Here is a 72089-nt window from a genome sequence, read left to right as displayed (position 1 = left end):
ATAGATCAGGGGATGTGGTGGTTCACAACATGTATGCTGGATGCAGTCATTTCAAGAGACAACCAGTGGTCAAACATTGCCAGCAATAGGACTATATACTGAAGATATATTCTGTTGCATGGGTTCCACATCCTTTGTTGCCGCTTTTCATAGGTTGGCCCCTTATTGCTGACTAACCTATCTCATCATTCCTCTGCTTCAGGTAACTCTAAAGATTTCAGAGAAACAACTTTTCCAACACATCCTTCAGTGTCATGCTCAAACTTGCTGTCAAATCTTATGACTTCGGAGTGGGTGACTTCTAAGCTGCTTTTCTGTTGATCATCCTTCACCACCATGGTACACTCCACAAAAGCATGGGATTTGACAGCCTTTTTCTTATAGGAAGCTAGTCCAATTCTTACCTTTAAATGGTGTACCTTCAAGGAGTACTCTGCCTCCAAAAAATAGGATTTAGATCGCTATGTCTTATTCTCTTGTATAGTATTTTCTGTCATGTAAAGGTTTAGCCAGACCTGACTTACAAGATTCACAGGGATCAGCATCCTGTTGCTCCAGGCAATAAATAAACACATGCCTTACCTTTGGTAACATTCCTTCTAATGGTTATTCCAGTACAGATTTCTCATTTGACGCATATGCCTGCAGTTCCATCTATAACTCTGAAAATCTTTTGTTCAGCTGTGAGATTTCAGTGTCTGTTTCCACAATGTGATGACATATCAATACCAGACATAACCTTGAGCGTCCAGACAGCTATTACACTGTGCCCTGTGATGTCAATTTCCTCCTTTTCTTCCCATGCTCGACCACGTTAGCGAATAATCATGAAACTTTGAGCTCTCCATCAATGGGGCAGGTTTGGGGCGCAATGAGGAATCTGTGGGAGAAACAGTAATTAAAAAGAAAAAAACACAGGTAGGTATTTTATTCTTCTAGTGAATAGTGTCGTCCAACGGATTCAACATCTTAGACTCCCGGTAGAAGTAATAGGATCTTAGGAAGTGGGAGAGTGAGACAAGATAGAAACATGGTCTCTAAACTCAGAGAAGATTATCAAGAGCTTCCTGGGCTAGGCTATTTGGGATTTTTATCATGTCACAAACGGTTCCAATTTTGAGGCCCTTTTCGGATTGCCTCTTGTGGACAATGATAAAAGTAGATACTTGGGGATTGGGTTAGCGCCTCCTTATTTAAATACAAATGTCAATTTCTTTGTATTGTAAGGTACAGAAGTATGAGGTTTGACACAGTTGTGGTAAATTTTATTCATTTATGATAATGAAGGAAAAAGAAAAGCCTACTTTACCCCACTTTCTGCTTTCTTTGAATGGCTGCCTTACCTCAACAACAAAGAAACAATTTCCGTCCCTTATACTTTCAATCTAACTAAAGAAAACTAAAGAAGAAGGCCCCTCTCATTCTGACGAAGACTCCAAGGCACAGTTCTTGTGAAAGAATATGTAGTTAACTGCTCATGGTTTGAATGTTCAGACAATCTTAAAGAAAATACAGTTCCTCACTCTCATGGGAGGAATCCTCTTCCTCTGTCTGTGAAACACAAATGAACCTTTGCAGTCTTTTATCAGGCCTGGTTTACTAACCTGCCGGACCTGACAGTAGACTTTTTCCAGACCAACTTCAAGAAGACTGTTCCTCACTCTGCTGAGAAGAACCAATTCCTTGGTTCCTCCTTCCAATTGTAACCAAAACACAGTTCTCCAAACATTCTGGAGGATTCCTCATCCTCGGTCTGTGAAACAAAAAAATGAATCTTTCCAGTATTTTATCAGGCTTGGTTCACTAATCTGCCAGCCTTACTGTAGACTTTCCTAATGGTGTATCAAGTCAGGTTCACTAACCTGACAGACTTGATTCCATAGCGTTTGAGTTCCAAATATGTTTGCTCTTTCACTGGTTTCCTGTTTTATCTTTTTATGTCTTCTCTGTGACTCCCCGACCGCTTCTTGGCTCCAACTCACTAGTTATATGCACCTTTGCATCCATGTGGCTCTTCGGCCCTTATATAATTATTCCTGGCATTGCCTGTTTCCATTTGGGTCCCAGACCCTGTTGCACGCTGGCAGGGCTTCCCTGCTTTCATGTGGATCCCAGACCCTGTTCGTCTGCCTCTGCGGGTTCCCTGTTCATGCCTTACCTAGTGTCCACTTGGACAGACATGGTATACTCTCCTGCCAGGTACTATCCCACATAGGTTGATGTTCAACATGCGTGTCAGCGTATATGATTCTTCTGCTATCTCCTTGTGCTCATTCGGATAGATTTACATGGTTTACAAAGTTTGTATCAAATTGACTGATTCCTCTTTTATCCCCTTGTGCTCTGCGGGATATCTTCACAAGTCTTGTCAGTGTGTTCAGCACCCCCGCTGCCCCAACAACCGGTCTGACCCTTTCACTACATTTGGGAAGTTGCTGGGCAATCCCTGGTCTCTACGAAAGGTGGGGCTGAGCTTCTCTGTTGCTGCCACGCCCGATATTCTCTTCCCCTTGGCTGCACAGCCTTTCCCTAATGTCTCTGGCTGCTTGCGTCTTCGTGTTGGTTTGCTTTTGCCTGTCTGGCTGCCTTTCTCTCTGCTGCCGGCTAGGTTCACCTGGCTGGGAGCTCTCAGATAGTCACGACTCTCGGCAACTGGTTTCCAGCCTTTGGGTGTCCTGCCACAGAGCGAGCGTCTCGTTCCTTGCTCCTCCAGGGCTGGTTTCACAGACCATTCAGTCCTTCTTTCCTTTTTATGATTGGGGCTGCCTCTTTACAACTGTACTGCATGTGTTGGTTCCGCAGTGGGCTTTTGCCTCCTTGTTTCCTCTTCTTCGTCGCAGTGGTATTTAAGTTGGGTAAGTCTCCCTCATCCTCGTCCCAGTATTGTCAATGAGACTTTCTACTCTACTATAACATACTGAGGTATGGGTGACCAAAGGGGCCTCAGTGGGGGATAAGGAGAGTGTGGGGTACCAAAGGGGTAAGTGAATAAAGTGTTCTCCTAGGTACATCGTCACTGGTCCCAGGAAGGATTTCCCTCCCCATGAGATCCACCTGCTGAGTACTACCCCCAGTGAGACCATCGGATAGCGGCTTCACCTCCATGGCCTCATGCAATGGGGATTACCCCATAGAAGCAGTGACAATACCCTGGGATTCGTTACAGTATTTATTGAGTTCATTTCGTAAAATGTATTTTGTGCAGAAAAGACTTTCACTCTGAGGTTGACTCTCTCGAAAAGACTATAGGGCCTCATCACGAGTTGGGCGGTAGCGCCGGCGCTAATAGCGCTGGTGCTATCTGCCCTACCGCCAAACCCACCGGCGCTATTAGCACCGGATCACGGGTTTGGCGGATTTGGAATTCCCCATTCCCCACTGTGCCCATTCGGGAATGCCCCATTCCCCATTGGGCTCAATGGGGAAATTTCACGCTCATACCACCGGCGGATTTCCCACCGGCGGTATGACCGCTAATTTTCAGCGGATTTCCCCCCAGCTCAGAGCTGGGGAGAAATCCACCAAAGCCCTGATTTGGCGGACCCTTAAATCCGGCGGTAACAGTGCTACTGCCGGATTTAAGGGTTACAGCCAAACTCGTGATGAGGCCCTATGTATGGTGGTTTACAGAAGAGGGGTTGCAATTCGCTCACTCTTTTCACAGACTCCACTGCAACCAATAAAATATTCTTTGAAAGTAGTAGCCTGAAAGGGCACATGTAAATAGACTCAAAGGAGTCTCCCATGATACATTTTAGTACAAAGTTCAAGTACCAGATGGGAAACAACAAACTAACCGGCGGGAACATATTTGTTAATCTCTTCAAAAATGTGATGTCAGTTGGTATGGCAAAATGAGATCCCTGTGCTAGTACGTGCATGAATACTTAAAATGCTGGCAAGTGACCTTTAACAGTTGACTCTGCTAATTGAGATCAAATTTGCTCAGGTCATCCCACCCAGCCCTACAGGAAGGCATCTGTGACTACAGTTGCCTCTAACTATGGTTGCCAAACAGGCCCTCCAGCCAACAAGATCCCTCTGCAGGCCTACACAGAAGGTCCTGCGATAACCTGGTTTAAATCGTCAAGAGATTCATCATGTTGCCAGAGAACTGAGACCATTACGACCCAAGACAACATTGAAAGGATCGCAATCTCAACCAGGACTCCAGCACCAAAAAAATTCAGGAAGCCATAAGGCCTATGTCAGGGGAAAAACTAGGTTTTGGAATTTTTAATGAACGCCTTAAACACTTTGCTGCCTTATAATGATGATCAGCCAATGCTAATTGCCATGTTTTACAGTGCCTTGTTGCCATTGCTTTGTTTCCGTTTTGGCATGTGCAAGGTCATTGTAATTGGTTATTGGTAAGCATGTTTTAGAGTGCTGCTTTCCTAGGCTGTCAAGATGGCTGTGCAAGATGGCTGCAGGGGGATAGAGCTCTGGTTCCTAAATATATCCTGCATTGCTAGGTCAGTTCAGATCCGTGATGCCAGGCTTTAGATACTGTTATGACCTGGCACATATAGATATGGGCCTGGAAACTGTCTTGTACACTGTGATTTCAGAGGTGAGGACCCTGCTGGCCTGAAGCAGCCACGCGCCTTCCCGCCCGTCAGCTAAGGTTGCGCAATACACAATGCCTGTTGGCGTGGACTGCGCAGCTGCATCGAGGCCTATGGCCATGCAATTGTAAGAGGAGAAGGAGATCACCGTGACTGCTGACCCCAGCAGTCGTGAGCACCAGTGACTTGGTGGGCAATTGTCAAGTGCCCATACCCCACATATACACTCCTGCTACTGATGATCGAACGGAACCCTGTCAGGTGTATCGACCCACGTTCAAGTTATTATGTTGCAACATTTGGTGCTGTGGGCTTAGAAAATCCAAGATGGCCGAAAAGCCCACATTTGCGCCAGAATCCAGGAAAACCGCGCAGTTTTTGCACACACCAAAATGGTCGCCTGACCTGCCACCCACCAGTGCGAGCGTGTTAGGCCAGAAGCACCATGAGTGAAACGTGGTGCCAAAGGAAAAACAGCAGTGCCTGTTAGCTCAAAAAGCGCTTTGAAATCACCTTTGTTTCTCTGAATGGAAGCTCAAAATGCCTATTTCAAACATTGCAAGATATTCATAAATCTTACTGAACACAAGCAGGCGTCTGGTAGAATGAAGTCTTGTGTGCATACCAAATCTGGAAAGATGAAGAGCCTAAAATAATGTTCATAACAAAACTGGCTGAGCTGTGGATGTCAGCAGCTAAGTGAAATGGGATTTAAAGCCACTAAAATCGAAATGTTTAAAATAAATGAGTGACCTACTTTTGAGTGTCACATAGGTTGCAACTGTTTAAATGTCATAGTTTTGACTTAGAATCAGCGTTCTAGCTGCATGTGTCAAAATTGTAAGTTTGATTTGAATGAAGAAAAATGGGAACAAAAGTGACCTTTGGCTGAAGCCTGGCTTAAAGGGACTGAATTCTGCCCGGCAACTACCCCCGACAGGAGTTGAAACTTGCCCAGCAACTGTATTCACAGGCCTGGCCTCCCTTCTGCTGCCCCACCAAAAGGAGATCACACCTCTCTGATTGAATCAGGGGAGGGGTGCCTGGGACTACAGGAAAACAGAACAATGAACTTCCCTTTGCTCCAAGCAATTGCTAAATCATGGAAGTCGTAAATGGCTTCCTCGTGGAAGGAAATGGGAGGGGCACTGCCTCTGTCAGCCAGCTGAGCTTGGAGGAAGTGGAGAAACCAGAAATTCCCCCATGTGCTTTGGGAAACCACACCCCTCTGGGCCAGAGCATAAATTTGAAAAGATGGATAATTCATAGTACCAAAATTGTCAAAATTATATCAATAATATCATTAGTCCTGAGATTTTTATGTGCACATTTTAAGAGGTGTTAGGACTCTGTGGTATGTTCTGGGGGTTAGTAGTGGAAAATAGGGTATTACTCCAAATGTATGTATGTTAAAAATGTGACACTTCATCATCTGTTGCCCATATTCCTTGCGCACATTTGTGTACATTCTGGAAAAGTTTAGAGGTTGTGTTCTGGATAAAAAGGGCAGAAATTTGTCAGAAGTGAACACGATATCTTACAAAGACAGGGATTGGATGGTTTGGCGCTACAGAAAATATGTTAACTGGACATATAACATTAGAAACATTGTACATAGATAAATATGCATTGGAATCAAAAATAGATTTCTGTGCAAAGTGACAAGGGGAGTGTTCTTTCTGTATGCCATAAAAATGATGCCTGATGACACAGGATGACTCACAATTCAGTTCCTCAGTCAGGCGACAGAGAATCTTATAGCCTATCAGGATCCTCAGAGGGTTGGGCATAGAAAGTCAGCCTTCCCACCCATTTTCAAAAGACATAAAAAGAGCCACTGAGACCCAGGTAGACACATTCACTTTCCACTTCAAACTGATTTCATGCGAAGCGCTTTGCCAGAAGACTCCAGAAACAGAACTTAGAATCCAGACTTCAGAATTTGTAGCAGAGAGGCCTAGTCCACAAACTGAATCCTTCAGAGACCTCAGAATCCAGCCGCCTAACCAAACTATTCAACAGCCAGGCTGTGCTGTTCGCTTCTGGCTAGAACTTTTGCCAGAACCAGAGACCCAGACCAGACCACAGTGCCAGTACCAGACCCAGAAAGCAGAGCTGTATCCAAACTGCAGACCAGACCCAGACCAGACCGCTGTGCAGTGCCAAAAACTCTTGCCAGAACCAGAGATCCAGACCAGCAGAGCAGAGAGAACCGCAGCTAAACCTGTTGACCAGATCTGTGACGAAGCCCATTCCTTCCAAAATTAGGAGTGAGTATCCAGCCAGAACTGTGCAGAACCAATCTCTTAGTCTAAAATAATCTCATCCCATCCATTAAGGTATGCCTCCATGTTGAACTGCATAGAAATCGTGTCTCCATTCTGTGAAAGTGTCATTTGTCATTTGAATCTTACTTTATTTCTGAGAATCTACCTCCACTAAATTGTCTGTATCTTTTGAACCATACATGCTAGGAACAAGATTTAACTTTCATTTTAAAGCTAAGAACCTAAGCTTTCCTACAAGCCCAAAACTTTTTACTCCTTATAGTTTTTCCGTAATCGCGATCGACGCACTTGGAAAAAGTGCTGCGAATTGCAATTTGACTCAAACTTCTTCACCTGTCAAAAATAGCTGTCTTTTGCTTCCATTGCTGAAATTCGTTTTCAACCTGATAATCCCTCATGAATCAATGCTAGTGTTGACCTGAACTAATTCAAAGTAGCTGTCACCCACCGTGAATCTCCTACAGGGAATTAAAATCATTTTTAGCATATTTTCACTTCATTGCAAATCACATTAAAAGTATTTCTGCATGTTTTAAAAGCATACCGTTTGCTCTAATCTTGCTTATTGGGAACTAGAATTTGTATTGCGTTTGATTGTATTCCTGAAAACTGTGTGCTCACCTTCCATCTCCTTATATTGCATAGGGGGGGAGTGAATTGCCACAAGGGGAAAATTGATATTATCTCTTGTTGAAACCATATCAGTTTATCCCTGTGCTGCATTCTTTTCCATCATTGCATTTCCTTGAAACCATAAAGTATTCTCAGCTACCTTAACCTTTCTATACTAACTCCTCACTGATTGAAAGAAGTGTGCAATTGTAACATTACCCATTGTTGATCAACATTATATTCATAAGTGTGCTATCAAATATTAATTTATTCATACAAGTGTGAAATATATATATTGTTTCATTTTCAAATAAATCTTTTAATTTGCAAAACAAACGTACTTCATGGCTCAGTGAGGTCAGGGGGATTCAAAGAGAGGGGCGTTATACAAGGGTTTATCATCCAGATCTATGAAGTTGTCATAAAAATATATAAATAAGGGCTTCCCTTGGGCATCCCAGACTAGGCATTGACTTAGTTGGAGTGCTGAATTGAAGTCACTTAACAGAGTGGTGGCTCGAGCCGGGACGTCTGGATTAGACCTACCACTTGTGCAGCTTAATACAGTGTGCTAACTGACAGGATACATAAATCCTGTTGGATCACCACGCTGTGTTACACTGTAAAAGCACCCCTCAAAAGAAGGACGCTCTAAGGAGACGGTCTGTTTTGCAAAATAAAATACTAACTTCTGTAAGTCAGGAAGGAAATCAATTTCCAGAATGTCGACCTTGGTAGATATCAAAATAGCCAGAGAGCATCTCTTACATAAGCTATTTGTGAGAGGCGAATGGATGCAACAAGACCAGACAGTGTGGTGTCAGGCAATCGCACCCCAGATCACTGCAACAGGGTCAGACACATGGAGAGATCAGGGTCCATTACATGTGGCCCTGAGTGAACTATATATGGCCCCTAAAGCCAAAGACGAGCACAGCAAGATTGTCAGGATAGCGCCATATTTATATTTATATATGGGAGCCATATAGGACAAATGTGCTGAAGGCCAAGATCTGGCAAATAGGCAACAGATGGCATTAAAGAAGGCCCAATCTGACCTGGTCTCTTCCAAGCAAAGGCTGCAGAGGAGACAGGAGTCAAAAAATGATAGTAGGCAGTATATCATTAAAATAAAAGAGGATATGGGTATCCTGCAACAGGAAAAGTCTGACCAGGATACCATATTTCTGGCCTTGCAGAAGGAGTACCAAGAAGGTTTGGACTCCCTACTGCAGAGCCAGAAAAAGCTGGAGCAACAACTGGACTTCAATAGGGCATGCGCAGAGCAGGTAGCCACCCTGCAAAGCCACCTAGATAGGGAGAAGGCAGAGAGCAACAAACTGATTCTGAAAGACCTGGATACCCAGACAGAATTTGAGGAAGAGCGCCAGAAAGCTGGTGCCCTTAAAAGGCAGAGGGGCGACCTGGCGGCACAGATGCAGGCTTTTAGTCAGGAAAGGGACACCTTGGGCCAGGAAGTCTGCCAATTAAAAGGAAAAATTGAAGAAAATCACTTGGCCCTCCAGGGACTGGGTGACCTCCAAAAAGAGCATCAGAACTTGTTAGAGCACACCAGGAGGGTGAAAGATGCTCTGGCAAGAAAGGAACATGCCAGTAGGGATGGGACTCAGGAGGTAACCCTCCTGCAGCAAAGACTGGCCCAGTACTCCAGGACCAACCAGGAGGCACAGAGAGAAAATGAGGCTCTCTGTCAGCACAATGATAGGCTCCAGCAACAGGTAGCCATGCAGGAGAGACTGATAGAGTCTAGTAAGGCCTTAACTGAGGAACTGAAAGCACAGGCTCTTCCATGGCAACAGGGAGCAGGGGCTGATAGAGATGAGGGTCGCTGGGAAAGGGAAACACCTGAGCATAACCTCAGGAGCCCTAGTGCCAGAGGCCTTCATCTCTCCCAGTTCCTGGACTCTGCCACCCCCATGTCCCCTGGCGCACATGAGCACAGGGCCACAGGGATGGCAGATTACTATCCAAACAAAAGTATGGGCTCATAGGCCAGTACCACCCAGGAATGGATGGGCGGGCATCCGGGTATGGGCACCTAAGTACAGTGCAATTTAGTGGGGAACCCCAGGAGAGTAGGCCCACTAAGGGCATCCTAAAAACCTCTGCCCAGTTAGGTCAGTGGGGGAGGGGTACCCATCAAATCCTGGCAGCAAGGAGGGATCTGAATACTTCTTTGAGCATCACAGGACACAGGAGACCAGGTTGCCACATTCTGCCAGCCATTCCCAGGCTTGCAGAATCCAGGAAAACCTGGAAGATCAGACGGGCACCTCTGGGAGCAGTGATTCTGAGTCAGAGGACGAATGGACTAGGGTTACCCGAACCAAGAAGGCCAATAAGGCAAAAAGGGCCTTGCTTAAGGACCCCTTAAAACAGATTAAGGCAATAAGGAGTGTCATCACCCCTTATCACAAGAACGCCAAGTATTCTGTTTGGGAACACTTGGAGCTTTATGAGCAAATGATGGAGACTTTCCATTTGAAAGACAGCAGTAGCTGCATTCAGGATGTAAAATGGACATTCTCCCAGAATACTCCAGTTTCTTTGCGGGGCTGGAGGACCAAAATCATGCAAGATGGTCCACATATAGGGCGGCCATCTTGAAACATTTTTCTGTCGACCGGAATCCCCAAAAGGCTCGCAAGGCAGCCTACAATTTGCAATGTGGGGAGGATCAGGCCACAAAAGAATTTGTGCAGGAGTTGAAGCGTGCTTTTGCGCCGACCACCAGAAGGGTGCGCACGGACAGTAAAGAGTTTGTAAATACGTTTTTCCATGCCTTGCCCAAATACATCATGACCCAGCTAGTGAGAGATTTTCATGAGAAAAGGTCACTAGACTGGGTCATTGAGCAGACCACCCAAATCTATGAGGTACAGAAGCCCATAGAAAATAAAAATAACGCCCAGAAAAGCCCCAAATCAACCAGCACCTCTGCTGCTGCTAAGGTGGCAGAGGTAAAGGTTGCCCCCATTTTAGATTTGGAGATGGGGGGGGCCTAAAAACTTGCCTGCGCAAAATAACTCTAAGCCCGAAGGCCCTTGGGCCAGTCACAAACAGGGAGTCAAGGAAGTAGTCCCACAAATGGGATCCCTCATTCCCCTGATTATGTAAGTCCCCATTACAAGGGAAACCGACCCATCCTGGGTTATGTGGGGACTGCTCCGGCCCAAGGGGGGGGATCCAGCCAAGCACCTAACCCAGGGAACTCCTACCTTCCCACAGCAGGGCAGAAATTCCCCAAATACTGGGCAGAACTTTTTTCCCAGGTATCCACCCAATTTCCAACCCCAAAATCATCCATCCTTCTTTCCCCAATTCCCTGAGCCCAGACAACCTAATCTGGGAGAGGGGAGGCCAAGGGTGGAGGGGTACCCAAATCTTCCCAACCCGGTGTACTACCAGAGAAGGGATAGCTACCCTTCCCGGGATCAGCCCAGGGAAGAAAACAGAACCCTGTATCAGCCTGAGTGGATTTCACAGTTAGAGCGCCAGGTCCAAAATATGGCACGGGATCTGGGTCACATGCTGAGGGCTCAACAGAACCCTCAGATGAGCATGCCAGTGCAGAATGCCCCAAACTCTGGGCCTGGTGCTCCAGAACAATGATGGGGGAAGCACCCCGATAACCCACTGGTACTCAGGGAGGAGGCACAAGGGGGAGGGGGGTGTATAGCCTTGGAGGAATCTTCCTTCCCCACTTGTAAACAGCCCCTGGAAACCCAGGAACCGGAAACAAAATCTCCTAACCCTGAAAGTCTGCCACCCAAGGAGCAGAGAGGAGGTAGGAGAAACAAAGGACCCAAACAGACCCCTTTGGTGGAGGAGGTACAGATCTTCCAATTTGAGGGAGAGGGATCGTCAGAGGATCCTGGGAAAAGGATCTTCTTCAGAGATCGGAGGGTATGACCCTCTCCAATTTTTCTTTGGGAGGGGGTCATACCCTCCCAAAGAAAAATGGGTCCCAAGGGATCCAAATCCAGACTGGGTAGATGTGGGGACTGAGCTAGCGCTGCCCATCATCTCATCCCAGAACCAACAGCATCAAAATCCCCTGGTTCAAACCCATTCTGGTGACTGCCTCCAATAAGGGGGGCGGCCCAGAACCAGAACCAGGGGAACCCACAATGGCTCTGATTTCAAGTTGCCAACTTTTTCTTGCAGATTCCCATGACTCTCCACAGAATTCTGCCCAAATCTCTTCTCTCGCAATGTCCAAAGCTAAAAAATTAGCCCACCAGTTATCCAAAAATGTGCATTATCTGTGCCCCCTTGAGGAAAAGAAGGGAAGATACTATGCCCGGTACAAGTGCAGGGGCAGGGTACAATTTTGACACTGGTGGACACTGGATCCCAAGCTACTCTTCTGTCCAGAAGGGCCTTTGATGAACTAAATGCAGGATGGGGGGAGAATTACCGTGTTGCTCTCACCTCTCTTCCTGGACAACTTCAGAACTTTGACGGGAAGGAAATTCCCATCGAGGGGACTGCGGATTTGGACATTAAAATTGGGTGACACAAGGTAAAACACCCAGTCATACTAGTGACTCCAGAGGGAACCCCTTGTTTACTAGGGAATGACCTCCTGAGAAGGTTGTCACCCCTAATAGATTGCATAAACAAGGTCCTCTGGACCCAGACTAGCCGACCAATAAAATTAAAACAGAGTGTCAACCATGTTAGTTTAAACCGCGCATGCCACATGGTTGAACAAAAATCTGACCAAGTAGAATTTCACTTCCAGAACAACCAAATTCCAGACGTGACAGTAATAGCAGTAGGACAACAGACTGGTGATGGGGGGTGTTAGGACCAATCCCCAAGGACTGTTTTGACAGTGACAGTGATAACAATACAACACCAGACAGGATCTTTACCCGGCATGGGGGGAACTTCCTGGTGTACACTTCCTGCCCTTATGGTAAGGAAGATGCGACTTGTGACTTCAGAAGGGATGAGGTGAATTTCCAGGTCCATGAGGGCTGCCTTTCCCACCTGAAGCCTCCAGTCCAAATCAGCACTCTGACCAGGGACTTCTCCACCCAGCCGGAGGAGGCCGCTGAGATAGCAAAACCAGAAGTCTTTGCAGGCTTCAGGCAGATGGTGGGAGAGAGAGTCAACCAAGCTGATGCCTGTGTGACTCAAAAGTTGAAACAAGTTTTCTTGGATTTCTAAGATCTCTTTGCCGTAGACTCGTATGACTGTGGTCGCACCGACATCCACACAACAACAATTCCCATGGACCCTGGCATGACTCCAGTGTTTGTGAAGCAATATCGCTTGCCTCTCGCTTCCATACAGTCCCTTACTGAAATAATTAAGAACCTTGATTTCCGGGGGAATAATCCGTCCAGTCCACAGCACCTTCAATAATCCGGTGCTGGGAATATTGAAGCCAAACGGCCAGTGGAGACTCTGCGCCGACCTTAGGGAGCTCAACAAACGGGTCCATACTTCCCGATGGCCTCTTCCCTACATTGACCAAGGGCTGGCCCAGATCCAGGGGTCACAGGTATTCACTGCTATAGACTTGATCAATGGATACTGGACTGTGCCTATCAGTAGGGAGGACCAATACAATCTGGCTTTTACCTTTGGGGGCCAGCAGTACACATGGACCCGGACTCCCTTCGGATACCTCAACTCCGGCAATTAATTCAACATTTTCCTACATAAGGCCATGCCCGACCTGGGTGCGAGGGGTAACCTGGCTTATGAAGATGATGTCCTCATCAAAAGTTCATCTGTGGAAGAACACATAGCGGAGATCCGTTATGTTCTGACACAGTTGAGGGCCGCCGGAGCACAACTTTCCTTTCAGAAAGCACAGTGGTGTGGAACCCGTGTTAATTTCTTGGGGCATGAGATTACTCCTCAGGGTCTCTGTCCCCAGGAAAAGAAAGTGGAAGCACTTCAGAAACTAAAAGACCCCACAACTCTGCGGGAACTAAGGAGCCTCCTTGGACTGACTAATTACGGCAGAAAGTTCATTGAGGGCTACGCAGAGATCACCAGACCCCTGATTCATCTCTTGAAGGGGGGGGTCAAGTGGGAATGGGATCCAGAACAATCCAAGGCAGTAAGACAGTAAGACAGCTCAAAAGAAGCCTCTCACAAGCGCCTTGCCTAGCTTACTCTGTCAGAAACAAGGAGTTTTTCTTAGAGACAGGGTTCTCCAATACATGCTTGACTGCAGTGTTATATCAAAAGCATGACAAGGTCAATAAAGTAATCTCCTATGCGAGCAAAACTTTATCCTCTGTGGAGGAAAAATTCAACGATTGTGAGAAGGCACTCCTGGCATCTGTGTGGGCATTGAAGAATTACCACCCGTTTATCCAGGGGGAACACATCATAGTGGAGACTCCACACCAGCCTCTGCAATATCTCCAAAGTGACAGAATCCGGGCCTGAAATGTGAGTAATTCCCGAACTACTTCCTGGATTCTGTCAATGAAAGGCTTTCCTGTGGAGGTCAGATATGGCCAAAACAAGAAGAGTCCCCTCGCGCAAGGTCTGGCTGACTTTCATGATTGTGCCAGAGAAAACTGTCTCGAGAACGAAAGTCTAAAAATCAAGGACAACATGGAGGCATACCTTAATTCCCCACACAAAGTCTTTGAAGAAGACAAGTTTGAGGGAATGCCCACTGTCTATGTTAGTCGATGCTCTTACCATGTTGACAACAATGGGGATAATGAACTGGTGGCCGGCGTAGGGAATGCATGGATGAATAAGTCCCCAGAACCCTCCGCTGGATACAAGATTGGTCCCCGAAGTAGTCAGGTGGCAGAGTTGATGGCTGTGCATCAGGCCATCCTCACTGCTGTCCAACATCAACTCCACAAACTGGTCATAATCACAAATTCAGATTATGTACGGAACGGGTTGGTGGAGCACCTGGTTAATTGGAAAACCAGAGGCATGTTATGTGCTAATAACAAACCCTTGAAACATGGGAAGTTAATTCAAAACATTGATGATCTGGTCACTGTGAAGGGGATGACCATCTACTGGAAGAAGATCAAGGGTCATTCCAAAGTAGAGGGACCAGACAAAACTGGAAATGACTTAGCTGATCAGCTGGCCAAAACCGGGGCCATCCAAGGGAATCTAATAGAGATTGACTCCCTGTTGGGTGAAATCCAGGTCACTGCTATCACTAGGTCCCAGACAAATGCTCACAATGATCTTTCAACTGCACTATGGAGTAAGGAGACCCCAGATGCTGATTTGATTACGGCTCAGAAGGGGGATCCAATAATTGGTAAGTTTTACCAACACATTGAGGACCCTGGGAACTTTACCCTGACGGATACCGATTACATTGGGAAAGAGGACCTTAGAGTGTTGATGAAATGTCCAAAAATGTTCCGAATCCAAGAAGGTTTGTTGTTAAGGAAATCCCAAGCTGGCCATTATCAGTGGGTGGTCCCTACCTCATTCCGAAGCCTGATGTTAAGTCAGCCCATGATGCGGCCACCGCCGGTCATAGGGGGTTTCATACAACACTTGAGATCGTAAGAGAGGTTGCATACGTGTGTGCACAATTTCAGCCAATATCCCTCACACACCGTGCACCTCTCCAAAAGAGGGGGATGACACTGCCATGGTCAGATTTGCAAGTCGACTACATAGGGCCCGTGATTCGCTCCTCTAGGGGGAATAAGTACATGTTGATGATGACATGCTTATTTACTGAATGGGTGGAATGTCTCCCGGCCCCAAACTGCAAGGCAGAAACAGCAGCTGCCCTGATGATCAACCACATCTTTTCGCGTTTTGGTCTACCCCAAAGGATTGAGTCAGACAGAGGTAGTCATTTTACCAGCGAAGTAATGACTAAGATGTGGGAGATACTGGGGGTCAAAAGGAAGCTACACATTGCTTACCGGCCAGCCTCTTCTGGTGCAGTAGAACGTTACAACCAAACCATTGTGAGCATCTTAAAAAAGTTTGTGGCAGATTCTGGGCCAAGTTGGGATATCCGATTACCTCTGGTCCTAATGGCCATCAGATCTACCCCTTCATCTGCAACTAAAATGTCACCGTTTGAGCTGATGACTGGCCGCAGGATGGTGCTTCCCCAGCATTTGCTTTACAGGACCCAAGAGCAAACCTTGACCAATGCCTCCACAACTCACGAGTATGTTGAAAATTTAAGGAAACACCTCCAACATGCTATTGCCTATGCTCAGCGAAACCTAGAAAGATCAGCCGATAACATGAAGACTCATTATGATTTGAAGACTACTTGGAAAGAATACAATGTGGGAGACCGGGTCTATCTATACAATTTCCAAAGGAACCAGGCCAAACAGCGGAAATTTCTGCCTACACGGAAGGGACCTTTTAAAATTGTAGACAAGATCTCCCAGTCGCCTAAAAGATCCGCATCCCCAAGGGTAGTTTGGCGGAAGGGGAAGACAAGTGGGTCCATATAAATCAGCTAAAGTGTTGCCATCCCAAGCACACTCTGCAGCAACTGGAGGAGTCCTCTGCAATCCCAGAGGGGGCAGCTCCAGATTAATACAAGTCCAACCCTAAAATATTCCACATATAGCCTATAAAATGCTTTGATTCTTGAATGCAAATGTCTCCTGATGTACAAAATATATATGTTCGCCCCACCATTAATAGTGGTGGAGAAATGTCTACGAATATGTTTCTGCCGCTTTTGCTTTGTCATCCTAGGAGAGATGAAACCATGGAGACTGACCAAGAAGGACGACCCGGGGACCGGGAGCAAAGATCCGAGGGGCCCGAGGTACCGCCCGAAACTCCCATCAGGACCGGCGAGGAGAACCGATCGATCCACCCTGATGGAGGAAAAGATGCTGAACTGTGCCATCTGCGGAATCAGAAGAAGATGATGCGGACATCCCAGTGCGTGGATCAAAACATCCTTTGTACCCAACTCCCCCTCGACTCGAAATCAAAGTGCAGTAAGGCAGGGGGGCTTGTCAGGTGTATCGACCCACGTTCAAGTTATTATGCTGCAACATTTGGTGCTGTGGGCTTAGAAAATCCAAGATGGCCGAAAAGCCCACATTTGCACCAGAATCCCAGAAAACCGCGCAGTTTTTGCGCACACCATAATGGTCGCCTGACCTGCCACCCACCGGTGCGAGCGTGATGGGCCAGAAGCACCATGAGTGAAACGTGGTGCCAAAGGAAAAACAGCATTGCCTGTTAGCTCAAAAAGCGCTTTGAAATCACCTTTGTTTCTCTGAATGCAAGCTCAAAATGCCTATTTCAAACATTGCAATATATTCAAAAATCTTACTGAACACCAACAGACGTCTGGTAGAATGAAGTCTTGTGTGCATACCAAATCTGGAAAGATGAAGAGCCTAAAATAATGTTCATAACAAAACTGGCTGAGCTGTGGATGTCAGCAGCTTAAGTGAAATGGGATTTAAAGCCACTAAAATCGAAATGTTTAAAATAAATGAGTGACCTACTTTTGAGTGTCACATAGGTTGCAACTGTTTAAATGTCATAGTTCTGAACTTAGAATCAGCGTTCTAGCTGCATGTTCAAAATTGTAAGTTTGATTTGACTGAAAAAAAATGGGAACAAAAGTGACCTTTGGCTGAAGCCTGGCTTAAAGGGACTGAATTCTGCCCGGCAACTACCCCCGACAGGAGTTGAAACTTGCCCAGCAACTGTATTCACAGGCCTGGCCATCCTTCTGCTGCCCCACCAAAAGGAGATCACACCTCTCTGATTGAATCAGGGGAGGGGTGCCTGGGACTGCAGGAAAATAGAACAATGAACTTCCCTTTGCTCCAAGCAATTGCTAAATCAGGGGGGTCGTAAATGGCCTCTCTTGGAAGTAAATGGGAGGGGCACTGCCTCTGTGAGCCAGCTGAGCTTGGAGGAAGTGGACAAACCAGAAATTCCCCGATGTGCTTTGGGAAACCACACCCCTCTGGGCCAGAGCATAAATTTGAAAAGATGGATAATTCATAGTACTAAAATTTTCAAAATTATATCAATAATATCATTAGTCCTGTGATTTTTCGGTGCCCATTTTAAGAGGTGTTAGGACTCTGTGGTATGTTCTGGGGGGTAGTAGAGGAAAATAGGGTATTACTCCAAATGTATGTATGTTAAAAATCTGACACTTCATCATCTGATGCCCATATTCCTTGCGCACATTTGTGTAAATTCTGGAAAAGTTTAGAGGTTGTGTTCTGGATGAAAAGGGCAGAATTCTGTCAGAAGTGAACACAACATCTTACAAAGACAGGGATCGGATGGTTTGGCGCTACAGAAAATATGTTAACTGGACATATAATATTAGAAAAATTGTACATAGATAAATATGCTTTGGAATCAAAAATAGATTTGTGTGCAAAGTGACAAGCGGAGTGTTCTTTCTGTATGCCATAAAAATGATGCCTGATGACACAGGATGACTCAAAATTCAGTTCCCCAGTCAGGCGACAGAGAATCTTATAGCCTATCAGGATCCTCAGAGGGTTGGGCATAGAAAGTCAGCCTTCCCACCCATTTTCAAAAGAAATAAAAAGAGCCACTGAGACCCAGGTAGACAAATTCACTTTCCACTTCAAACTGATTTCTTGCGAAGCGCTTTGCCAGAAGACTCCAGAACCAGAACTTAGAATCCAGACTTCAGAACTTGTAGCAGAGAGGCCTAGTCCACAAGCTGAATCCTTCAGAGGCCTCAGAATCCAGCCACCTAACCAAACTATTCAACAGCCGGGCTGTGCTGTTCGCTTCTGGCTAGAACTTTTGCCAGAACCAGAGACCCAGACCAGACCGCGGTGCCAGCACCAGACCCAGAAAGCAGAGCTGTATCCAAACCGCAGACCAGACCCAGACCAGACCGCTGTGCAGTGCCAAGAACTTTTGCCAGAACCAGAGATCCAGACTAGCAGAGCAAAGAGAACCGCAGCTAAACCTGCTGACCAGATCTGTGACGAAGCCCATTCCTTCCAAAATTAGGAGTGAGTATCCAGCCAGAACTGTGCAGAACCAATCTCTTAGTCTAAAATAATCTCATCCCATCCATTTCAACCTATTTAGAACTGCATAGAAATCGTGTGTCCATTCTGTGATTTCAAACCTGTGAAAGGGTCATCCGTCATTTGAATCTTACTTTATTTCTGAGAATCTACCTCCACTAAATCGTCCGTATCTTTTGAACCATACATGCTAGGAACGAGATTTAACTTTAATTTTAAAGCTAAGAATCTAAGCTTTCCTGCAAGCCCAAAACCTTATACTCCTTGTAGTTTTTCCGTAAGCGCGATCGACGCACTCGGAAAAAGTGGTGCAAATTGCAATTTGACTCAAATTTCTTCACCTGTCAAAAATGGCTGTCTTTTGCTTCCATTGATGAAATTCGTTTTCAACCTGATAATCCCTCATGAATCATTGCTAGTGTTGACCTGAACTAATTCAAAGTAGCTGTCACCCGCCCTGAATCTCCTATAGGGAATTAAAATCATTTTTAACATATTTTCACTTCATTGCAAATCACATTAAATGTATTTCTGCATGTTTTAAAAGCATACCGGTTGCTCTAAGCTTGCTAGGGGGGAACTAGAATTTGTATTGCGTTTGATTGTATTCCTGAAAACTGTGTGCTCACCTTCCATCTCCTTATATTGCATAGGAGGGGAGTGAATTGCCACAAGGGGAAAAGTGATTATATTATCTCTTGTTGAAACCATATCAGTTTATCGCTGTGCTGCATTCTTTTCCATCATTGCATTTCCCTGAAACCATAAAGTATTCTCAGCTACCTTATCGTTTCTATACTAACTCCTCACTGATTGGAAAGAGTGTGCAATTGTAACATTACCCATTGTTGATCAACATTATATTTATAAGTGTGCTATCAAATATTAATTTATTCATACAAGTGTGATATATATATATATATTGTTTAATTTTCAAATAAATCTTTTAATTTGCAAAACAAACCTACTTCTTGGCTCAGTGAGGTCAGGGGGATTCAAAGAGAGGGGCGTTATACAAGGGTTTATCATCCAGATCCATGAACTTGTCATAAAAATATATAAATAAGGGCTTCCCTTGGGCATCCCAGACTAGGCATTGACTTAGTTGGAGTGCTTAATTGAAGTCACTTAACAACCCTAAGGATCAACATGCATGGGTGCTGCCAAGGTACATTCATGGTGAGCCTCACCTGAGGGTCCGCGGGCTGTCTGAACGCCTCAGCACCTGGCGGAGTACAATAGGTGAGTGTTCCTGTTCCGATCCTGCATTAATCCTGTTATTTCAGTGCCTGTAATCATATATTTCCAGGCATCGCTATGTGAGGTTGGCGGCATAGTTACCGCAAGTTCTGGAGTGCTTTGATGCTTGAAAGCCCTCCCCCAATCCTGGGTGCAGGGTTAAATGACCGGTGCAGAATGGGCAAGATGGCCATCAGAGATTTCACTGGCACTCCGAGATGTGAGCCACAGTGATTTGAGCTACCCTGTGGTAGCTCCAGGCGTGGTGGACACTTAAACAGATTTGCTGAATTGTGCATAATCCCGCCAACCTGGGTGATTGCTGCCTTGCCGAGAGGTATAGGGGAGACCGCTGGAGCTAAGCGTATTTGACCTGGGGATAATCTCTAATGTGGCTGCGAGAGGTGAGACCCCTGAGCTCCTGAGAATGCCTGTGCAGTGATTATGCCCTAGGGCTGCCCTGACATCTTTGAGACTTTCTGTTTCCTCACACTTGAAATTACATATGTCACGGTTTTATAACATGGCACACTACAGCCAGGGACTCCTTCCCCTGACAATGTAGGTGGCGCACAACAAAAACGCTTTTTATCTTTAACAAACCACAGGTTCTTTTATTTAAGTAGGCCCACAAACAGTCTCACACCCAACCTCCACAAACACCCCATGTCACAATGGACTATGAACCAGGCCGGTGTGTATTAATAAAATATTTATTAATTTATGATTAAATGAAAAGGCAAAAATATTCAAAATACAACAGCCACGAATATATGTGGCAACACAAATGCAATGATTCCTACAGAACAATTGGTTCAGAAATCCAAACACAGTTATGATATGATATGATATGATATGGCATTTATAACGTGCCTATACACAAGTGTTTCAAGGTGCGACGGGGCAAGGGAGGGGGAACAGAGGGAAGACAGACAGCGATCTTACTAGGCCCAGTGTCATTCAGATCGCGCAAGTGCATAGGAAGGGGGAAGTGGAGAAGAGCGAGGGGGAAAAGGGAGGGGACAGTGCAGTACATGGGATAAAAGAATAAATAGAGAAATACAAATACGGTCGAAGATGACCCCAAGGTTTTTAGCATTGCAGGTGGGGGCAGGAGGAGGGTCAAGAGAGGCCGACCAGAGAGTGGCAGGAAAGGAGGGAGTATGTGTGCCGATGAGGAGTATCTCAGTCTTGCTTGCATTAAGGCAGAGATCATTGGCAGCGCTCCACTCCTGGATAGCAGACAGACAGTCAGAGATGAGTGAAGGAGAAGAGGTGGCTGAGGGTAGCCTGAAAATGAGCTGTGAGCCTGTGTCATCCGCATAGCATTGGAAGTTGGGGCAGAGAGCGGCAATGCGGTGGGTAAGGAGTGCCAGGTATTGGTTGATAGTTCACATGGATCTTTAATGGCAAAACAGGAAAAACTATTTTTAAGCAAGTGATAGCACCAAGGTGAAGCACTCCCCCCTGCAACACTCACCCCCAAACATCAGCTAACTTAATTCCTTTGAATGGAAGGCAGCGGCAAGTAGTAAGGGTAGAAAGAGAAAATCGGATTAGGTATCAAGCCCACCACCCCAAGATGGGAAGCCAGAAAAGATTAAAATGCCAGAATAGGATTTGGATTATTACTTGCACGGTTACTCACAACTGCATTTGAGGAGATAGGGAATCTTAGAGACTACTAATCAGTACACAGAGAATGTGGAAATGAGGTAAGGAAACCAATTTTGTGGGGAAAAGCAAATGCAAAAGAAAAAGAAAATACAACCGGCAAATGCAAATTCATTTTACACAGGTTTTATAATGACAGGTAGCTAAGAAAAGGGTTTAGCTTTCAACAGCGGAAATCGTGTTTCAAAGACAAGGATAGATGTACATATCAGATAGGTTTCTAGACCAAAGAGGTTGCTCTCAAAGGGACTACGGTTTGGAATTTTTAATGGGACAGATGTAAATTAGGAGTTTGTGGGGTAATGCAAACAATACACGGTCAAATTGGGTTTTCAGTTACACAGAGACTAATTCTATTGAGGCTATATTTTAATGACTATAGTTAAAGTTATAGTAAAGAAAGAGACTAGGCACAAGTGTCATGACCCTTGCCCTCACTGGCAAGTCAGCCTTCCAGCAGGGCCAGGTCAAAGGCCTTAAAAACTCATCCAAGACTCTCTTGGAGTCAGTCCTGGTGACTTTGGCGCCAGGCTCATAATCATCATGAAGACCAACATTAAAATGGGACTGTTTACTTGGGAGTATTTAACTTGGGGGGTTCAGCCAACATGGAGGCACACACATAGCTCAGTTACAAGGAACTGAGCTATGCGGTCTAATCTTTTGGGTATGGCAGGCCTGGGACTACTTTACCTGGACTACTTTGGGTGTGGCAGGCCTGGGACCATTTTACCTGGACTACTTTACCTGAGACTATTTAAACCACATCCAAACAGCAGAACATGCTTTGCGTTATTCTGCTGTGGGCAGCGTAACTCTCACCGTGTCCAGTTCTTTGATGCCAGCTTACCTGAAACTAAGGACCTGCAGAGAGAGAAAGAACACTACCAAACTTACCTGAAACAGTGTTAGGGAGAATTCTCCTTCTAGGGCTAATTTCCCTCACCTAGTGAGTACCCCAGCACCTTTGCTGGATTTCTGGAGTTTATTTTTTTCACCCGGTAAGAGTGTACATACTTTTTCCACTCTTACATGTGTTTCGGCCTATGTGTTTTTACTCATTGTGTGATCTTGGGCACTGGAGCACAACACTCCAGGTGCCCCTGTTCTTGTATGGGTTACACTGCACCCTCAGTGTAGTAACTCAGGGTTGTCTTTAACACTTCCCTCTGACTCCAATTCACTGGGGCTGACTACTGTCCCCCAGAGAAAGGTAAAGTTGCCATTTACTTTACATAGTCATTTTTACCACAGACCCAGTACACCCCATCTTACATGGAGTACTGGAAAGGGCTAATCTGTACCCCTTTTCTGTCTGTACCTGCCTGAGAATTGTTTCGCTCTTTTAACATTTAGACTTGGCTGGTGGCAGTGGTATCTACCCTAACTTTTCTACCGCGATTATATTAGATAAACGTGGTACTGTTCTTGGCTATTATATTAGCCTCGAACATAAATCCTTTTGACCAAATTGTCTTTCTTTTGGCTCCGGTTGGGTTTATTTGCCATTTCTTTTTGTTAAAGTCCTTCTGGTGTTTTACTTTGCGCGGCAAACTAGGTTTGCCTTCTTTGTTCACCGTCTTTTGGCGGGCTTCTGCAGAGAAGCCCTCCTCAAGGCGCCTGGGTGTCTAGGTGGGCTGAATGTGAGGGTGGGGTGTAGTCACCCCCTGCACAGGGTATCCTAGGAAACCCAAGTCACACTTTGCCATGATTGGCTGAGGTGGTTGTCCCGGCTGGACAACCCCCCCTGCTGCGTGATTGACAGCCAGGCTCTGTGAATGGGGGTTTTGCGCATAAAACGCAGGTCTCTTGGGCTAGAAGTCAGAGTCGCCTCTGGAACTACAAGGAACCGAAAAGAAACTGAAAGAATGTCGGCTGCTGCAACTACCCCGTCCCGAGCTATCTACCTTTCGACGACTAAGAGGAGATCCAGTCCGGAATCTTCGTCCCTTGAGCCTGGTGGGGATAACCAGCTCATCTTCTTCAGCCAGAGATCTCCGCCGTGGTCGAAATCGCTGCACACTGCTGTAGTGTTCCGGATAGCCACCTGCCAAGCCTCTCCTGTTTTTAAGGAGCGCACCTTTTATTCGTTGTCGCTGCTGCCGGCTTCATCCCTGTGTGGTGCAGACCCCCTTCAGACGTCCTCCTTCACAACGAAGCTCCAGGAATCGTGGGTCTGCGGGAAACCAACAGGAACAACTGCTAGGGCACCAGCTGCATCATTGGAATAAGGTACTGTGCTCTACTCGAGGAAACTGGGTGAACCCCCTTTTCTTCATCCTCAAGGCTCGTCCTTGTCTTCCCTCCTTATAACTTTTGCTTCCGAACATTGACAATATCCAAGTACTTTTGGGCTACGATGAATCGTGAACTGTCTAACTGTGTGATCTTCGGCAACAGGTCTCTCGATACTGCCTGCCTAACCTAAATATTGCCTGTGATTTTTGCCTCCATCTCCCTCTGGGTATCTCAGGTTCTAAGTGTGTTTTTGCCCCGGTAGTATTTCATGTCACGGATACGCGTTTATTGAGTAGACTGAACTGTCAAAAAGTGATCACAAATGTATCCGCGGTATCGTGTTTTGTTCATAACACCGGTTCATTCAAACACAGGGTACTTACCTTGAGACATACTGTACAAAGTGAATTGGTTAGTTGTAGTATATTTAATGTGTGGTTTTGTTTAAAGTTTAATAGAAGTGTTGTGTTTATAACTGATGGTTTAAAAATAAATGTACTCATATTTTTTACCTGAACCCTTGTGTCTGTGTTTGCTTGAGACACAGTAATTGTGGTACCTTTGTGTAATCTCTGCTACTGCTCATATACTCTTGAGATAAGCCTGGCTGCTCCTCTACTGCTACCACTATAACTTAGTAGTACGGGCTTGTACCAAAGGTAAAACTTGTATTGCCACCTGTAGTCTTAATTGTGTGTAGTGGTCCCTAAGGGCACTGCACAGGATTCTGCCTAACAAACAGTATCCTGTCTTCAATCCATCGCCGACTTCAGTTCCACTCACCTGAAGGTACGAACTCCATCATCCGGCACCGCATGCATCCTGGAATACCATAACCTGGAAAGAGGAGAAAGAAAGACAGCATTAGTAAGCGTTTACTCACGTTTCCTCCCGAATGAAGAAAGCCACACAATTCTTACCTGGGTAGTCATCTCCTGGTCAGTATCATTGCTGGAACATTATGGTGCTCGGCGAGGAACATCGCAACCTGCAAGGAGAGAAAAGACACAGGTTAGCAATATAAAAGGCGAAACAGCGCCGCACATCGCGCATTACTCACCGGACAGCATCGCGCACACCGCGCTTTCGACTACCGCCCCATGCTCATCTTCAAACTGCATGACAACACCAAAATACCTTTCCATACCTAAAAGGAAAGAAGCAAGACATTATTATTCGAACTAAGAGGAACTAAGAGGAACATAAGAACTGCATAAAAAGAGTGTAAAGCAGAAAACCTCCGGAGTCGCAGCAGTCCTGGATTCCCACAGGGTGGCTTGCACCAGTGAAGTAACTTGGTCGCTGCTCGCCCCCCACATCTTTGCGCCCCTGCCACGAGGAGCAGGATGGAGAATCCACCTTTTACAATATTAAGGTGAGGAGAAGGCCCAAGGGGGAGGAAGGAGTTGATGCCAATGGAGGTGGGAAAACATAAAGACAATCTGGTATTGAATCCAGCTCTCCTATATTGCAGACCCATCTTTAACCAGAGGCCTTACCAAGGGACCGGGAGAGGGTTCGAGAGTGCAAATCATCCACCCAGGGCTATGTAGCGTCCCTGTGGATACCAGGTGAGAATAATACAAAGGGGTTAATTTAGAAATTTTAACCAACTCGTACTGTGAATTTCAATGGGGAATTCATTGATTTACTTCAAAATAATGCTAAGGATTTATACAGACAACTGAGAGATTTATCAAAAGAATACGCTATCATACATAGGCTAATACAGATTCTACGATGGGAAGGTGTCACAACCCCCATCCAGAAGACCCCCTGGCAAGCCCATGGGCCCATTGTTTCATCGGGGCTTATGAGGCGAATTAAAAGACGTTCTAGCTCAAGTAGTTGAACCTCCTCGAGATTGTTCTGAGTTCATAAATCTGGTCGTACAACTAGACCACCGGTTGCAAGACCGAAAAGCAGATCGTTCCAAAATGGATCTTCGGGCTGTGTATGTTCAGTCTAGAGGCAATGTAACCCGAGAACAAGAAAGCACTGTGGAGCCCATGCAAATTGGCGGGGTGCGACCTCCATTAACAAAACAAGAGGGAGATAAAAGAAGGCAACAACAGTTATGTCTGTATTGCGGAAAACCTGGGCATTTCCTAAAGGACTGCCCGGTGAAACCTCCAAGGAAGATCATTGGGGCCACGGAAAAAGATGAAGAGAAAGAATCTAAAACGGAAAACTACCCAGCTCGCAAACATAGAGGTCAGTTTGTCAAGTGAGAGGAAAGAGCCATCAACCTCACACTTTGCAATACCCATGATCTTAATCAATAACCGACGGTCGTCAAGAATGCATGCTGTTGAGGCATACATCGACAGCGGAGCAGTCGAGAATTATATAGATCAAGACCTGGCTGCAGAGATGGGGCTTCCCTTATGTTCTAAGCCGACTACAGACAAGGTGACTACGGTAGATGGGACAGAAATTGCTTCCGGACCCGTAACCCAATGCACAGCCGAGATAACCTTGCTGTGCCAGGACGGGCATCGGGAACTCATTTTGTTCGATCTCATCAAGGCACCTCAATTCCGGCTTATACTAGGGATGCCATGGTTAGTCGCTCACAACCCTTTGATCGACTGGCGGGCCAAGAAATTAACCTTCCCCAGTGATTGCTCTCCAGCCTGTTATTATCAAGAACAGAAACCAGCTTTCAGTATTTCTGCAACTCCCGGAGCGACAACATCAACCCTGGGTGTAACTAATACCTTGCCAGAGGAATACCGCGATTTCCAGGATGTATTCCAGAAGAACCAAGCAAACACCCTGCCGCCGCACAGGCCTTATGACTGTCAAATCGACCTTGTTCCTGGTGCTCAAGTCCCTTGTGGTAGAATCTATGCTCTTACGGAACCTGAAAATCTTCATCTGAAGTCTTAATTAGACCAGTACCTTGCAAACTGATTCATCAGTCCATCGAAGTCCCCTGCAGCCAGTCCTTTGTTCTTCGTGCCGAAAAAAGAAGGGAACTTAAGGACCTGTATTGACTACCGCGCATTAAACCAGATCACTGTAAAGAACCGTTATCCCTTGCCACGTATCCCAGAAATGCTGGACCAGGTCAAAAATGCTCAGATTTACACCAAATTGGATCTTCGGGGCGCGTACCACCTGGTCTGGGTCAGAAGTGGAGACGAATGGAAAACTCCTTTCCATACCAAATATGGTTTATTTGAATATCAAGTCATGCCCTTTGGGTTATGCAACGCTCCGGCAGCATTCCAATATTTCATGAATGACGTCTTGAGAGAGTTAATTGATGTATGCGCCCTAGTGTACATAGATGATATCCTAGTGTACTCAACCTCAAAACAGGATCATATCAAGCACATCCGTTCAGTCCTCGCCAAGCTCTGAACATCGTTTATATGCAAAACTTGAAAAGTGTTTCTTTCACGTAACCGAAGTAGAGTTTCTAGGCTTTATCCTTACTCCCGGAGGCATCAGGATGGACCTGCACAAAGTTGACACCGTTCTGAAGTGGCCATCACCAACGTCGTCAGTAAAAGGAGTGCAAAGTATGTTGCGCTTTGCGAACTTCTATCGCCGGTTCATACCAGACTTCTCCCAAGTTGTTCACCCGATCACCGTATTACTACGAAAAAATAACAAAAAATTTGCCTGGACCGAAGAAGCAGAAAAAAAAAAGGTTCACCTCAGTGCCAATCCTGCGACATCCACGTTCAGATCTTCCTTATATCGTGGAAACTGACACTTCCAGTATAGCAATGGGAGCTGTCCTCTCACAAAGAGATCCTGACACCGGCCAGCTACATCCAGTGGCCTTCTGGTCAAAGAAGATCTCACCTCCAGAAGTAAATTACGCCATTACGGACAAAGAACTCTTGGCAAGCAAATCCGCCTTTAAAGCTTGGCAACACTACCTTCTGGGGGCCAGACACACCATTACAGTTATCACAGACCACCGAAATCTGCAATATCTTAAAACAGCTGCGGTGGGCTCTTTTCTTCGCCGAATATTATTATGTCATTACATTTCGACCAGGGGTCAAGAATGAAAAAGCTGACGCACTCTCTCGTACTGGCACTGATGACATAGTTTATACGGCCCCAGACCCAGTCCCCATCATACCCAAAGACAAACTCTTAGGCCTCACTACGGCCTTAACCCAAGTGGAACTGGGAATAGAAATTCAACAACCCATGAATCCGGAAGCCCTCCTTGCATGGCAAGTGCAGGGGAAACAATATTCCATCAAAGATCACTTAACCTTTTTTAAGGGTTGTCTGTACATACCCACCAAGGACTTACAACAACAAATCATTTCAGGTTATCAAGATCTTTGATCGAAGGACACTCTGGAATTACCAAGACCTTAGCCAAGGTAAAACAGAACTTCTGGTGGCCTACCTGGCGTAAAGATGTCATCCAATACATTCAGTCCTGTGGAGTCTGCGCACAAAACAAGTCGCAAAACAAAAACCATCTGGCCTTTTAAAACCTTTGGACATTCCTCCTGCACCATGGCACACTCTTTCCCTCGACTTCATCACTGACCTACCTTCCAGTCAAGGGTTTAACACCATTCTTGTAGTCGTAGACCTATTCTCAAAGATGGTGCACTTTATTCCGCTCAAAGGCCTTCCTTACGCATCCACTCTAGCCAAGGTATTTCTGGACGGTATTGTTAAACTACATGGCTTCCCATCAGTTCTGATCTCCGATCGAGGTAGCCAGTTCGTCTCTAACTTTTGGAGAAAGTATTGTGCAATGGCACAAATTGACATACGGCTATCCACTAGCCATCACCCCCAAACGGACGGTCAGACCGAGAGAACCAGCCAGACCCTTGAGCAATACCTACGATGCATGTTGCACCATGAATTAAGAGATTGGAAGGACTTACTATGGATAGCCGAGTACGCATATAACAACTCCTTGCATTCCAGTACCGGACAAACACCCTTTTACACCCTATATGGTAGACACCCACGTACCTCAGAACTGGATCTCCCAACCAGCTTGGAAATGCCAGCAGTAAAAACCCTTCACACCAACATCACTCAGGCTTTCAAAAATGCCCAAGAACATCTAATTTGCGCCAAAGACAAGAAAAAACAATTTGCCGACCAACACAGGAAAAAGGCCCCAGACTATCAAGTAGGGGACAAGGTTTGGCTGGCCGCCAGGTTTATACCCATCAAAGGAACCCGAACCTTTCAACCCAGGTACTTAGTACCCTACACCATCAAGGCGATTATTAATCCAGCGGCCGTCAAATTAGATTTACCATCCAACCTACACATCCACCCGGTATTTCATGTGTCCCTTTTAAAAACAATGCAGCCTGGTACATGGATTGGAACACCACCAAAACCCATTCTTGTTTACGGAGAACCAGAATTCGAAGTTAAACGCATACTGGACTCTAAGTATTCAAGGGGGGAGCTATACTATCTAATTGATTGGAAAGGATTTGGACCCCAAGATAGATCCTGGGGACCCTGTGAAAACGTTCATACGCCACGTCTGATCAAAAACTATCATCGAAACTTCCCAATTAAACCTGGGTCGGACAGGAGGAACACCTTGAGAGGGGCCTTGGGGGGGAGTGCTGTCATGACCCCCATCCAGAAGACCCCCTGGCAAGCCCATGGGCCAGGAAGGGTCTCCACTAAAACCAGGCATCCTTGGCCTAGGCCTTCTTGGGGCTAGTCATGGCTCCTTTGGCGCCAGGCTCATACTTGATAAAGGACTTGTATTGGGAACTACTTTATTTCAGTGTCAATCAACATGGAGGCATCCACATAGCTTGGCTCCTAGGAACCAAGCTATGCGGTATAGTATTTTTGGGTGTGGTACCATAGGAACTATTTTACCTGGACTACTTTCTTGAAGCTATTTAAACCACACCCGACTGGGATAACACGCTTTGCGTTACTTTGCAATTCTGCAACGTGACGCTCACCGTGTTCAGCTGCACCCGCGAACCTCGGAAGAACAGCATCTGTAAAGGAGAAAAAGGACATTGTTAGCAGCAGCAGCAGCTTACCTGTAATTTCTTTGTTAGCTGTCCACGGCTCATGAGATCAGCATTCTGGAACCAGCGCTCCTCCCGAACCGACGGATCTGCAAAAAAGAAAGAAACAAGGCATTAGACATTTTTACAATTTAATGAACGGTGCCGAAAAGCTTACCTTGCAAGCCGCTCCTCGACCAGCATCGCCTCAGGAATTCCATGCACCGGGTGAGCACTGCGACCCGTGGGAAGACAAGACAACAGTTTAGCAAGAGGCAAGGCATCATAGCGCTGCACTTAGTGCCTACTCACCGCATCAAGGCGCTCTAAAAACACCATTACTTACCGGCGAGACCCATTTCAGTCTATGCCACATATTTGGCTTCCGCACACCTAAGGAAGAGAAAAGACATTAGTTAAACCAAAAAGGCATGCAAGGACAATAATATAGCACAGCAATAAGACCTACCTGAAAGACTCAAAGTGGGCCGGCATCAGTGAAGTAACTCGATCGCAAACGCTCACCAAGCACAACGCGCCCCTGCCAAGAAGGCAAGACAGAGAACACACCTGCATTAAAAACAAGGCGTCCAGTGAGGCAGCGGGTATACGGGGTGGTGGGAGACTGTTTACCCCAGTTGCCCAGTCTTGAACATTGCCCACCTGTATTCCAGGCAGAACCACCCTGCTGGTCACACCTGGGAACCGCAGAGAAGGATACCTGAGTCCCAACTGCTGGGGGGCGTCCCCGTGGAACCAGGTGAGCGTAACAGAAGGTGAATAAATTATAATGGTAACAATTTTGAAATGTCAATGGGCTTTCTATGGGGTTTCACTGGGATGCAATGCTAGAAAAGGAAGGGCTTAGGCAATTTAGGGCTGGGGTTATTTGCTACTTACAAAGTAAGCCTTGGTTTGGGATTCTGGACAGCCTTATTGGTTCAAGGGGAGAGAGCATCATCTGTCTGTTTGTCCTTTATTATAGTTCTTTGTTCTCTGGTCACATTTTTAGCAAAACTGAGTTATGCATCATAACTTCAAACTTATACTTACCACCGCCATTAGAAATAGATATGCGGTTTCAGGGGTTCATAGGGAATTAGGCAAGCCAATCGCCAACTATGTGCGAGGTAGCATGGCCCTTTGGAGCCTTTTTGTCCTCTTCATGAAATGCATAACAGTTATAACTCTGCAAATGATTAAACATGTTCATACTCTCATTTTCCATCTTTCCACCACTTTTTATATATCCGGCCCTTTTTTCAATCTGCCAGAAACAAGTCTTTACTGGCCATTTCAGTCCACAAAGTCCTAGGAACATGCACTTAGTCTCTTCAGAACCACCTGGAAATCACATGGAAAATAGCATAAAGCTAAATTATTTCTTATTCTGAGTGCTTGGAAAAATGCCTAAAATTAATCAATCCTTTAATGTCAATTTAGAGCATCTGTCACATGTGGGAGGGTGGTGCTTCACACCCCACATCCAACTGTTTCCCCTTGGCTCAGCTTGCAACAAAAGACTTTTATTACACCTTTTGAAGTTTGTCAGTTTGTCCTTGGTAGTGGGTGCTGGAGGAACTCGCACTTCTTGGTCAAACTCTGGCCATGCTTGCTTTCTTTGTCCTCCCTGCTAGTACTGCCTTCTAGTCTGGCAGAGCAGAGAATCATCATGCCCTAAGCCACATCATATGTCATTGCGGGATGGTTCACTTATTGGTGTGACTTCCAGTGGGAGGCAAGGCTTTCAATTGAGTTTTGTGCCTGAGCCCAAAAACTGGTTTTACTGGTATTCTGAGCCTTCTTCCAAGGTGACTAAAATCTTGTGGGGACAAACATAATGTACATTACGTCGCCAACCCCCCACCCACACATATTCACTGACATTTCTGTGCAAGCAAAAGCTATCGTTTCACATTGGCGTTTAAACGTCATTTTTCTTATTTTCGTTCACACGTGTGTAAGCCGTATTTCATCTAAGGTTTAAAATGCGGTTCTGTAGGTCATGGGATTTTCTTTTAATTTGTCCTTTTGAGTGGGTTTGCATTTACTGTCAGTCCATGGACCCAGAGGGGTAGGCCCCCTGCACGGGGTTCTTTTGATTTGACACGTGATAAAAAGTAAAGGCCAAGCCATTTTTCATTTGCAATGTTTAGAGCACTGCTATTCACATAAAAGGGAAAACAAAAGCTGTGTTGGGTTGCAATGTAAAAATCCTTGCCCCTCACGTGAATTAATAGTAAGACAAGATCATTTCTGGAGATTAGTACATAACATTTTCTCATTGAGATGAAACTCAAGCACACAGTGCCGTTTTTCAATGTAGGCCATTACTTCTTGTTAATCAGATGAAAGAGAAGGAAACGCAGGGCCGTTTTTCAATGTAGTGCATAACTTCTTGTTATTCAGCTGAAAGAGATGCAAACGCATGGCTGTTTTTTCAATGCAGAGAGTACATCTTGTTATTCAGATGAAAGAGAAGCAAATGCAGAGCCATTCTTGGTGAAATGTTTAAATGCTTGCCACACATGTGCCAGGGAAGCAAACAACATCCGTTTTTGGTGGCAATGTTTAATGAAGATTTTCTAGGTGACAGGGATTTCTGCTTAGGACCTTAAATGCACCCCACAGATTCCCCCCCTACTCTTCCATGACTTTTTGCTGGGGAAGAGTAGGGCAGAGTGGGGTTTCCTTCAGCAGAATTCTCTTTCATCAGGGAGTGGCACTCCAGGATCCCCTTCCATCTTCGGGTTTGACAGTATGTTGTGGTACCCTCTTTGCTTCCTTCCCTTCCAGGTCCCCAGGGCATTCCTCTCCAGGCTGAAATGTGAGGATGTTAATTAATCAGGTGCTCCACAAACCTGTTCCAGGCATAATCTGAATCAGTGATTATGCCCAGTTCGTGGAGTCGGTGTTACACGGAAGTGAGGATGGCCTGGTGTACTGCCATCAACTCTGCCGACTACTTCGGGGACCGATCTTGTAACCAGCGAAGGGCTCCAGGGCATCATTCACCCAGGCATTCCCAAAGCCGGCCACCAGTTCCTTTTCCCCGTTGTTATCAACATGGTAGGAGCACCCGTCCATATAAACTGTGGGCATCCCCTTGCACGTGTCTTCTTCATAGAGCTTGTTTGGCGAATTCAGGTCCACCTACATATTGTCTTGTGTTTTGAGACTTACGTCCTCGAGACAGTTTTTTCGGGCACAATGATGCAAGTCAGCCAAACCTTGCGCGAGTGGACTCTTGTTGTTTCGGCCATATCTGACCTCTACAGGAAAGCCTTGCATGAACAGAATCCAGGAAGTAATTCTGGAATTACTCACATTCCCTCCCTGGATTCTGTCACTTTGGAGGTATTGCAAAGGCTAGTGAGGAGTCTCGACAATGATGTGCTCCCCCTGGATGAATGGGCAGTAATTTTTCAACGCCTACACCGTTGCCAGGAGTACCTTCTCACAATCGTTGAAAGTATTACTCGCATAGGAGATGACTTTATTGACCTTGTCATGCTTTTGGTATAATACAGCTGTTAAGCACGTATTCTAGAACCTGTCTCCAAGAAGTACTCCTTCTTTTTGACAGGGTAAGCTAGACACCCTCTTGGCTTTTCTTCAGTTGTTTCACTGCATCGGTTTGTTCTGGACCCCACTTCCACTTGACCCCGGTCTTTAATAAATGGACCAGGGGTCTCGTGACCTCTGCGTAGTCCTCTACAAACTTTCTAGTGTAATTAGTCAGTCCAAGAAGGCTCCTTAGTTCACGCAGAGTTATGGGGTATTTCAGTATTAGTAGTGCTTTAACCTGGGGACAGAGACCCTCAGGGGTGATTTCATGCCCTAAGAAGTTCACACAGGTCCTCCACCACTGTGCCTTCTGAAAGGACAATTTCCCTCCAGCAGCATTCAACTGGGTCAGAACATAGCAGACTTCCGCTATGTGCTCCTCCACAGTTGAACTTTTAATCAGGACATCATCCACATGGGCCATGTTACCCCTTTCACCCAAGTCGGGCCTGGCCTTATGCAAAAAGATGTTAAATTAATTGCCAGAGTTGATATATCCGAAGGGAGTTTGGGTTCATCGGTACTGCTGCACCCCAATGGTGAAGGTCCGCTTGTACTGGTCTTCACACTTATGGGTACCGTCCAGTATCCATTGGTCAGGTCAATGGCGGTGTACACATTTGACCCCTAGATGTGGGCCAGTCCCTGGTCAATATAGGGAAGAGGCCATGGGGACATGTGGACCCGTTTGTTCAGCTCCCTAAGGTCTGCGCATAGTCTCCATTGGCCATTAGATTTTAGAATCCCCAGTACCGGATTGCTAAAGGTACTGTGGATTGGACAAATTATCCCATGGGACTCTAGGTTCTTTATGATTTTCATGAGTGACTCCATAGACGCGAGAGGCAACCGATATTGCTTCACGAATACAGGAGTCATCCCTGGGTCTGTGGGAATGGATGTAAAATGTATCTCGGTGCGACCAGAGTCGTATGAGTCCAAAGCAAAGATTTCTTGAAAATCTAAAAAAACCTGCTTCAGCTTTTGCATTTGCTCCTCGGTCTCACAGGCATCAGCGAGGTTGACCCGTTCCTCAACCATCTGTCTGAAGCCTGGAAAGACCTCGGTTTTGCAATCTCTGCGGTATCCTCCAGCTGTGTGGAGAGATCTCTGGTTAGGGTGTTGACCTGGACAGGATATTTCAGGTAGGAGAGGCAGTCACTGTGGACCTGGAATATAACCTCATCCTTCCTGATGTCACAGATCACCTCTCCCCCCCCATGAAGATTACACCAAGAAATTCCCCCATTGCCGGGTAAAGATCGTTTCTGGCGGTAAGTCATTGTCACAGTCATAGCAGTCATTGGGGATCGGTCCTATGATTTCATTCCCTAGGTCCATGGAGAAATGTTGGTCATCAACCACCATTCCAATAAAGGTGCCTGCGCCCAGAGTATACTCTTAGGGCCGCTGTTATCCACCCCTATTGGAATGGTGTTGTGTTCTAAGTCAACTAATGGTGTCAGGTTCAAACCCAACCCCACACTGTGATCAGGGGTTGCCCCGCCACTATCTAACTGTTTGAGGTTCCTCAAGTCCTTATTAAATCTAGCACGCTCTGCTTCTAACCTCTCGGGTTTCTCTTTCTCAGCCCCTATTTCTTGATAGTAGGCAAAGGCCTGGTGCTTACGCCCTGCTATCAGGGCTTGACTGTCTTCTATAACCTTCGCTTGTGCTACTACTTGGCTCTGTAGTCCCCTGTTCTCATCACAAAGAGCCTCATTTTCTTTTTGGGCTTCTTGTACTGCCTGGGAGTACTCAGACCATTTCTGTTGCAGAAGATACATCTCCTCATTTTGAAATTTGTTTGTCTGTATTGTCTGCTCTAGATCATGTTCTATTTGCCTTATATGCCCCATTAATTTTCATTCTCTAATTTTAAGTTCATCAGTTCCTGAAAACATGTCTCACTTTTTTCCAGGTCTGTTTTTAATTTGCACACTTCCTGGCACAAGGCATCTTTTTCCTGATACAGTGCACAATTCTATTCACTAAGGTTATCTCCTGGTTGTTTTATAGCACCTAGCCTCTGGCGCTCCTGGTCAAATTCTGCTTGGGAATGGACTTCTTTACTGATTAACTGGTTATTCTTCTCTTTTACTTGCTTAGTCTGAGTTTGCAAAGTGCACATATCCTCTAAGCAAATTCTATTGTATGTCACCTGCTGACTCAATTTTAGCTGACTCTTTTCCAGAGAGTCAACCCTTTCTTGGCAATTTTCTTTTAGTGCAGACAATTGGGACTCCTGCTCTGAATTATTTTGTTGTTTTACTGCCAACTCCTCCTTGAGCTGCTTGATGAAGTTTCCTAATTTTAACTCTGAATTTTGGCTCTCTTGCATATTCTCCTCTACCTGCCTTAACTCACCCAGTGTTTGATTTAAAATCTCAGATTGATTTTACACAGAGGTTATACTTTCTTGGTACATTTCTTCCATGACTATCATGTGGAAGTACATTTACGCAGTGAGTTGGAACCATTTTGATTTGCTCATGATGTTCTGAGTCATATAGAACTCAGTCAGGGCTTGATGTAACAGGCCACTGTCCTGTCACACATCCATATTTATAGAGGTCACCTGTTGCATCATGCTAGATAGCCAGGTTTCATGTTCTTTCTCTGCCATTCTCCTCTAACGAATAATTTGTTCAGAAGGTGCTGTCTAGCCATATTAATTTCCACAGTGCTCATTTTGAAGACTGTTCTTCCTTTGGTGACCGATCCAGCAACAGAATACAGTGACACCACGAGGAAAGGAGAGAGCGCGAGAAGAGAGATGCAAGGGAAGAGAAGATGCCGGCGGTTCATAAGTGGAGAGAAGGTCCCTGAGGAAGGCAGTTCCCGAAGACCTACCAGAGGAATATTAGCTTGGTGATTGACTGACTAGCCCATTAGTTAGTAACGCAGGTAGGCATCAGGTAGTGATCACCCATAGTTTTAGGGAAAGTTAGGCTTTTAATATTACTTAAAATATCAGACACCTGGGGCCTCATTACACGGAAGGCGGTAATCCAGGGTGCTATTAGCACCCTGGACCATGCCGGTAAATTACCGGCACCGCCTTGGCGGAAAGGGGATTTACCGCCCCATTCCAAGGTTGGAGGGGCGGTAAATCCCCCTTCCGCCATTGCCCTTCCCCATTCCCATTTCTGCCCCATAGGGCTCTATGGGAATGGGGAAGGCGCTAATTACGGCACCGCAATTTTGCGGTGCCGTAATTAGCTCCGAGGTCCCTTAGCGGGTTGGTTTTTAACGCCTGCAAGAAGCAGGCGTTAATTCCTCCAACCCGCAAAGGGACCTCGTAGTACGGCGGTAAGGGTTAACGGTCACCGTTGCCATTAACGGTCACCGTTAACCCTTACCGCCGTCCGTGTAATGAGGCCCCATGTCAAAGAGTCTGTGTCCTTCGTCTGGCTTGCCACAAAGGGTGTCAGAGGTGGGATCGTAAAAGTGCCGAGATAGAGACAACTCACACCCTTCCAAGTGTATATGGTCACACCTATTGATAACCTTCCATACATAGGATTGTTGGGTATAAAGCCTACCTAGAAGAGAAGATAATCTCCTGTTCCAGCAGAGGGAGTTGTACCTACTCCCCTAAATACAAAGCTATCAGAGGATTCAGATATGGAAGAAGGAGAAAAAGATAACCCAGAGGTCATTGAAGTTTGGAGGAGTGGGAGGAAGCCAGAAGTGAATATTCTGAAACCTCAGTATCTCAGGTTAACTCCAACCTCACCATGAGACCCTCCTGGAGCGCCTGGTAGCCCATCAGATGCAGATAGCTATGCGACTCCAGGAAGGATTAGAACAGGTGAGAACAAGACCACAACCCTGCATAGTTCCCCGTGGTATATTACAACCATACCAGGAAGGGGAGGATTTGGCTGCATTCTTTGTAAATTTTGAAAGGCTTGCTGCCCATTTTAACTGGGATGAGGGGTTAAAAACATGTTGGATTTGCAGGCCTCCTATCATAACAGTAATCCCTTGTGGGCTACCCCATTTCTTGAAATCAAAAGGAAACTACTAGACATGTTGTGACAGACAGAGAGGGTTTTTATTGATTTAAGCTCAGAGAAATCCATCTTCTGTCAAATGAAAGCCCATTAGAGTTAACAGGATATGTCCAGAACACACTTACTCAATCGCTATGGAGGAAAACACTATCAGAGGTCCATGAGGCGCTAGCATTAGAACAATTTATTAATGTTCTGCCTCTGTCTTTGCAACACAGCATTTTACAGCAGCATAAACGCTTGCTGGAGATGGCATATCAGGTAGCTCACGCACACTCAGAAGAAACTAAAGATCTGAAACACATGAGGAAGCCGGTAGAAGGGAGGAAAGAGGTGAAATTCTACCCAAAGTTTGTGTTAACTGAAAGTGTATAGGGGCTGAAAGGAAGAGTCCCATATAATAAGTGCCTCAGTCTCACCTATCAGCTAGAGAAGAAAGTGGGAAAATGAAAGTGCCCTTCCCCACAAGCCCGCTATTTTTTTTATTTGGAGAAAAACACCACATTGCTAGGTTTTGTCCCAAAATAACTTAGAAGAGCCCATGGAAATAGGATGGCTAAAAGCAGAGTCATGGGAAGATGGGAAAGAAGAATGGGGGTTAGAAATAGATAATTCTGAAATATACTATTGTGGGCCCCAACATTTTAAAAATCCACGAGAAAGTGCAAGAAAATGGGGTGTAGGCTAATGCACTCATTGACTCAGTAAGCAAATAAATGGTGGCCAGGGTCAACCTCTTATATTCCAATGACTTTCTGGGTAGTCAATATGTAAAAATAACCTGTATTCATGGAGATGTGGAGAACTATCCTAAGGTACCTTTGTCCATGAAGATTAGAAACCAACCGATGACTATGAAAACAGCAGTAGTGCCCGGTGTTCCATACTCTCCCTTAAAATCTTGGGAGCCGTCCATCGAATTCTCAGCACTCCCCCTATGGAAATGGGGAGACGCCAGATCTCCAGACTCAGAGAGACAGGACTACATGTCCAAACATCAAAAATAAAAAAGGGCTACCTTACAAAAAGGAGAAGGGGATGCTGCAGAGATAAGGGGAAGGATATGTGATGAATCGAGGGAATTTGTCCTTCTCACCAAGAGGGTAGCCCCACTGCTCCCTCTCTGTGAGGCTAGTGAGGTGAGCCTGCTCTGCGATAGCCTCCCTAGGGATAGAGACTTCCACTTAGGGGACAAGGACAGCCATTTCAGTGAGGACCTCCCTCAAGCAGTACACACAGTGGACTACATGGGATGTTTTAAAATACCAGAAACTGTGAAGTACCAAGATGGGGACGAAGTAACTCCTATTAGATATTGTTATCTTATGGGAAAGGATCATGTACCTTTAAATCAGAACACTGTGAGACAGACATGGTATCAAGAGAGACACAGACTCAAATGTAACAGTTTGAACACCTTTATCAAACTTTGTGGGGTTGGTTTAATGCCTATCTGCCCCTAACTCTAAGGGGGTAGGTCACTCTTAAACTCTTAACCCAAATGTGATGGGGGTTTTCTTAAAGGAGAAATGGTGACAAAAAAAGGGAATATAAATCACAGCTGGTTTCAGGTAGTCTTACCAATAGGTGTAGTTCTGCCAGTTCAAAATAGTTCAATTTAAAAGGGCTGCCCTTGGAACCTTCCAGGCAGGGCTCTTAAGCAAGTCACTGGAGTTCACAATGTCTCTGGGTCTCTTGGGGTTCACTTCCCCAAGCTTCGGACCTTCCAGTTCCAAACAAATAAAACACAGTTCCTGTTAGGCCTCTCAGGGATCACTTCCCCAAGTCTAGGCCCCTCTTGTCTCAAACAAACAAAAAGTTCCTGTGCTCCAACACATTGAAGCGTCTTCTATGTGCTAGATGGAATTACCCAATAATTATCTCAGTCCAAATAACCGCAAAGACCAGAGGAAGGAGGTAAAATACTGCTTTAATCACAATGAAAGAAAGCAGGGAAATACAACAGCTATCGAAGTAGATGCTCAATATTCTCACATGATTTTGTTTGTACAGAGTTTATATACTTTCACATACGTCATTTATGACGTCATTCTACGTGGCATTTCATAGAACCCATCGCCGGGAGGGAATGATTAGGGGAACATATCCACTTAAAGAATTACACATGGGTTAATATCTAATTGGCGGCTCCTTATTTATTTATTTATTAAAAGTTCTTATAACATCGCGCCACATGCCTATGGGCCTCAGAGCACGCACACACAAAACCACATGACGGACAACCGAAAAAAAATATAATAAAAAACAATGCGAGATGATAACACTGGGGACCAAGCTCAGAGTCAACATAAACCAGCTCATAGCAAACAAAAAGAAAGAAACCTAATAGGGTGGTAGATTAAAAAGAAACGCCTTTAGCTCTTTTTTGAATTTAGCTGTTGTCTCAGCAGCTCTCAAATGAAGAGGCGACAGGTTCCACAGGTTAGGATCTTGCACACTAAAACTGCACAGCCTGGCCGCGGTAACATGAGTTCGCCTGGCCAGACATGAGACTGCCTGCACTGCACCATTCTGTGAGACCTGAAGAGCCACTATGATGGACTACGTGCAGCAACTAAGCAGACTATTACAATAGTCCAAACGTGTGTTAACGAGGACTGAAGCCAGGGTGGCAAGGTTCTCAGAATAGAGAAAAGGGCGAATGTTGCACTAAAGCTTTGTGATCAACCCACAGGAAGAACGGATGAGAGCCACATGATGTGACATGGACAATTCCGCATCCAAAACCACCTCTAGCATTTTGACCTTCTCCGCCACTGGGTTCAAAGTGCCCAGGAGTGAAAAGTGCTTATACTCTACTGACAGGGACCTCAGTTTCGTGATAGGGGCTACAATTAAAAGCTCAGTTTTATTAGCATTTAGAGCCGGGGGTTATCTGGCATCCAGAGATGGACGGCTTTAAAGATGATATTCAACTTGGCTGCATTCTCACTATATGAACCTGACAATTTGACAATCACCCGAGTATTGTCTGCGTAATTAGCCTCCTGGACACCAAAGCTAATCAGCAAAAGCAGGAACGGAATCAGATAGACATTAAATAATGTCGGAGAAATGCAAGATCCCTGAGGCACCCCACAGGTGAGAGGTAAATATTCTGCAAAGACTTCACCTACATCCACTCTAAAGTTTCTGGGGCCCAAAAAGGAAGAAAATCCAGCTGGCAGCTTTAGGAGAACAACAAGGTCGAATGCTGAGGATAAGTCCAACAGAATAAGGACGGATAATTGCCCTTGTCCATGTTCTGTAAAAAATTGGATTGCAGATCGAGCATAGTGGTTTCCGTGCCCATGCCCTTTCCGGAACTCGGACTGGCAAGGTAATAAAATCTCACTATCCTCAAGAAAGTTCTGCAAATGAGCAGTTAAATTTGGTTACCCACGGGCCAAGGGTATCCTTGCACTTTATAAACAAGCTAGATGGACAGATGTCACTCTGTCAGGAAGTAGGTTTTTACAATAAATGCTTCAGAGCAGGGTGTATAATCATAGGCAGGGGGCACTGTCTCAGGTGGCACCACCTCTTTAGAGTCATTCGCCAGAGCTTTCAAAGGGGAGCAGGTATCATTTGTCTATTCAATGTTGGATTGGTGTATGGTGATCTTATTTAGAAAAGCATTATGAATGGACTGACACCATTCTTTATCCTTTACTGGCATTGACGAAGATGGGGGTTTATTCTAAAACTCCCAAAGAATAGAAAACAATTCCTTTGAACAAGATTTAGCATTCGGGATCCTCTAGTTGTAAATTTCAGACTTAGCTTTAGTCATCGCCTCCTTATATTTTTTTACCAGGAGTTTATAGTCAGCTAGCGTTACACTGGATGGATCTTTGCGCCAGCAGCATTCTGCTGTACGCTTTTCTCTCCTAATGACGCAAATGTCCTCATTAAACCAGGATTTCCGGATGGTTTCTGGTTTTATGAGACAACTCTTAAGAGGCTCCAATTGATTAGTTGCAACTGTGAGAGACTTAGTAATGTGTAGTGCAAGATCATCGGCACATGCATAGTCCTGTATAGCACCCAATTTCTCTGATAGTATGGGGGCAACATTTTCAGGCGTCAGTGTTTTCACATTGCACATACGAACCTCCAGCCTGGGGTTTGGAGTCTAATTAGGCGGGAGAGGCCGGGAGATTAACGCCAAAGGTAAGCAATGAATGATCCGACCAGATGCATGGCATGATTTATAGGTTAGACGCAGAGAGATGATGGACTAACAGCCAGCCCGAAATGTGACCAGCAATATGGGTGGAAGAGTCAACCAGTTGGAAATAACCAATCGAGTAAATAGCCTTTATAAGGGACCTCACCTCGAGGCAACATCCGAAGGGGCATCAAACCAATAGTTGAAATCACCCATAACAAGTACGGGAGAATTCAACTTAGTGATTGTATTTAAAAGGTTGATAAACTGCTCTTCAAATAGAGCCAGAGCCCTTGGAGGTATATAAATAACGACTGTTGCGAAGGACGTATTTTCGGTCAACTTCAGTTTGACCACTAAACTTTCACACTCCGCAGGAGATTCATGTATCAATGTATGAATCTGCAAGGATGTTTTTAAAAATAAGGCGACTCCCCAACCACGCGACCTACTAGATCCACTCTAAGGAGAGAATAACCCGGCGGAATGGAAACAAGAGCTTCTGAGGGGGTAGCTGAGTCTAACCAGGACTCAGTCAGGGTGAGAATATCTAACCTGGACACTTGCAGTAAGTCCAGGGTCTCTGAATCATGTTGGCCCAAACAGCGCGTGTTTAATAACCATGTGCACAGCACTGGGGGAGGCAAACAGGTAGCCACAGGTGGTGGCTTAACACCCATTGACAATAAGGACAATCCTGTAACGACCAGCGAGGAAAGGTCCTGCTTAGGAGTAATCACACAATTAGAATGTGTAAGTAATAAAAAATCTGCGTCAGCGAGGAGACAGGGAGCAGGTGACTGACATACATCAGGTGTTACTACAGGGGCTCCACTCTCAACACAAGCAGCGCAGGACTCCCCTAAGGCTAAAGAGTGCGTGTCAACTGCAATCAAGTTCTCGTTATGCTTAGCCGCCAGCCTTCTTTGTCTATTCCGCTGGATAGACAGAATGAGATCTGTACTCGTGGGTGACAAAGTGGGAATAGACATCTCTAATGTTAACTCTGATGCTACCAATGCAAGTTAAATAATTACCGTATAAGAGAAAATGTGAGTGACCTGTGAGTGACCTGTAGTACCCCCCTCCACGCACCAGTAACAAACTGGACCTAACCGGGCCTTTTTCGCAAGGCGCGTTCGTGCCTGCGGACTAGATATATGCATGGGAAAAACTACAGGGCTGCCAGGAAGTGTAGTACCGGCAAGGTAGAGTTAAAGCTGAGAAGAACTCTGCTTTAAATCGTACTCATAAGGAATAATAAATGTAAATAATGAATAAATCAAAACACTGAAAAATATTTAAAGTGACAGTGATTAATATACAATTTAACCACAATTTAAAAGGCGCAGTTTAAAAATGAGCAAATTAAAAGACGATATTCACTATAACCCCAACAACAATAGTGTGTGCAAACAAGATGCAAGAAGGCAGGATGCTGCCTTAAATACCGGAACTAAACGGGCCGTTGGCACCAGGCGCGTTCGCGCCTGCGGACTAGATATATGCACGGTAAGATCTACAGAGCTACCAGGAAGTGTAGTACTGGCAAGGTAGAGTACGTGCAGAGAAGAACTCTGCTTTAAGGAATAATACATGTAAATAATGAATAAATCAACACACTGAAAAATATTTTAAGTGACAGTGATTAATATACGATTTAATCACAATTTAAAAATGTGCAGTTTAAAAATGAGCAATTTGAAAGACAATATTCACTGTAGCCCCAACAACAATAGTGTGTGCAAACAACTGTTTTGTCTGTAGGACACGCCCTGAGTTACTTCTACATATGTCAGACACTGATTATGGCAGCAGACTAATAACTGCAACATTATATATGAAAGTGCATAGCAGGCCACTCTATCCAACCTTGGACTTTGGGGCTCGTCTAGCAGCATGAAAACGAAACCTAGGTGATCGAGCTGAGTCAACTTTTTCTTTGTTGTCCCAATTAGTCCATCGTATGTCATCGCCCCAATTCTAAGCCAAAGTCTATGGTTTGTAGTTGACCTCGTAGTCTGCTCACTGTTCTGGGACATTCAAAGGAGTGCAAGCACACCACTATCTTAACTAGAAGCTTTAATGAATAGCCTTTGTTTTGAGTTCTTCATCACGAGTTAGGATACCACAATTTTGTCCACTTCAGCCTCTCAATAACTGCCATTTTCTGGCCTTTAGAGACTTGCTCACTCCACCTCATATAGGCTTTTACCTTCGTGGTTTTCGAACACTTGACATCTGCAAATGTCCTTGTATCTCCTACTCTTAGCAGAAGTATGTCTCACACACATGGTCTGTACATTGCACTTCCTTTTGTGCCCGGCGCCCATCTCTCGAAATAGCTTCTTTGATCCCAGCCCAAGGTACGCCCTTATTCTGCACACAAAAACAGCTTTTTCATTAATTCTTCAATTTGCAATTGTAGGCTGCGTATTTTGAGGTAGCTGGGTTGATTCTTTAACATTTCTGTTATCCATTTTCTGCGAATGGCTGTCCTAAATGTTTTGAATAGGCATGGTGAGGCGTGGTGAGATGCGCTGAAGTGCTTTCGTCTCTCTATCCAGTGCGGCCTGATAGTTGCTGTTCCTGGTTTGGTGCTTGAGCTAGCTGCTTTCCTCTAGCAGGACGTTGGACGCTACAGAGGAAGCAGCAGAACTCGATTCGGTCTGACGGACCTTGCAGCGGCGTGAAGCGCTTCGTACACCATGAAGCGAAAGGTCAAGTGGCCTGAGGCATCCTGAGGTGTCCCGCAGTTTAATCAGACATTTTTCTCCTGCCAGGGGCTTCGGCGCGGTGGTATAAGACATCGAGGAGACAACAGCTGACTAAGCCGCTGTGGGTGCTGAGCGACTATCACACTACGTTGTCTATATTGTTCTGGTAATTGGGAGCATTCTTTTATTTTTTATTTTGACCCTTTATCTTCTCTTTGATTCCCTTTGACTGCCCACAAGCTCAGCTGCTCATCCTCCTGCCCTGCTCACAGTTGTTTTGACTGCCGCTGTGAATGCCAGGCCCCTGCTGACCTTTTTTGGATGCCAGTGCATTTTTTCTTATAGCTTGGGAGTGCGTGCTGGAGTGTGTGTTTTCCTATTAAGAGCCACAACCAACCGCAGCCTGTTTATATACACATAAATATCCTCCTTGTAACAGGGTGGCTGGAAGTCATCTGCGTATTGGACATAAGCAAGTTGGAGACTGTTGGGGAACACCCCTTTGACCCTGCCTGCTAAATTGAATCGCTAACAGCACGCTTCATTGTATATGTGTGACTTGGTGGCTATTCAGAGAAAGCACTGAGTTGCAAGCTTTTACTTTGATACAGAACGTGGAAACACTGTGAAAATATTAACACGTTGCATAAGCGGTGGCTCTTTGGCAGTACCTATTTTTTTGTTTGACTCGGCGACGGGCCCCTCCTTTGTGCTTCCTGTCGTTGTTAATTTCAGGAAAACAGCTATGGTATTCAGGAATATTGGATACAAAGGTCTGTGACCGGTGTTTTCTGCTATTTGTGGCAATAATGATATTACAGTAATATGACTAAACTCTATAGTATGCGCAGTTCATCTGTAGGAGAAGACTCCAAAGCAAATAATTGTGATAGAAAGCAGGCGAGGGACAAAATCCCTATTTTGGAGGAAAGATTAACTTTTAAAGCTTATCAATCAGGGGTGGGGTCGTTTCTATCCCCCGCCAAGAATCTTTCCCAATAATAACCAAAAACCGGGAAGATCGACAATGAGACACCCTGAAACCAGATTAAAGGATAGGGTGGAATCTACCTCGGTATACCAACTTGTTAGAAACGCTCTTAATTAAAATCTGGGCTATGCATTGACTGCAACAACAATGAAGAATACAATTGTGAATCATTTCCCAATAATGATAGCCACGCAAACAGAAGAGAGTGAGAAGGCCATGTCTATTAGGTATCAACAATCACTTCGACTTGGTGTGGAGGAGACTGAACATGAAGGCCCTACAATAGAGCTGCTAGACGAGGACATACTAAATGCAGTGCTTTCGGTGCCCATTGACCTATCCTACGAATTGAATGAGATTCCAGTTACAGTTTAGAACTCTGATAGGAATAGACTGGGGCAAACTTTTTCTCCAAGAAGAGACCTACCAGAGCTCGCATATCATCAGAATTGAAACAGGATCAGCATTTGGGCCCCCCTACCATAGCAGCTTTAAATTTTGTTTTAAGATCTCTGGTAAAAGTTTTTGAGAACTTAAAAATGGAGGTCCAACAACACTCAGAAATCCTATTGGAAATCTCAAAGGATATGGAAATTGATTAATCTAATTTGGTGGCACTACGAACAGCGAACGTGGGCAAAAATCTTGCCGAAATCCACTCAAACTATAAAATTCAATCAGAAAAGATTGATCAACTATCTGATCAGTGGAGGGAGACGAGGAGTTGATAACTATCATGAATGTAAAATTAGGAGAATCAGCAAAGGGCACCACATTAGATAGATGTCCTTGTGCCCTACAAGTGACCTCCTTTTCTCCTGGTGAAAACATTGGGAATGATATTGGCTTCAGTAATGGAGGCATTTGCTCGGCTTGCACAATTCGCTGAGCAATTGGATCCACCCCTACCAACAAATGGTGATGTGGGAGGACGTGAGATACCACCTCTAAATGAACATATAAGAAAAGCAGACAAAAAATCTAATGGAAAGACAAAAAAAGAGATGAATAAAATTGACCAAGGCACAAGATGAAAAATCCTCCATGGAAGAGTGGGAAACAAAGAATGACTGAGGGTCCCAAACCAAGAAGTTCTGATACAAATAGATTTATTAAGAATCTTAAAACACAAGAAGTTGAAGAAGTTGAAGAAGTTGAAGAACAACAAAGGAAAAAAAGGAAGATTATCAAATCAGATTGTGGGAAGATTGAAGGTAAAATCTCCTCAAATAAAGTTAAAACATCTCAGCCTGTAACCTCTGTTCTCGCCTTAACAGAGGCTACAATATGGATCCAGACAGACTCAAATCAACCACCTCTAAAAATTGCTCCAACTCTTTTGTCTGCCAAGCAAAAAGCGAAAATGACAAACTTGGTAAATCCGAGGAAACAGATTCTCACAAAGTCATTGATTCGATAAAAATCTCAAAGGAACCTATAGGATTTCCTCTCAAAATATATTCTGTTACTGAAGATGGTCTATCAATAATTGAAACTACGGAAAAAATAGAGGATCCAAGAGAGACACAAAATGCTTCAGAAACTTCAAACATTATAAATCATAAGGATAAAATGCTTCCTCAAACAAGGGGAAAATCCTATGAACAAAATCAGGACTTAATTTTGTTTCTAACAAGGACAATTGAAGAAAATGTCAAAAAATGTACATTCAATCACCCAAGAATCCTGTCCGAGATGAAATCAATACCGATTCTGAAATATCTCTTAACAACTGATATTGATCGTATTAGTTTTCCGTTTGCGCCAAATACAAATGTTACGGAAATCTGATTGAAGTCGAGACTGTACTTAGAAACTATTGTAGGTGCTGAAGATGAATGGGTGAAAAGGGGTTTATGATATCAAGGAACCCCCCTGTAATGAGTGCAACTACAATATTGAAACCTCTATCTCAAGACCTGAATAAAATTCAGCCAATACCTGGCAAGATAGCCCCAACTATACCAAATGTTTGGGACATGGTCCCCGAGATTGTATCACAGATCTTCCTCAAATTGGGCTATTCTCAACTGAAGCTCTAACCAATGACTTCATTCGCAGTTTATTTTGGAACACTAGAGGCTTTAATTCTTTCTGTGAAGAATCCATTCAGTGTTGATCTTTAACAATTTTGACCTGATTCTTATACAGGAAACTTGGCTTCAAACTCCATTTGGATTAGATGGCTTTTGAATATATCACCAACTTGCAATTGTTAATGGAAAGGCCCGCCCAGCAGGGAGGTTTGTGTATTGCATGTCGACAGAGAGTTTTTTCAGCTTCGAGCTTGTTATCAGATGAGATACCAGGTATAGATTTGGTGGTGAGGGATGATGATGCGCTCAGCACCAGGAAAGAAATTGGTGGTCACTTGAGTTTGCTAAATTAAAGTCACCATTCAATTAGCAAACTCAAGTGACCACCAATTTCTTTCCTGGTGCTGAGCGCATCATCATCCCTCACCACCAAATATGTACTTAATTTGTACCAACCTGGGTGGATGGGTTGGTGGGATTAGAGTGATTTGCTGCCAGCACACATTTGACTGATTGATTTTACTAATAATAGAATCTGAAGGTGATCACTAGTGCACGGATATCTAGTTTCGAATCCACCAGCTAATCTACTCGAGATACCAGGTATATTGATGATTAGGGTGGAGAGGAAGGAACAAAAGTCTATGTCTAACTGCTTTGTCCTCGCTTTTGCAATTTATTCAAAATTTTACGGATAAAATGTCTGAATATATGTCCCCCTTTCCGACTGACGAGATCCTAATTATGGGGGACATGAATACACAATGGGCCTCATTACGAGGTTGGAGGTAGCCACACCATTTTTACCGGCATGGCTACCCCCAAACTTGGGTCCGGCTCCGGGTCCTGCAAAAGGGGAATTACCGGGCCATTCTGACCATGGCGGGCCTGGTAATTCCACTTGCGCGGGTCCCAGAGCCAGTACATCCCCATTCCCATTGAGCCCCTGCAGGGCTCAATGGGAATGGGGAGGATGGTAGCAGCGGTACCGTTCATAACGGTACTGTTGCTACCATCCAGTTCTGCTCGCAGGTGCCGCTTTGCACACCTGGTCTGACCAGGCATGCAGAGCAGCACCCGCAAGCCGATTTTGTAATGTGGCGGTATGGTAACAACGGCGCTGGTAGCACTACCGGCGCCGTTGTTGTCTTACCGCCACTATCGTAATGAGGCCCAATGTATTAACACTGTTTCAAAAGATTTGGGAAACTACAAATCAAGGACCAAGAATGGCTATTTATAGTGTGACTGCATGAGGGAATTTGATCTTCAGATGTTAAATGGAAATATTGAGGGAGATATCCCCTCCTTTACTTGGAATCGGGGTACCTCTCACTCAACAATTGATTATGTCTTTAACACCAAGAAGATTTTTGATTGTTGTGTTGAGCTAAAATCTGTTAATGTAAAGTGCAGTGACCATGTAATGCTGAAAATGATCTTTGATTTGGATTGCGTTGAGCAGGCCTACTACTATAACCAGGTGCTATCTGTTAATAATGCCGGGAATCGTTTGGTTAGATTTAATAAAGGGGAATGAACTTTAAATGATAGGCTAAAAAACAGGACTAGCAATTTAACACATCAGGAATTGTTGGAGCAGTGTGACCCCTCTCACTTTGTTCAGTTTCTATGGGATATTGACCCTCTTTCTAATAAGACTCAAAATAGGCACCATCCTCTTAAACAACCTTTTGATGCAGAAATATTTCAAAAGAAGAAAAATAAAAGATTACAAAAGGCCATAATAAAAAAAAACAACTAAAGATAAAATAAAGTATGAGGCGGGTGTCAAGCAAATTAACAACAGCTTTAGAAATCGGGTCAGATCCCATAGATATATGAGACTTCAAAATGCAGGGGAAGAAATGCTAAAGGCTATTTGTTTAAAAAACTCTCATAGCTTTTGGTCAATTATTGGCTCAATGGAAAATCCTAATAAATACACCCAAAATACTATTATTGAAGAACAAGCTTGGGTGGCTCATTTTACCAAGATTTATGGTCAGAATGATATTGAAGAACAAAAAGGTATATTGTCTACCCTACCGAATGGGGACTATCTTTTGATCAGGAAGATATATTAGCTCTCATTACAAAATCTTCAGCTTCACGTGCACCGGGTCCCAACGGACTCAGCAATGCGATCCTAAAGCTCAATCCAACCCTGCGGACCAAAGTTTTAAAATCTCTATTTGATAATATAATCCAGACAAAGTCCATCCCAAATTAATGGAAGAAATCCACTATTATCCCGATCTACAAAAAGGGGACCACTTGGCAGCTTCCAACTATTGGCCAATCTCTCTCCTTGATGCAGATGGAAAAAAAATTGTGGGATTCATATTGAGAGACCTGGAGGTTTGGGCAAAAGCCAGGGGGATCATCTCAAAACAACAGACAGACTTCAGGAGGGGCCTATCAACGACTTTGAATGGTATCATCTTGACCTGCCTGACATTGAGGTCTCACAAGAAAAATGGTACTCCTCTCTTCGGTGCCTGGATTGATTTATCACAGGCTTTTGACACTTTAAATAGAGAATGGTTATGGGGAAAGTTGAGGAAGTGGGGAGTGCCTGACAACCCTTAGAATATCCTAATTGAATTACACCATAATTCCATACTGCGAGTGAGACTTAATATATAGGGTGCCCTGTCTAGTGAAATTAAGATAGAAAGAGGGGTCAGACAGGGATGTCTTGTTGCACCTATACTTTTCATTCTCTATCAGATTTACCTCTGGGGTTGGAATCAACTAGCATGATTAGTCCGAAATTGGGTACTAAAAAAATGAATTGGTTGGCTTATGCCAATGATATCATCGTATTAGATCACACCCAAATCGGCTTGCAGAGATTATTAAAAGCCCTAGTGAACTATACCACTGTGAAAGAATAAATTAAGAATTAACCCCGATAAATCTAAGTTGGTTATCTTTAAACACCTGCTTAAAAGGCTCAAATCTTTTTCCTGGAGTATTCACAATCGTTTGATTCCAGTTGTTAATGAGGTTACGTACTTAGGCTCCCAGTTTCATGCCTTTCTCATGCTCAGCCTATTCTAGCATTGGACTTATAGATCTTAAAACTGGGTCCACAAATGAAAAAAATCCTTAAAAAATAATGCACATTTTCTATCATTCCGGTTGTTAAATATTATATCGTAAAATATTTGTTCACAATGCTGACTCCTTGGTCTCCAATGTATTTTGGGAAAGAATAGTCTCAGGACACAAACTTTTCCTCACTTACGAAGTAGTGAAATTATTGAAAGATCGGAGTCTGACGGGAATAAATGTTACAATTCCCCGTGAAAAATGAAGATTTCCATATAACCACTAGATTTAGAATTATTTTTCCTCGAGTTTCATTTAGTTAAGAGGTTTCTGTTTTTTTTCTTATTGTAACTTTTGATACATTATGTTTCCATATTTGTCTTTTCTTATGACTGCATTGTGATTCAAAGAAATATTAATTGTGAGCGACATGAATTTTCTTATATTTGGTTAAAAATGTTTTTTTTTACTAGGATGTGATTGAAATATGTATTGATCGAATTATCGAATGTTTGCTTGATGTTTCTATTTTCTATGAAATGTTTTTATGTGACTTGTGTATTAAGTCAATATTTTTTGGCTGTGACACAAATAAAAAAAATTAAAATGTGTATATGCCTCTTTTTAGCAAGCTTCTATATGTTTTTTCTACCTTGTGTTACAGCGTATTTACAGTTATTGGTCAGAAAGTTACTTCATCTTCTTATTTTCACAATGACTTCATTTTTAGATACATGTTTCGCTTCATGCTTCCGTTACATCGTCAGTCTTAAGTATTTTCATATATAGGTTAATATATCTTCTTCATTACATCATTCTGTTTTCCTCAGACTTTTAGTTAGCATTCATCCATGTTTCCCAAAGCAGTATTCTGGCACTTTAGCAGTGGGCATCCTTCTTGCTGACATCCTTCCATTGTCTCAACGTGAGGGTATCTTCTGAATGACTGTCTATATCATCTTTCATATAATCAACACGGTATGGACCTGTCGCAAAAACCTGTGCATGGGTTCTAAATGGTAGCTCTTCGTCTGTTACTCCAATAAGACGGTGGTGAGGGAGAGGGGACTAGAGAAAAGGCATCCACCTGCTCCTCTACATTTCCCCCCTTTGGTTGAATATTCGGCCATACCATTCTTTTCTTCTTCCACAATTCCTGCTTCATCTTCTTCTATCATCTCATCATATTATCTTTTCTTTTGGACCCATTTCTTCGTCACCCCCTCAGGTGACCTGCATTCTTTATATATTCATCAACACTCCAGGTCATATATCGTCAATCCCCTGCTGGTGAACAGAATATCCATCGTCCCACATATCTCTTCCGATCTTGGGGATAGTAAAACCTTGTTCCTGGAGGTGCAAGATAACTCTTCTTAATGTTTTCTCAAGTGCTTTCTTCCATCTGCGTTTTTTCTCCAGTGCCACTGTTAATGTCAATCATTATCTTTATTCCAAAAGCTTTCTTGGCTGTTTTCTGGCATTGTCCCAAGTTGATCCTCATAAGACAGAATCCTAGCAACCCTAACACTAATTGAAAGCATTCGCTAGCCAAGATGTAATCTATGAAAACAGAGACGATGACCAATCATCTCCTGCCGTCTCATCAGCTTTGTCTTCCATTTTTGTATGCAGGGTTTTTAGCATTGTTATTGCTTCTGCCAGCGTTCCATTTTCTCCATCATGAGATGGTATAAACGTACAGCAAGATGGCCCGACCTTAGCAAAGATACTTTCTTCCATTGCGGTTATCAGACCGAGAACATACGTGTTCTGGAAGGTCATCAGCCTGATGACTCTAAATTCTTCTTTGATTGCATTAAATCATTTCATTGTTGCATTAATCATTTGCAGCAATTCCCACCTAGTGATATGCAACCACTTGCCATTTATGGGAAGGTTTCAACTCTTGAGGGTCTACAACCACTATTTAGTTCAATGTTTAGGAACTTGGGGTTTGACCCTAAATTGCCCAGGGTAATCCAGACATGGACCCCTTGCTCACTGTGCTTAAAGAGGCACAGCTTCATCTCATGAGGCCAGACTAGGCTGAAACACGTGTCTGGGATTGTTGATGGTACCCTTGTTCAGAGGAGATTTGCCTAGCATTTCAGTGCTGGACTGCCCTTGTGGGCGGGACATAGACTGATATGCAAATAGTTATTTCTCCTCTGTGAAAGGTGCAGTGAGATAAAATGTGGTTGTAGACCCTCCTGACACATGTTCGTTCTCAGTAGAGGGGCTCCCACACTCCTTTGTAACCTGGTATGAATATAGATGTCAATATCATGGCAATCTTGCTGAATAATTTTTGTTCATCAAGAAAGTCTTCATAGGCCTTTATTGATTTTGATGAGAAAAAATTCTCTCTTTTTAGCCAAAGAAGATGAAATGATTTCTTTCTTCTTTGGTGTTCATTCATTTTTGGAAACTCCTCAATATGGAGTTCACTTTACGAAATCACTAGTTCTGGGAGGTGTACATTTACAATGGAGCACACTCCTCCCCAATCTTTAGTAACTGCATGTAGCCTCTGGATCCCCAGGCCCAATATCGATCCATTGGTACTGTGAAGTAAACTGAGGCACAGTACGTGAGTTTACTACTTTATTCTGGACCCGGAGCAGGTAAGCTGCCACCAGGACCCAACACAGAAAAACAACTGGCCTGTGTGGAATGTTGATCCATGAACATCCCAAAAAAGAGAAAAAAAAAAGGGGGTTAAAAATAAAAAAATAAAAATTCGACCATTTGGTTTTCGACCAAATTGGTTCGACCATTTGTCCAGTCGACCAATTTTTTTCGATCAAATGTCTGGTAACCCTTCTCCCCTTATTCTTCAAACTCAAAGGGCACAGTAACATACAACAAACAAAGCAACATTGCAACTAAAACATTGGAAAACATAACCACAATAGAATTTCCTGTAAAGATAATAGAATAACACGGAAAATACATGCCATTGATAATAATGCACATGGTTGGACACCACATGGATGCCCACCAGCATAATGCCCCTTAACACACGTAGTCTCTCAGTTTTACAGGAGGCCCACAGCTTCTAACCGGACGCCCACTCACATCCGCCTCGCAGACAGCAGCCTCCAAAGTCTGATGACCCGTAGCTTGTTCTGGGACATACGCTCTCATCCGTCCATCATTCTCCATCACACCGTGCTCTCTCACCCCTCGCTCGACCAGTCTCCCGGGAACAAAATCCAAAACATCACCCACTTCATCACTCACTTCTTCATCCTCATCAAGCACGCCAGTACTTGCTCTACCCCCATCGAGCACCACAACCCGCCTCTTGCTCCACTTTGAGCCACCTTCCAACTGCACATAACCTTTTCCACATTTGACAACTCTCTTGGCAGGTAAAAATGCACTGCCACCTTTCTGAACAAATCTAGGCTTTTTCACACAGACAAGATCACCCACCTTGACTAGTAACTCCTTCCTGTCCCTTTGAGACGACCTTACAGCTTCTTGGTGTGCCAAAACCCTCCGATGGACGCCCTAAAGTTCCAACTCACATGCACCACCACCACCACCCAATGCCAGGGACCTCAGTGTTGTTCCCAGTTTCCTTCATTAATTCTAAGGGTGACCTACCCGTGCTCACAGAGGGAGTTATGCGATAAGCCGCCAAATACTCCAAGACCATCTCCTGCCAATCAAGACCATTTGCCAGAGCCAACTGAATGGCATTCTTAATCATGCCATTGACTCTTTCTACAAGGCCATTGGCCCTTGGATTGTACAAGGCAGTGCAATGGTGTTCAACGCCACACTGACCCAAATATTCCTTCATGCGTCTAGATATAAACTGGACACCATTATCCGACACTAAACTGGCAGGTATCCCTTCCCTATCAAATACCTTTTTTAAGAATGCAATGACACACTCCATTGTCACTTTGCCAAACGCTGCCACCTCCACCCATCTGGATGTGTAATCCAGAAGCACCAATAAAAACCTGCACTCCAGTTGCAAACATTCAAAAGGACCCATGATGTCTAGTGCAACCTTTGACCACACTTACCGGGGAATGTCCACGGGATGAACAGGCTGGGGACGAACCACCTTGGTCTTATCACTCATGGCGCACGCACAACAGTCCTTCACAACCGTCTAAACATCACGAACCATGAAAGGCCACCAATACTCCTCCCGCAATCTCCTCTTGGTCAAGGATTGTCCCAAGTGCCCCTCATGGGCCAACGCCATGATCTTATCTCTCAAGCTAACAGGTGGAATCAATTTCACGCCCCTAGACACTCCCAAGGGGCCAAAAGCCAACTCGTCCAAAACCTGAGAATAACCTTTACCTTCCAGTCTATTGTTAACTGCCTCCCAATCCTTGCTCTCTGGTCCAACATCATTCAACAACACTTTCACTTTCTGCAGTCCAAACAGACTTGTCAATAGCAGGGATGTTACATGCAACCTGACAATCAGCCTCATCACCCATACAATTTTCTTGACCCTCCCCTTGCTTCACAATCGGCAGGCGTGATAAACAATCCGCGACCACATTTTGTCTCCCCGTCAAATACTCCATGGTGAAGTTGTACTCCTGTAACTCCACAGACCACCTGGCTATCCTTGGAGATATGGTCACCGCACCGTGGGTGGAGAACACATGGACCAAGGGTTTATGATCCGTTCTGACCACAAATGGAATGCCCCACAGGAACGTTCTAAAGTGCTTTGATGCCCAAGTCACCGCCAAAGCCTCCCACTCAATCAAAGAATATCTGCTTTCAGCCTCTCTCAAGGTCCTGGACGCAAAAGCCACTGGTCTATATTCTCCTCCACTCCACTGCTCTAAGACAGCACCTAACACCACCTCACTGGCGTCCACAGTGAGCATGGTTTTACACTTGGGGTCAAAAGACCTCAAACATGGGGCATTATCCACAACACTCTTCACCACTTTGAACTCTTCACCACACTTCAGACCAGTCAAATCTAACCCATTTCTTTAATAAGGCTCTCATAGGAGATAGTTTTTTCAGAATAGTGTATCTTTCATCACCTGTACCAACTCTGCCTTGGGACTAATCCCCTGTGCGCCGAGGGTGTGACCCAAATATGTCACCTTATCCACACCAACCTGACATTTCGCCAATTTCACAGTCAAATTTTTCTCCTTCAACACCTTCATAACCTTGCGAACTCTGATGTCATGTTCCTTCCTACAACCACCCCACATCAAAATGTCGTCCTGGAAGTAACACACTCCCGACAAACCACCAAACAGTTCCTGCATCAAACGTTGGAAAACAGCCGAAGCTGATGCAAGGCCAAAAGGCATGCAGCAAAAACGATAGGCTGCAAAGGGAGTCACAAATGAAGTGAGAGGTCTGGAATCCACGTGTAAATTAATCTGGTGATATGCAGCAGATAAATCAAATGTAGAAAAACATTTTGCCCTACCCAAAGTAAGCAATAGCTCATTAATGTTTGGCAAAGGATGGCGATCAACCCAAATGCTCGAATTCAATTCCCTAAAATCCACACACATCTCCTTTTTTAACCAATACCACAGGGAATAACCATTCCAAAGATTCAATGGGCTCAATGACCCCTGCCGCCATCAGCATGTCCAATTCTTCCTTTAAGCCACTCCTTGCCAAAACTGGGACACCCCTCACCTTGTGTACTTTGGGCACCGCAGCGCTTTTTAAAGTGATGCGATGAGAAAATCATTTGAGTTTACCCAATTTATCCGAAAATACTTCCGGGAACTCCGCCTTAAGAGATTCCGATGTCACCACACTACAACCCTCCCCAGCCTCCTGAATGCTCAACACAGGGACGTCCTTGCCTGGATGTATTTCAATGCCTAAAGCGGCTTGTTCATCCCACCCAATACACTTGTACCTTTGAGTGCGACATACAATTTGCCCATAGTTTGCCTTCCCTTGAATTCAATACAAGACTGATCATAACCCAACACACTAATTGGATTCTGCCCATAAGCAGTGGGGCTAATATCAGATGCAGATAACGCTGAAATGTCCTTCCCAAGACTCCCCACATAAACCTCAGGAGACATTATGGTATAAGGTGAGCGCGAATCTACTAACATCTCCACAGGATGGCCATCCACCAACACTGAGACCCAAGGACCTCTCCGTGCCACCCCTTCCACATGTAGAATCACACCCTGTTCAGGTTTAACAAGAGATCCAGCATCCTGATCTGAAAGACACCCATTCGACACCACACCAACAACCACATTAAACTTGCACATGCGAGCGTGATGTCCCCTACGTCTACATTTTCTACATTCAACATTAACAGCTGGGACATTCTTTCGGCCCAGTCAGGTGACTCAACCAGCCACATTTCCTGCATGGCTGCTTGATTCTGGACACTTTCCCCCCTTGATTGTCACTCTTGTCCAATTTATTTCTATTGCCGTCCATGCCGCCGCCCTTACTACGACGCAAAACAGCTTGGACTGCATCCCTGGAACTGTCCCTTTCAGTAACAATTTGAACGCTTGCCCTGGAAGCTTCAATGGCCCTGGCGATCTCGACCACCTTCTCCAAAGGGGGGTCACTTTCTATCCAAAGTCTTTGCCTAATCTTCTGATTACTCGTCTTCATCATTATCTGGTCTCTAATGTACTCATCAACAATCCCTGAAAACCTGCAAGTGGCCATCAAAGTCCCTAATGCTGTCACATAGGCATCTATAGACTCGCCCGACCCTTGTGCTCTTGAAAAGAATTTGTAGTGCTCCAACACTACGTTTATCCTCCTGCCAAAGTGAGTCTCCAGCTTCTTCAAAGCCGTCTCATGTGCACTCACCACCCTTTCCCCCCCTCCACTACCAGGCACTGTCACCTCCTCCCCTGGCAGGTGGCAAAAATACTCGTAAACCTTCAGTACCTATGCAATTTAGGAGTGCCGTTTCCTTTTCATCATCAGTGAGCTTTGCACCCCCAGCAGCCCACAAATATACCTTTAAGGAGTCAATCCACTGGTCCCATGGGGCCGCTGGGGCTCACCAGGAGTTGGCAAAAATGCAGGAGGGGGTCTGGCAGCAGTGTGCAACATAACCTATGCACAGACGCCAAAACCAGTCAAAATGTAAAAAGCTCCCAGGACACGTTGACCGCCCCAACAACTGAAGTTCCTTAGGCAGATCCCAGCAACCGTTCTGCTGCTCTTAAATTGTCTCCTCACCTGGCCACTGCCACCAAGCAATGTGTATGTCTGTCACACGTTGGAACCACTGTCCAATTGGCACCCCTGGCAGGTAAAGACAGTACCTTGAATCCGGCGTTGCGCCTTGATCAGGACTATTACGCTCCAGCCCCGTCTCCCCAGCTGCAGGCGGAGCGTACTTACGCCGGTTCCTGCTCACCGACAGTGGCCATGCCCCCGGATCTGATGCCCACAAACAATGGGAGAGGCCGACCGCTCGCAGCGCCCCCAACACCGCCTGGGCTGCGATCACAGCAACTGGTGCCCCTCTGTGCCTGTGCCTGCGCCACCACCCCACACATGGCCGCTGCCTCACTGGAAGCAGCCGCGAGATACGTCGGCGACGCAGGACTCAGCGGTTGTCAGCCGCGGTGCCTCCATACACCTGTGCCCCCTTGATGGGCACAGCAGCCGCGGCTTCAATCACGGCCAGCAACAGCTAGGGGCAGCTCCACAGCCTGGTTCCAGCGGCGGCGCTCTTCAGCAGCAGCTCCCGCCATCCGCTTGTGCCACCTGCAAAGAGCACTTCATCTGCATCCTCAAACGCGGCCGCGCCCTGCCTGGGGGCAGTTGCACAATCTGGGCTCAGCGGCAGAAAACCGACGGCTCCGGCCAACTCGGGCTGCGGCACCGCCAAAGACTGAAGGGCAATGCCAAGCTCGGCCTGATCCCCCTGCGGCTCCCGATGTCCTTGCGGCTCCTGCTCCCCGATCACCAACAGAGATAACAAACAGCTTTGCACGCGTGGGAATGACAGGGTCCAGACTTCCACCGTCGCCAGTGAAGTAAACTGAGGCACGGTAGGTGAGTTTACTACTTTATTCTGGACCCGGAGCAGGTAAGCCGCCACCAGGACCCAACACAGAAAAACAACTGGCCCGTGTGGAATGTTGATACATGAAAATGGAACAACATTCTACATGCGCCCATATACTGCAGTTCCTCCATTCATTCCTGGCACTTCATTTATTTCTTCACAACCTTTGTTTTTTTTAACATAGACCGTGCCATTATTCTTGAAGCAGGTTTTTGCGTTCTTCAATTGTAATATATGCACTGGTCCGGCTTCATTGTCAACCCATTTTTATTAGTTTTGCATATTTTGCCCATATGAATGGAGGATAGCACAGGGGCAACACGCTGGTCTTGGAAGCAAGACCATGCAGAGCAACAGAGGTTTGAATCCTGGATCTGCGCTTAGAAACCAAACTCAGGTATGGTATTAGATGCGTTATAAAAAAACCATTAAATACATTAAATAAAATGATTCCAGGTACTCATCATTCACTTTTTGCACCTTGTGGATTTCTTCTTTCTTCAATAAATGCGCAGGGCAAGATATTAGTCCATCTGCTCATCTATTACCGGTTTTAACATGCCTATACACCAACAGCTATGTTCTCTCCCAGGATCCTGGCTCTCCTGATTTTTCAGTCATGTCTGAGCAGGTCATTCTTTTCATTTCAACAGTTTCTATTTGTTCTCCATACTGGGATGGAGACATACGTTTTTTGTTAGTCCACTTCATTCACGTCTCCATTCTTTTGGTCTTCACATACGTATCTCTGTATGGAAAAGTCTGTCTTGATCACCATCTTAGAGTCGCCCATTTATCTCAAATCGTCCTCTAGTAGTACATGCTGCTAGATGACTGACATTTTGCATCATGTGAAGGCATTTCCCTTGCAATAAATGTTCTTTCTGCATTCATGGCATACAGTATTAAGGAACAGATGTAACAACTCTCTTCTGAGGTTCTTTCTCCCACCTCCTCATGTGATGCTACCATAGATTATTAGCTAGATGTGCTGATTTATCAAAGTATGTATTTATACTTTCATTGTCTTCCACTGCATCTCTTTTTATTATAGAAAAATGTCTTTTAATATCTGAAATTAACAGGATTTCTGGACTCTTAATGGGGACAATGGGGACACTGGTGGATGTCTTATTTTTGCGTTCATCAATGCTTATAATGTGTGTGAATGCCAATGTAATAAGGAATGCACCTAAAATCAAAATGCCACAGAAACCTCCAATAATTATCCTCCGTATAGTACATTTCTTTCGTGGAGCTACACTTCTTACCTCTTGAAACATTTCAATTTCTCTGATTATGTTTAATATATATATCAGTGTGCAGAATATTGCTAATGTATGAATTTATAATTTATAACAAAAACTGCAAAATAATCAGCAATATAATTCTTAAAACAAGTGTTAATTTTAGGATTGCCAAAAAATGCCACAATATTTGTATGTCTACGTATCAAAGCTGGGTAAGACTATAACATATATGAAAAGACTGCAAGTAAGAACTTGTGTACAATAGGTAGGATAATAGTTAAAGTATTCTTCTTTTCTTCTGACTTCTACTCCTTCTGTCCCATTTTCTCTTTGATCTTAATCTAAAAAAGGTGTTCCAGGATCAGTGCAAGTCCATCTGTTCTTAAGAAAACCCTAATCTAAAAGTTTTGCATCTTCTTTCTTTGCATTGTCTTGGCTTTTGGTTATGGACCATGTCTGCACTCACTGAAAATCTTTACTTGCATCAATAGGTGTAGCTGCAGGAGAAGTCAATGTTTCACCTTTGTAGGGTTTAACGTCATGTAAATGTATCCACGCTCTTCTTCCTTGTAGTTTTACAGCGGTAGGGCTTACTTCCTCTACTTCGTGAGGGCTTTCAAAAGGAGGGATACTCCAGGTGTGCACACATTTACACACCAGCACCTGGTCCCCTGGGTACAAGCTAAGTGGATTGAGTGTCTCTTCCAAATCAATGGGTTGATTGTCTTTTTTGTTTTCCCTTGACCCCACCCGTTGGTTCTGGAGCTATGGGGACAAAAAAGAAACACTGTCAGTCATTGTTTTCAAATAATCATGCATTTCATCCCGAAAAGCCCTAGCTACACTATGGGCATCTGTATTTGTCCTTGTTGGGGGAGCGACAGGAGTTCTCATGCAGCATCCAGCCACCAACTCATTGGACATCAGATGGTGATCTGTGCCTGGCTGGTTCCGCAGCACATATAGCACAAGGGGTAGGCAATTGAGCCATCCCTTTTTTAATGTGCCTTGGCTATACTCTCTTTCAAAAGTTCATTTAATTTCTCGCAAATCCCATTTGCTTGTGGATGATAAACTTGTGCCTAATGCCTAATAGCAGAACTATATTTAGAAATAACTCATTTACGAAGTGTGGTCCATTATTGGATTGCAAAACCTTGAACACACCCCATCTTGGAAATACTTTGTGCATAAGGAACTTGGTGAAACACGTGGCATCAGGGTACATGCATGTATCCGCCTCGATTCATCTAGAAAAGGGTCATACTACAACCAGCATATATCTATAGCTGTTGCATGTCTGCATCAGAACTACATAATCTATGTGTAGATGCTGGAATGGTCCATTTGGTCTGGGAATTACTACTCTTACTGTTCGCAAAGTGTGTCCTGCAGTACATTTGTGGCACACAATAAAGTTTATAATGAACTGTGCCGCATGTTCGAATTAGCTTTGGTACAAACCATTCTTCTGCAATTGTTGCAGCTTGACTCGCTTGAGTCACATGAGCTGGGTAGTGAAGCTGTTCTAATGCTACCCTCAATTTTGCTAGAGGCATAACTGGCTGAGTAATTTGGGGACAATCTCCTACTAATCATTACCTAAAATGTACCTTCTCGGTTCAGCTAGATCACTGCCGATCCTGAATGCCTCAACCCAGTCTTTTGATCAATTCTCAATGACCCATCAATGAAGACCACTTCCCCTCCTCTCGAGAGCATTTTCTCTAACTTGGGGAATATCATCATAACACTCAGTATACGTTGTACAATCATGTGTATCATCATCTTCTCATGGTTCAGTTATAAACGTTGCTCGATTCACTATGCTACACCTAACAATTTTCATTACAGGGTTTAAGATAATAACCCCATATCCTGACGCTCTTTGTGTGGTCAATGTGTGTTTAGGTTTCTCCAAAATTGCAAATAATGCATGTCCTACGAACAATGTTACTGAACATGCCATGGTCATGCTTGAGGCTTTTTCAATTGCAAAGGCAGCCACTGCCAAAGACTGCTCACAAGGATAATGGCCTTTCATGACTGGATCTAAGATCCCACTTTAATAAGCCAAAGGTTTATGACCATGTCCTAATATGTTTTCTGTGTAAGCACTACTGTCATAACTTCTCCATTTAAATGAGAGAATAAGGATAATTCTTCAATGTAATTTGGAAACCATAACACAAGGGATGTGATGATCACCTTTTTTAATTCATGAAATCCTTCAGCAATCTCTTCTGTCCACATTAATGTATGTTTAGTCATCTATGCCTCTTTGTGTCCTTTTAAAAGTAGTTGAATATATGTACTGTAATCAAAGAACCAGGCCCTGCAATAATTGCATAGCCTAAAAACTGTTCCATTCGTCTGACCGTTTTTGGCTGTTCAGTCCTCATAATAGCCTTTGCGGTTTCCGGTTCCACTTTTCTCCCTTCGTGCGAGATCAGTACCCCTTTTTGGCAATATTGTAATTTCTTCTCATCTACTTTGTTCCCTTTCTCTACCAGTATAGTCATGAGAATGACAGAGTCTTCTCTGCATCTTTCTTCTGTCTCACTGCACACCAAACGTCATCAACATATTGAATTATGATACTTTCAAGTTGAATAATTCTCAAGTCCATCTGAAGGACTCTAAAATTGATGGGGACTCACAATACTCCTGAGGCAAACAAGTGTTTTCCGATGAATCATTCTATATGAAGAGGAAGTCAAATCTTGCGAGTCTTCATGAAGGGGAATTGAGAAAAATGCATTTTTTGAATCTACAACAATGAAATACTTTGCTTTCAATGGGATATTGCACAATATTGTCACAGGATTTGGAACAAAAGGAAATTCTGCTTCAACTATATTGTTACGAGGCCTCAAGTCCTGGATACATCTCCACAACTTCCCCATTGATTTTTTGACAGGGTACACAGCCATGTTACACGGGGAATCAGATGGTACCAAAATGACTTGTTTCATTAAAGTGGATATGGTTTCAAATATACCTTCCTTCGCTTCTATGGGCATGGGATTCTGTTTTGCATGTGGCAGAATTTCTCCTGGTTTGAGTTTAAATTGTACTGCTCCCACTCCTTTCAATAGAGCCACGAAATATGAACTTGTAGTCCTTACGACACTTGATACTTTTTCCAAGTATTCCTGAAATACCAATTCTCTACAGTATTTCTATATTCTCTACTTCAATCCAATAAGTGAGATTTATGAAAAAAATACTAACTCATCATTTCAATAGTCATCTCTAAATAGCTCCTCTGTCACATCTGTCAACTTGTATCATTCATTGAGGGCTATCACTGTACTCCATCACCCTTCCCTCATTGTCTATCCTATGAAGCATCACTCGTTCTTCTCCCACTATTGCTGTTTCTATTTCTAAAGGGATAATCTGCCCTTCCTCATCATCTATAGGAATATCTGGCCTGAACAAAAACGTATCAGGTATTCTCAATAGCTTGCTGATCAATTTAGGCAACCATTATAATAAGATGGCCACTCCATACAAAACACTTCCTCGTCTAGAGATACTCCTCGTAGAGCTTACTTTCCTGTAAATGCTAGTATGAGTTCCCTCACATTTACATAATGTATTCCAGGAGTAGAACACACTATTCTTTTATTAGTAAAAGATATCGTCATGTTAAGTTTCATCATCAAGTCACACCCTAGTATGTTTGCAGGCGTTTGTCTAGAGTATAATAATGGCATACACATATCATGTTCAATTATAGAAATTGGTAATTCGTCTCTGTTCATGGAACTAAATTCATTGCCCCAGAAAATCTCTGCGCATTCATGGCAACGCCTAACATTGGATATTTTCCCTCATGGACACAGGAACGAGTTGCTCCACTGTCCATAAGAAATGAAAATGTCTTGCCTCCTATCGTCCCCTTGACCCTTGGTTCCTCTCTGGGTCCGGTGTTACAGATAGCACTGAACACATCAGGTCATTCTGTCGGCTTTCCTATTGTGGATATAAATCCATCCCCATACCTGTGAAAGGATTTCCTCCCACCACAGTCATACTCCCCATTTTGGGTGTGGGTACTTGCGTGGCTCCCGTGTCCATGTGCCATGTGATGCACCTGCCTGTTGCATTGTCATATATTGTACTTGCTTGTTGCATCTGTATATGTGCTTGCTTTCTTGCCCTTGTTGCGGTTGCGGCTGTATTGGGACTTCTTGTATTTACTGTGCTTGCAGTGCATATGTCTGAGTTTGTGTGTGATCTTGGGCATAATTTTCCTTGTGAATCTGTATTCTACTGTGGAGCATATCCAATCCCCCCTCTTGGTGATTGTCAATTCTGTTGCTGCATGCCTCCCTTACTTCTGCATACTCTAGCTAAATGTCCTAATTTACTGCAGCTCCAACGTTGTAGTAGATTTCCGATATTAAATACTCCCCATCTTTGAGGGTTTTGGAATCCACCTCCTCGTCGTCCTCCTCAAGGCCCATTCCCTCCCTTTTGGAATACAATTAACCCATCATTCTGATCCATAGCATATGCTGCATTATTCGGCTGTGGTAACTGAACTATTTGTGATGTGGCTCCTTCACTGTTTGTCAATACTGCTCCTTGTATGGCATATTTTGAAAATGTTGTCTGCACCAACTTCACTTCTTCCTGTTTCCTACCCTCTGCTTTCTTTTTGTCTTTCTCCCCTAATATTCTACAATAATGTCTCATAGCGGATCGTATCTCTGGCCATGGCTTTGCTTCCATTCCTACCTATTTCTTGAACTGTTGTTGCATCTGCCCTGGCAGCCCTTGATATAAAATGAGGTAAAATAATGCTACCATCTTATCTCATGATTAATCTGTCTCCAAATTCCATCTGTCCTGAATCTCCTGAATAAAGGCAATGGGGTCTTCAGTCTCTCCCAGTTTCCTAGTCATTATTGCCCCAATATCCGATGTATCAGGATATTATACTCTAAGTGATTGCCATACATCTGCTCTACAATTATTAAATGGCGATCCATCATGCACTGTGTTTTGTGCAGTAACTTAAGGATATACTGCTCTTTTCCAAACATTGTCAGCTCTCTCCCCTAAAATGGCTGATAATAGGCCTTAAATGTCGCCTATAGCTAAAGTCACTCCTGACGTTCTTTTCTCTAGTTCAGAAATCCACTTTCCCGCACCAGAAGTAAAACTTGGTAGTGGGCACTTTAAATTCTCCTTATCCATTTTGGGCCACGGAATATATTGTGGTCGACCCCCCTTTCTCTAACAGTGGGAATTGTGACAATCTTGAATCATAATCATACCCACCCACACTCCTTGTTTTCCAAGCACTGTTGTTCTCACCTGTTTGTTTCTGTCCTGGCAATGCCCTTAATCTGCTTATATAAGGAGGGGATATATCCCCTGTACTACACAATCGTGCTTGCAGTCTGTCAGGTGTCTTGACCCACGTTTGAATTATTATGCTACAACATTTGGTGCTGTGGGCTTAGAAAATCCAAGATGGCTGAAAAGCCCACATTTGCACCAGAATCCAGGAAAACCGCGCAGTTTTGCGCACACCAAAATGGTCGACTGACCTGCCTCCCACCAGTGCGAGTGTGATGGGCCAGAAGCACCATGAGCGAAATCAGTGCAAAGGAATATGGTGCTGTTAAAAATCTGTTTTAATTGATGTCAAAAATTGCTAAAATCATGGCCACAAAATTACTCTACTGCAGAATCTATAGCAATACACTGTTAGTAAATGCTATCAAGTAAAATCCCTTTTATTTAAATGTATTAATTCAAGACAGCTCCCAGAAATGGGTGCCGTACTGGCGCTCGACACTAACCGGCGCTAGCGGTCTAAACTCTGACAGGAGGCCTGTCTTTCAGGAGCTGACAAGGAACCTGAGTTAGCTGGAAACTTCAAAGCCTTGCTGGTTAATGAGAATTCTTAACACCTACTGTTCACAGGCCTGGCTTTATTCTGCTGCCCCCACCAAAAGGAGATCACACCTCTCTGATTGAATCAGGGGGGGGACTGCAGGAAAACAGAACAATGAACTTTCCTTGGCTCAGGCAAATGCTAAATCAGGGGTCGTAAATGGCTTCCTCTTGGAAGGAAATGGGAGGGGCGCTGCCTCTGGGAGCCACCTGAGCTGGAGGCGGGGACAGACAGAAATTCCTCCATGTGCTTTGGAACCTAAACCACACCCATCTGGGCCAGAGCATAATTTTAAAAAGATGGATAATTCATAGTACATAACTGTCAAAATTATATAAATAATATCATCATTCCTGTGATTTTTCTGTGCACATTTTAAGAGGTGTTAGGACTCTGTGGTATGTTCTGGGGAGTAGTAGCGGAAAATAGGGTGTTACTCCGAATGTCTGTATGTTAAAAATCTGACGCTTCATCATCTGATGCCCATATTCCTTGCGCACATTTGTGTAAATTCTGGAAAAGTTTAGAGGTTGTGTTCTGGATGAAAAGGGCAGAATTCTGTCAGAAGTGGACACGACATCTTACAAAGACAGGGATCGGATGGTTTGGTGCTACAGAACATATGTTAACTGGACATATAATATTAGAAAAAATGTACATAGACAGATATGCATTTGGATCAAAAATAGATTTGTGTGCAAAGTGACAAGGGGAGGATCCTCTGACCCATAAACATACCTCATCACGATGACACTCCATTTCCTTCCCCCAATCAAGGGAGAGAGGAGAACTTGGCCAAGGGGCAGGCTTAGTTATGCCCACGCACACAACCCGTTTCAAAAGACATAAAAAGAGCCACTGAGACCCAGGAAGGGACATTCACTTTCCACTTCAAACTGATTTATTGCGAAGCACTTTGCCGGACCAGACAATATCCAGAAGACTCCAGAACCAGAACTTAGAATCCATACTTCAGAACTTGCAGCAGAGAGGCCTAGTCCAAAAGCTGAAACCTTCTCAGCAGGCCTCAGAATCCAGCCACCTAACCAAACTATTCAACAGCCGGGCCAGCTGTTTGATTCTGGCTAGAACCCTATACCAGAACCCAGAAAGCAGAGCTGTATCCAGATCGTCGTGCAGTGCCGATAGAAGACCAGACCCAGACCAGACCGCTGTGCAGTGCCAGAACTTTTGCTAGAACCTGAGATCCAGACCAGCAGAGCAGAGAGAACCGCAGCTAAACCTGTTGACCAGATCTGTGACGAGGCCCATTCCTTCCAAAATTAGGAGTGAGTATCCAGCCAGAGCTGTGCAAACCAAACTCTTAGTTTAAAAATAATCTAATTCAAACCATTTCAACCTACTTAGAAATGCATAGAAATCGTGTGTCAATTCTTTGATTTCAAATTTGTTAAAGTGTCAAGTGCCATTCTGAATCATTATTTCATTTCTGAAATCTACCTCCACAAAATCGTATCTTTTGAACCATTGAACCATACGTGCTAAGATCCTGAGCTTTCCAACGAACCCTTTTTCACTAATCGCGCTCGACGCATTCGGAAAAAGTGCCACGAATTGCAACTAGCTCATTGCACCACTTGTAAAAAAATAGCTGCTTTTGCTTTGCATTGCTGAAATTCGTTTTCAACCTGATAATCCCTCATGAATCATTGCTAGTGTTGACCTGAACTCATTCAAAGTAGCTGTCACCTACCCTGAATCTCCTATAGGGAAATAAAATCATTTTTAGCATATTTTCACTTCTTTGCAAATCACATTTAAAGTATTTTTGGCTGTGTTTTAAAAATCATCCCTGTTGCTCTAAGCTTGCTAGGGGGGAACTGAATTGGTATTGCATTTGATTGTATTCCTGAAAATTGTGTGCTCCCCTTCCATCTCCTTATATTGCATAGGGGGGAGTGAATTGTCAAAAGAAAAAGTGATCATATTATCTCCTGTTGAAACCATATCAGTTTATTCCTACGCTGCATTCTTTTCCATCTTTGCATTTCCTTGAAACCATAAAAGTATTCTCTGCTACCTTATCCTCTCTATACCAACTCATAAGTAATTAAAAAAGTGTCCTAGTGTAATATTATCCATTGTTGATCACTGTCATATTCATAAGTGTGCTATCAAATATTAATTTATTTATAAAAATGTGATATATATATCTTGCTTAATTTTTCAATAAATCTTTTAATTTGCAAAACAAACCTAATTCTTGGCTCAGTGAGGTCAGGGGGATTCAAAGAGAGGGGTGTTATACAAGGGTTTATCATCCAGATCTATGAACTTGGCATACAAATATATAAATAAGGGCTTTCATTGGGCTTCCCAGACTAGGCACTGACTTAGTTGGAGTGCTATATTGAAGTCGCTTAACAAGTCTTTCAATATATGGTGTTGGTTCGGGTGTCTTTGGGGTTGTCTAAATCTGACCATTTTACCCATTTATCTGAGCTCGAGTCTCTTGAAAATCCACATGCGCCCACTCTCTACACCCTCTCATTCTCCTCTCTTTCTTCGTCTGACATCATTATGCCCCAGCTTGTGTGGCTGTCCTCTTCTCCTACATCATCAAGATCTAACCTACTTAAGGTCATTGTTCTTGATCAGGAACTTTCAATGTTCTTTTGGGTTCCAGACCGTCCTCTATCCCTCATTTGCCTATATCATTTTCCAAGACTCTGCTCTATGTCTTCTGTGTCCTTCCCATCAGACCATGCTGATTGTGGCATTTCTTGCAGCTTCCTTTGGGGGTTTTGTGACCCTCTTTCTTCTTCCAATTGTTCTTGTGTTTCTATAAGCATTCTATGTCATGGTCTCTTAATCCCCTACTACTGTTAATTTCTTGTTTTCTTCTCTTTAATTCCCTTAACTCCCTTTCTTCTCGCCTTCTTTGCAACTGTTTGTGCCCTCCCTGACTCACACGTGTGAAATGAATAAGACAGACACTCCCTGGGCAGGGAATAAGGCACAAAAGAGCAGGCTGCGAGAGTTCAAGGAAAAGTTTATCTAGATCTCTGAGAGCGCTCTGACCACATCATGGTTACAACACATTTATATAGTACATCTACATCTTTAACATATGATGCTACGTTGGCCCGGGATTGGTCAGCCGTGGTGGTGTCTTAGGTGTGGGCATCATCTCTTCCTCCGGGTTGGTTGCTTGGGTGGCGGGAGGATTGACATCACACATTTGTACTCCGGATGGGAGAAGGTCAGGTCGCTGTGAAACACGGTGATCACTATCTAAGCTAAGCTAAGAAAATACATTCTGAGTAATACAAGCACTAAATAATAGTTGATCAAAAGACTCTCAGTAGTGTATCATATCGTTATACAAATCACTCAAGGGTTTATATCATCTACACATTTGGATTATACAGGTCACAGGTTTAAGGGCCTTGACCACTATAATACTGTCATTGAACTATAGGGTTAGTCTCACAAGAATCTCAGGTATGTGGCAGTTGTTAGAATTAGGCACGATATACTGCAACAGGGGTCTAATGTTAGTTGGGGGTCTGCTGGGTGGGTTTCAGAGCATGGTTGGCAGTCTGGCACATGAAAGGGATGCCTTGCAAGGGCATAGGGTTAGAATGGCAATAAGTTTCAACTGGCGAGGGTAAGAGGGCAAGGACACTTTTGTGGAGATGAACGAGCTATGTGCTTGGCTCATGTTGGTTCACATGCGGGACAGTGATCTCAGAGGAAAAGGGATGTGTTACATTTATTATTTGTTGCAAGCAGCTCAGGCCTCAGCGTGAGAATGGAGCTGCAGAGTTTTTCAGTTAGAGCGGGGACCAGGGTGGGGGCCATGTGCTCCGAGCTACAGCGGCGGGCAAAAGGGAGAGATGCATTTTGTACTATCGCAGTGAGGCCTGGTTACCAAGATGGAGTCGAAAAGGGGGTACAAAAAATGGATTCCCTGTGTCCTGCTCGGTGGTCCCATCTACGCGAATGTAACCAAAAGTTAGTATCGCATAAGGGCGAGGGGCGTACCCACCACTAGAGGCACTTGGTCCAAGTTTTGTACTGAGAAGTGATGGTAGAGAGGGGCCCATTGGCCCCTCGCTCCCACACATTCCCCCCTTTCGTTATATCTAAAGTAACGAATACTTCTACTTTTTATTCTTTTAATTCTCCCTTCGGTAGTACTCAGCCTCTGCCACCGCCTCATCCCACGAGGGTTGCCTTTTATGGACATCCAGGCTCTACAAACGCTTCTAAGGCTGTTCCCTCATCTGGCATATTCATCTGGTGTACACATTAAGTAAATACCTCCATCCCCATCTAGATCTACCCATACTTCTTGGTACCATTGTAACTCTCGTGGTTCCTTTATAGTTGTATGATGCAAATTATCCACTATAACCCCATATTGCCTGTAAATTGCTGTCATTCTGTATTGTGGTGTAGTGTATTCTCCTGTTTGCATTTGTGCATCTATCATGGTAGCTACCGTTGTCGGTCGGCCCATTGTTACCATCATCATAGCCGAGGTTGGCATGCTTTTCTCACAACACCGTAGTCCCAGTTGGCACACACAAAAGAACAGGAGCACAAAAACGATGATGGGGATCAGTATTTTCATTGCCACATTTACCCAGGATGGTATCCAGCTGAACAAATTGTTGAACCATGTGCTTTCTTCTGCTCCTCCTTCCGCTCTCATTCTTTCCCCTAAGTTGTGCACTGCGTTTATCACATGGGAGAGTGCCCCATTATCAGCATGTTCAGTTGGCACGAATGTGCAACACGCCCCCCCAATTTTTCGGCAAACACTGCCGTCCATCGCCGTGAGGAGATCTAGGACATATCTGTTCTGCATTGTCATTAGGCGCAGCGCGCGAAGCTCTATTTTTATCACGTTGAACCCTTCTTCAGTGTCGTTAGCCAGTTGAATGAGCTCCCAGCGCACTATCTGCAACCATTTGGCATTCGCTCGTGCTTGCAGTCCAGGGGCAAGAAGTGAGGCAAAGAATGTCTCTTCTGATGAAAAGAGCTTTTAATTCTGCGGGATCTCAGCAAGCAGTTTCAATGATTCGGATGAGATGAAATTGGAGGATCTTTTACTTCGTGTCAATCTTTTCTTTAGTTCATATTCTGACAATAGTTCATATGCTGGAGCTTCTGTTCTTATTAGATGGGGTGCTGTCGATAGTTCAGCCGATTGCCCTGCTGCCGATATGCCAGCCGATTGCTCTGCTGCCGATATGCCAGCCGATTGCTCTGCTGACCCTTGGAAGTGACTCTCTGGTATCACCATCAGGGCTGTGTGGAGGGTGGCTAGAGCACAAGTTCCTTTCCACGATGCGGGGAGGTGCAGGTAAGCTTGTTTGCCATGTCCATTAGTGCGGCTGTGGCTTTTTTCATGTCGGGTATTATTACCGTTTTGTTACATCTCCTTGTCTCCCCCATGTTGACTTTCCCTTCCCCACGGAAACACAGTTCATCTGGCACTTCTTTTTGTATTTTGATAGGTTTTCCTAATGCTGTGACCCACGTTAGCTTTGCGACATGTTGCGACCAGATGGGGTCACATACCTCTTTTATCCATTGGAAAGTGTCATTTGGTAGGCCTCGAAGCGCTTCAGCTTTGCATTGGATTGTTTCTTCGTGCCAAATATTTTCCGCATATCGTGTCCCCTTGATAACAAGAAATGTTTCCTCGAGGCAAATCACTCCTTGGCATCTGCTTGTGCATGTTTTCTCATTCTCTAGCTTTTTCAATGTGACGGTGTGTGCCTGGAATGTGCTCTTTATTCTGCATAAAACCAGATGAATTAAACATTGAGCCTTCAACAAGGGCACTTCCTGTGGTACTAATATTTTCGGTGTTCCTGATGCATGCGGGATGAGTGAACAGACATAGCAGCTTTCATTTGTTGCTTGCTTCGCCGTGGCACTCATGTCAGAATACCATTTATTTGATTGATCAGGGTGGTGGGGATCTTCTATTTCGTCTAACCCCAGGTCGTGATAGATGTCGTATCTTTTCCCTCCCGCCCCCCTTTTTCTCCTCCTCCTCCCTTCCAGGTTATTGTCTTTCACCCTTTTGTGATGTATTGGAAACATCCCAGCCCATATTGTATCATTACTATTCAATATGGCATATGTATCATCATCATTAGCAGCAATATTGTGTGAGGTAGGGTGTATGGTTGTTGTCTGTACATGAATACTAGTGTTAATTAAATCATTTGTCCAATAATAATCTCCATCATATTCGTTATATCCATAAGCATTGCTCATATTTACATCGAAATGTAACACTGACACACTTGTTGATCCCACAGTAATGTAGTCTGAGGGGTGAATTCCATCTGTTTTGTTGACATTCATTTCATGTGACTCCTGCCATATAGTCTTCACCCCAGTCCATATCATTTGCGATCCTTCTCTTATCATGTTAGCCCCGCTTCCCCCCCTTTGCATGTCATTAACAAGAGATAAAAGGGTATAGTACGAAGCTGCAAAGAACAACATTACTGACATCAAAATTGTAGCACATTTCAAAACGCATTCGACATCACTGAACCTTTTAGCCCTAATGGCGACCCTATCACTATCTAGCATTAATTTGCTCTCTCCAATCGTAGGTAGTTGGGCCATTGTTCACCTGGAGGGGCGATATAAAGTCGTTAAGTCACCACAATATATACATATATTTACATTCTTGTTCAA

This window comes from Ambystoma mexicanum, chromosome 3q (assembly GCF_040938575.1).
Source record: "Ambystoma mexicanum isolate Mex_15411 chromosome 3q, UKY_AmexF1_1, whole genome shotgun sequence".
Classification (NCBI taxonomy): domain Eukaryota; kingdom Metazoa; phylum Chordata; class Amphibia; order Caudata; family Ambystomatidae; genus Ambystoma; species Ambystoma mexicanum.
The sequence above is the reverse complement of the archived record's forward strand: the minus strand, read 5'-3'. Positions refer to the sequence as shown.